At 50.1% G+C, this 70,529-nt stretch overlaps 3 protein-coding genes across 5 annotated transcripts; 2 read left to right on the top strand and 1 right to left on the bottom strand.

Moving 5' to 3' along the window:
- Positions 1-32,754: 32,754 nt before the first annotated feature.
- On the top strand, positions 32,755-35,566 carry LOC103633172 (rop guanine nucleotide exchange factor 3). Its single transcript, XM_008654857.4, has 7 exons — positions 32,755-33,502; positions 33,579-33,695; positions 33,782-33,936; positions 34,030-34,104; positions 34,182-34,457; positions 34,579-34,914; positions 35,172-35,566. Exons 1-7 carry the CDS (start codon positions 33,235-33,237, stop codon positions 35,337-35,339), a joined length of 1,395 nt encoding a protein of 464 aa, XP_008653079.1. The 5' UTR covers positions 32,755-33,234; the 3' UTR covers positions 35,340-35,566.
- A 183-nt stretch (positions 35,567-35,749) lies between these two features.
- LOC100284900 (MYND finger family protein) lies at positions 35,750-68,468 on the bottom strand. Of its 3 annotated transcripts, XM_020540563.2 has the most exons (12): positions 68,152-68,468; positions 66,548-66,658; positions 66,157-66,275; positions 57,137-57,183; positions 56,961-57,061; positions 56,796-56,883; positions 38,616-38,724; positions 37,654-37,810; positions 36,993-37,064; positions 36,313-36,426; positions 36,216-36,221; positions 35,750-36,111 (listed from the first exon to the last, which is right to left on the bottom strand). In XM_020540563.2, exons 1-12 carry the CDS (start codon positions 68,257-68,259, stop codon positions 36,070-36,072), a joined length of 1,074 nt encoding a protein of 357 aa, XP_020396152.1. In that variant the 5' UTR covers positions 68,260-68,468; the 3' UTR covers positions 35,750-36,069. The 3 variants fall into 3 exon arrangements, with proteins under 3 accessions (XP_020396152.1, XP_035816515.1, NP_001151267.2); NM_001157795.2 differs by having other exon boundaries at positions 35,799-36,221; positions 68,152-68,428; XM_035960622.1 differs by lacking the exon at positions 36,993-37,064 and having other exon boundaries at positions 35,750-36,221.
- LOC103633168 (uncharacterized) lies at positions 39,710-41,722 on the top strand. The gene is made up of 2 exons (XM_008654856.4): positions 39,710-41,148; positions 41,313-41,722. Exons 1-2 carry the CDS (start codon positions 40,194-40,196, stop codon positions 41,354-41,356), a joined length of 999 nt encoding a protein of 332 aa, XP_008653078.1. The 5' UTR covers positions 39,710-40,193; the 3' UTR covers positions 41,357-41,722.
- Positions 68,469-70,529: the final 2,061 nt, after the last annotated feature.

Here is a 70,529-nt window from a genome sequence, read left to right as displayed (position 1 = left end):
ACACAAGGCTTTAGTGATTAGCGAGAGAGATTTGTCGTGTTCTTTTGAGCTCTTGCGCTTGGATTGCTTCTTTTCTTTCTCACTTGTTCTTGTGATCAAAACTCCATTGTAATCAAGGCAAGAGGCACCAATTGTGTGGTGGCCCTTGTGGGGAAGTTTTGTTCCCGGCTTTGATTTGAGAAGAGAAGCTCACTCGGTCCGAGGGACCATTTGAGAGAGGGAAGGGTTGAAAGAGACCCGGCCTTTGTGGCCTCCTCAACGGGGAGTAGGTTTGCAAGAACCGAACCTCGGTAAAACAAATCCGCGTGTCACACTCTTCATTTGCTTGCGATTTGTTTTGCTCCCTCTCTCGCGGACTCGTTTATATTTCTAACGCTAACCCGGCTTGTAGTTGTGATTATTTTTGAGAATTTCAGTTTCGCCCTATTCACCCCCCCCTCTAGGCGACTTTCAATTACATCCAATGTCTGGCTCTAATCGGCATAGAATGCCATCGAGCTCATCCAACACATCCATTGCCTTGTCGTACCCTACTTTTGACATACACACCTAGCGAACAACTTTCATTGTTTTCGTTAGCAACATTTTCTGTCTGTATGATTTAGTAACTCTATCCTTTCCCCTGAAGCTCTTATCAATTCTTTCAAACGGTACATCTTGTCTTGATGAGACAGTGTACCTTTGCAATATATACTTTGAAGGTATCTTTTCAACTTGTAGATGCATGAAGGCTCTTAAAAGATGAACACATAATAGACCTGAAATCATGAAGACCAACCGTTATTTTTTTAATGATAAACATTATTTTGTACTACAATCAACAAATTATATAATATGCAATTTTATTCGTATAATCAAGACAATATGTACAAACCTGTATGTTCCTACTGTTTGCACTCGCATGTATACTCTCGAGCTTCTATGTCCGCTGTTATCTTGAATTGATGTTGTCCCCACACAATTTTATTAGATCTTTTTGTATGTTGTACGATCCAATCTTTAGCACAACCGTCTGTGTCCTTCAATATCTTGTATGCAGTGGCGTATTTCATTGATTCCTTAAATCTATTCATAACAGCTCTGGTGTATGCCCTAGAGACTCTCACTTCAAACCTATACAATGTATCTGTTGTCCTTGGTCCCTATAAGACGTTAATATCATAATTAAACAACGTATTTACATAAACATGTATGTCATACATTATTGATAACAAACACGATATACCTTGCTCATCAATGCCTCCTTTGATTCTTTCATTTTCCTGCTATGCAAGATTTTTATCATTTGTCGGCGTTTTGACCCCGGGGGGTCCCTGGACCGATGAGTAAATTGTCGTTGCGTGTCCCAGCCCAGATGGGTCGGCGCGAGACGGAACACAAGGGGGAACAATAAGGGGAACCGCGGCTCGTGTTGTCCTGCGCTCAGGGCAGATGCGCTTGCAGTAGGGGGTTACAAGCGTTCGCGAGGGAGAGAGAGAGAGAGAGGGAGATTGTCCGTCAGCCCGTTCTCCCGCGCGACCACCTTCTCGTACGAGGGCCCTGGACCTTCCTTTTATAGACGTAAGAAGAAGGCCCAGGTGTACAATGGGGGGTGTAGCAATGTGCTAACGTGTCTAGCAGAGAGGAGCCAGAGCCTTATGTACATGCCGACGTGGCTGTTGGAGAGGTGTTGGTGCCCTGTTCATGTGATGTCGTGGCCGTCGGAGGAGCGCTTAAACCCTGTAGAAGTACAGCTGTCGGGGCTGTCGGGTCCTTGCTGACGTCTCCTTGCTTCCGTAAGGGGCTGAGAACCGCCGTCGTCATGGAGAACGCGGGGTGCCATCATTACTTGTTTTACCGGGGCGAGCCAGATGGGACGCCGGTCTTGTTCCCCGTAGCCTGAGCTAGCTAGGGGTAGGGTAATGATGTACCCCCCTGCGGCGTGGTCGGTCCGAGCCCGAGGTCGGGCGAGGCGGTGACTCCTCCGAGGTCTAGGCTGAGTCTGAGCCCTGGGGTCGGGCGAGGCGGAGACCGTCCTCCGAGGTCGAGGCTGAGTCCGAGCCCTGGGGTCGGGCGAGGCGGAGACCGTCTTCCGAGGTCGAGGCTGAGTCCGAGCCCTGGGGTCGGGCGAGGCGGAGACCGTCTTCCGAGGTCAAGGTGGAGTCCGAGCCCTAGGGTCGAGCGAGGCGGAGCTCGTCTTCCGAGGTCGAGGTGGAGTCCGAGCCCTGGGGTCGGGCGAGGCGGAGCTTCCTATGGCGCCTGAGGTTGGACTCGGCGGCTGTCAGCCTCACCCTGGCGGGTGGCACAGCAGTCGGAGCAGTGCAGGCGGCGCTGTTTTCCTATTAGGTCAGTCAGTGGAGGGGCGAAGTGACTGCGGTCACTTCGGCCTTGTCGACTGAGGAGCGTGCGTCAGGATAAGGTGTCACGCGATCCTTACATTGAATGCTCCTGCGATTCGGTCGGTTGGCAAGGCGATCTGGCCAAGGTTGCTTCTCCGCGAAGCCTGCCCGAGCTAGGCCTCGGGCGAGTCGAAGGTGCGCCCGTTGCTTGAGGAGACCCTCGGGCGAGACGTGAATTCACCTGGGTCTGCTGTTCTTGCTCGAGGCTAGGCTCGGGCGAGGCGAGGTCGTGTCCCTTGAGTGGGCGGAGCTTTGACCTGTATTGCGCCCATCAGGCCTTTGCAGCTTTGTGCTGATGGTGGTTACCAGCCGAGTTTAGGAGTCTTGGGGGTACCCCTAATTATGGTCCTCGACAGTAGCCCCCGAGCCTCAAAGGGAGTGTTGGTACTCGCTTGGAGGCTTTGTCGCACTTTTTTGCAAGGGGACCAGCCTTTCTCGGTTGCATTTCGTTCCGGTGGGTGCGCGCGAGCGCACCCGCGGGGTGTCGCCCCCGAGGCCTCGGAGGAGTGGTTTGACTCCTTCGAGGTCTTAATGCCTTTAGTGATGCCTCGGCCGGTCTGATTGTTCCCTCATGCGAACTGGCCGTAGTCCGGGTGCATAGTAGGGTTCCGAGTTCTCAGGCTGGTATGTTGATGCTGTCAACGGTTCGACCGGAGCCGGGTTTGCGAGAGCAGCCCCTGAGCCTCCGCACAGAGCGAGAGGACGGTCAAGGACTGACTCGGCTTTTATCATAAGCCCCTTCGCCGCCTTTCCGCAAAGAGGAGGGGGGAAGGCGCCATGTTGCCCTCGGAGGGCGCCGAACATGGTGTCTCCAATGAGTTGCTAACGGGTGATCCGAGTGGACGCCCGTGCCCCGTTCGATAAGGGTCGGCTAGTGGCCCAGAGGCGCGCTCCAAAAGTACCTGCAGGTGATTTGCCGGACCCGGTCCCGTTTGATAGGGTCCGAGGGCTCGATGCCTCCCTCTGATGGGATTCCGTTACAGAATCGCTTCTGCTGGTCTCGGAAATGTCCTAGGGTACCTCGGGAGCGTAGCCCGAGCCTCGGCCATGTATCGGACGTACCCAGAGTCATCCCTCGCTCTGCGTGTTCTGAGGCGGCTGTCGAACCCTTCGGGGGCCAGCCTTCGAACCCCTGATCAGTAGTGGGCGCGGAGCCCGAGCGGCCTGAGGCGGATGTCAAACCCTTCCGAGGGGCCAGCCTTCGAACCTCTGACCAGTAGTGGGCGCGGAGCCCGAGTGCTCTGAGGCGGCTGTCGAACCCTTCCGAGGGGCCAGCCTTCAAACCTCTGATCAGTAGGAGGGCTCGTGGCCCGCTTCCTTCGCAGAGAAGGATCCCTTTCGGAGTATCCTCCTTTCCCGGTCCCTGTAGCAAGAGAGAGAAAGGGGAAGAGGAAAAGGATACAAAATTGGACGATGGGGCGCACCTTTTTTGACGCGGTCATTATGGCGGAGGTGAAGCGTCGCCCGCTTCGCCTGCCAAAGGTGTCGTCTGCCCTGCCGTGGAGTTAATGTGACGGGACGAGTGGTTCGCGGGGCAGCCCGTTGTGCGAGCCGTTCGAGGAACGGGCGTTTCGCCTTCGAGTTTTGAATTTTGCGGCGGGTTCGGGCGAAGTGTTGAACGGGTGTTGCCCGGGCCTTTATATATTCAGAAGAGGGACCGGTGGTGGTTCTTTACTCTGCTGCTCGCCTCCTGCTTTGGTTTCCGCAACCTGAGGGAATAGCCAGAGAAAGAGAACCGCGCACCTTGTCTGCTCCGCCGCCACCCCCTTCGCTTGGTGATGGCCGACCGGGTAACCATCGTTCCGCCGCGCGACCCGTGGCCTTTCTCCACCGTCACGGCGGACGACCTGGAGGCCCTTGTTGCCGATGGCTTGCTTCGTCCCCTCTCCGGTGACCCGCAGCCGGAGTGGATGGTCCCTCCGAGCGGAGCCGCCCCGTCCCCGCCGTCGGGGTATGTGCTGAGTTTCGTCTCTTTCCATGAGCGGGGGTTCGGAGTGCCGGCAAGCCGTTTCATGCGAGCGATCCTGCATTTCTATGGGTGGAGCTGCACAATCTCAACCCCAACTCTATCGCGCAAGCAACCATCTTCGCGGCAGTTTGCGAAGGGTTTTTGGGGATTGACCCCCACTGGGATCTGTGGACCCATCTCTTCTCCGCGGAGCCTTTTGCCTTGACGACGGGGGAAAAGAGAGTCCACATGGCGGTGCGGGCCGGTGGCTGCATCCTCCAGTTGAGGCAGGCGCGTGCGCAACAGTACATCCCCGCCATCCTTGTGTCTTCGAACAAGGGGTGGCAGCGCCGGTGGTTTTACCTCCGGAACGACGATGGGAGGCTCCCATCGTTTTCTCAACGAGTGGTGACTACCGCCGGCAGCAACTGGCGCTATGGGGCCCCGCGCGAGAGACAGAAGAATCTCCAACCCCTTCTGGAGGCCTTGCAGGAGCTGCGAGATGGAGGGTTCACCACCGCGGGGGTGGTTGCCGCCATCCATCGCCGGAGGGTGCTCCCCTTGACAGAGCGGCGGTTGCTGCTTTCGGAGATGACGCCGGGGGTCGACTTGGAGGGTTCGCAGATGTCCTCGATCCCCCTCCCCGCCGATGACCTCCACAGGCGGGTAGCCGGCACGGTAGGGAGGCTGGATGCCGGTGCCCTTTCCCAGCCCTCTATGCGTCCCGAGCGCGGGTGCATATCCCTGGTGAGTGTCCGCTCCTTCTTCTTTCTTGTGTCAGATTGCCCTTGGTTCTCACTGCCGAGATTTCCGTCCGTCTCCAGGAGTTGGGGTTTCACAAGCCTTCTCTACCACCGGTCCCGAAGGACGCGGTGGACCGAGCCGCGCGGAGGGTCGCTGCAGAGAAGAAGAAGGACGCGCAAAAGGCTCGGGCTCACGGGCGGATGCGGGCTCGGGATGCTTTGGAGAGGCGTCGTCGGAAGCAGGAGAGGGACAGGCTTCCGAGGGAGTCGTCGCCGGAGACGCCTGACGACGACGACGACGATGATGATGACGAAGACGACGACATGGCGGCCCGCCTTGGCCTTAGCCCGGATCTGAGGCTGGGCCAGGGGTCGTCAAGCCAGCCCCCGAGTGGGCTGGCACCGTCGGTATCTGGGGCCGGGGCATCAGGGTCCCGGTCCGAAGAACAGGGACAGGCTGAGGGGGTACTTGACCTCTCGGCCAAGGTAGTTGAGGTGACCCCGGGGAGTCAGGCCGACCCGCCTGTCCCCCAAAAGCAGTCGCCCCATGCCGGCCACACAGGAGGTCGGTCCTCAGGTCGTCGTGATTGCGCCTGGGCAGACCGTCCCTTCGGCGCCCCGGGTGCCCGAGGCGGGGATGGTGTCGAAGCCGACAGCGGGGCAGACCTTGGCAGCGCCTGCGGGGGCCGAGGCCCGAGGGGCCTCCCCGCAGGCACGATTGGCCGTGGTCCGGAGTGGGTAAGTATCTGAGGATACCTCTGTCCTGGCTCCTTCTTCGTGTGTCCTGATCCTGCCTTTCCTTTTCCTCCCAGCAAACGGAGGCACGGCTCGACCGGTCTGGCTCCCCGGAAGGTCCTCAAGATGGCGCCGGCTTTTGCAGCCAGTGCCGCACTGGGCCTCGCCGGCCGGCTGGCCTCCTCACAAGATGCCCCAAAGCGGGGGGCTCAGGCGGCACGGGTTGCCGTGAGGCGAGCTCCCCAGGCTGACCCCTCCGTCGAGGCACCCGTCGTGCCGGGGGAGACTGCTGGCGCGGCCGCGGCCTTCACACCACCTGACGTGTTGCCGACGCCGGCACCAGCCTCTGCCGAGGCTGTTGCCGTTCTGCCCGTGGAGCCATCCGTCGCCGCCGATGCTGAGATGGCTGAGGTGCTGCTACCCGAGGCCGGTGATCGGAAGCCCGCCCCCTTAGTCGAGGAGGTACCCGATGCGCCGACGCCTTGGAGGAGGGGGGCGCAAAACCATGGCCCGTCCTGGGGAGCGACGACCTCATCCTCGCGCGGTGTGGTCCCAATGAGCAGCGTGGGGAGGCGCTCCGGTTCTGGACCCGTGGTGCCTCGAAGCCCCTCTTTGTTCTTGACGATGAGCAGGAGGAGCAGTCTCGGGACGAGCTCCGCGAGTGTGCCGAGGCAGCGATGGGGTCCCTTCGGTCGACCATGGAGGTCCTATCCAGGGACGTTCCCAGGATCCTCCAGGTAAGGATTTCAGGCGTACCTTTCACGTGATAAAGGCATTCTTCGTGACGCCCTGCTTCCCTTCCTCAGGATCTGACGGATCTGAGCACCGCCAAGTCGTCGTTCATCCGCCGCGAGGCCGACGTCTGGGGTTCGCTGTGGTTCCTGAGGACCGCGCTTGTCGAGGCTACCGAGCGCCTCTCCTAACGGAGCGCCGAGGCGGCGGACCTTCGGTTGCTCTGTGACGAGCTGGGGGTAGAGGCAGCGGCGGCACGCGCAGAGGCGCAGCGGCGGCAGTTGGAGCTTGGCCAGGTCATCGGTGAGCGGGACCAATCTTGGAGCCGGGCCGCCGAGGCTGAAAGCCGGGCTGAGGCCCTTGGAGGCCAGCCAGCCGAGGCGTCTGCTCGGGCCGGAGCCCTTGCGGCGGACCTGGCCGTGGCCGTCGGGTCTGCTCAGTCCGCCCAAGCCGCAGCCTCGGAGCAGCGTGCCCGGGCTGAAGGTATGTCTTGGCTGTTTTGAGATTTCGATTCAGCTTCACTATTCAACTCGTGTTTGAAGAATTCTGTTTTGGCTGTTTGCAGAGTTCGAGTCTGCCCTCAACGAGTCCGCCAAGGCACTTGCCCGAGCGGCTGAGTAGAAGGAGGCCGACCGCGTGGCCATGTCCGAGGCTATCTCGGCCTTCTGCCAGGTCTTTGGTCTTGACGACGTCCCCTCGGGAAGCTCCCCCCAGAGTCGCCTGCAGGCCTTGGGTGACCACGCGCGTGGCAGACTCCGCGAGGCGCTGCATCACGGCGTTAGGCGGGCCTTTGCCGTGCTTGCTTCCCACTACGATGTGAATCTGGAGCGGGTCAGCGAGGGGTACTACCTTCCCGACGAAGATGAAGCCGCCCTGGCCGAAGTTTAGAGGCTTGACGTGGCCGCCGCGGGCCCGAGCGTGGTGCTGGCGTCCTCCTTCGAGGTGGAAATCCTTCCGCTTGCGCCGCCGTCCGAGGCCGGGGCGGATCTCGCCGAGGGTGGAAACGAAGCCGAGGGTGGAGACAAAGCCGAGGGTGCCACTCCTCCCCCAGGCGATGCTTGATTCTGCCGGAGCAGTTTGTTTTGAACACGTATGTGTCTTTCGCGGCCGCCGAGGCCAGAACACTTTGTCGTCGTGATATAAAGTTGTGTCTCTTTTCCTCCTGTTTCGCGTATCCGGACTTGTTCGTCAGTAGCAGGGTCGTTTACCCAAGTAAGAGTTATTTTTTGCGGTAGGTGACGAGTGAGGTGTCCGTATCCCGGAGGCGTAGGAGTCCCTCGGCTCGGTCGGCCTTGCCGCTTACATGCACTCTTATTCGCTTCTCGGGTTCTGTTACTGATATAGCCGGGAAACACGAAAGTCGTTTTGGTGGAAGACTTTTTCCGAGGAAAATTTTGACGCAGAGGGGGTTCCCCCCTTCTAGCCCCTGAGGGAGGGTCGGGCTTTGCTGAGGCAAGGCTGACCCTTCCTTGATGGTTAGACTTTATTTGCGTATGAACGAGGCATATGAACGACTTGAAAACATCTTAAGGGTAAAAGCGACGTAGCTGTCGAATGTTCCAAGCGTTGTTGTAGACCTCGCCTTGATTGTTGGCCAGCTTGTATGTTCTGGGCTTCAAAATCTTGGCGATGATGAACGGTCCTTCCAAGGGAGGCGTGAGCTTGTGGCGCCCCCGGGAGTCTTGTCGTAGCCGAAGCACCAAGTCCCCCACCTGGAGGTCTCGGGACCGAACCCCTCGGGCGTGGTAGCGTCGTAGAGACTGCTGATACCTTGCCGAGTGTAGTAAGGCCATGTCCCGAGCCTCTTCCAGCTGGTCTAATGAGTCTTCTCGGCTTGTCCGGTTGCTTCGGTCATTGTACGCCCTCGTCCTCGGGGAACCGTATTCTAAGTCTATGGGCAAGATAGCCTCGGTGCCATAGATTAGAAAAAACGGCGTGAAGCCCGTGGCTCGGCTTGGCGTCGTCCTCAGACTCCAGACCACCGAGGGGAGTTCCTTCATCCATCGCCTATCGAACTTGTTGAGGTCGTTGTAGATCCTCGGCTTGAGTCCCTGTAGAATCATGTCGTTGGCACGCTCTACCTGCCCATTCGTCATGGGGTGAGCTACGGCGGCCCAGTCCACCCAGATGCGGTGTTCCTCGCAGAAGTCCAGGAACTTCCTGCCAGTGAACTGGGTGCCGTTGTCGGTGATGATGGAGTTTGGGACTCCAAAGCGATGGATGATGTTGGTGAAAAATGCCACCGCCTGTTCGGACCTGATGCTGTTTAGGGGTCGGACCTCAATCCACTTGGAGAATTTGTTGATAGCGACCAGCAGGTGCGTGAAGCCCCCGGGTGCCTTCTTCAAGGGACCGACAAGGTCCAGACCCCACACAGCAAACGACCAGGTGATGGGAATTGTTTGCAGAGCCTGAGCGGGCAGGTGCGTCTGCCTTCGTAGAATTGACACCCTTGGCAGGTGCGTACAATCCTAGTGGCGTCGGCCACCGCGGTTGGCCAGTAGAAACCTTGTCGGAAGGCGTTTCCAACGAGGGCTCGAGGTGCTGTGTGGTGACCGCAAGCCCCCGAGTGTATTTCTTGCAATAGCTCCTGACCTTCGGTGATGGATACGCATCGTTGGAGGATGCCTGAGGGGCTGCGGTGGTAGAGCTCCTTTCCGTCACCCAGCAAGACGAACGACTTGGCGCGCCGCGCCAGTCGCCGAGCTTCGGCTCTGTCGAGGGGTAGCTCTCCTCGGTGGAGATATTGCAGGTACGGGTCTGCCAGTTTCGATTAAGCGGGACCCCATTCCGCTCTTCCTTGATGCACAGTGCCTCACCCTCGGTGGCCGAGGGTGCCTCGGGCTGGGCCGAGGCTTCCTCGGGCTTGGGCGTGTCGTCGGTCTTGACGGAGGGTTGATGTAGGTCTCGGGAGAAGACGTCCGGGGGAACCGTTGTCCGCCCCGAGGCTATCTTAGCCAACTCGTCCGCAGTCTCGTTGTATCGTCGGGCGACGTGGTTGAGCTCGAGCCCATAGAACTTGTCTTCCAGGCGCCGAACCTTGTCGCAGTAGGCTTCCATCTTCGGTTCGCGGCAGTGTGAGTTCTTCATGACTTGGTCGATGACAAGCTGCGAGTCGCCACGAGCGTCGAGGCGCCGAACCCCTAGCTCGATGGCGATGCGCAACCCGTTAACCAGGGCCTCATACTCGGCCACGTTGTTGGACGCCGGGAAATGGAGGCGCAGCACGTAGCGGAGGTGCTTCCCGAGGGGTGAGATGAAGAGCAGGCCCGCGCCCGCTCCTGTTTTCATCAGCGACCTGTCGAAAAACATGGTCCAGAGTTCCGGTTGGATCGGAGCTGCTGGAAGCTGGGTGTCGACCCATTCGGCCACAAAGTCCGCCAAGACTTGGGACTTGATGGCCTTCCGAGGAGCGAACGAGATTGTCTCACCCATGATTTCCACCGCCCACTTTGCAATCCTACCCGAGGCCTCTCGGCACTGGATGATCTCCCCCAGGGGGAAGGATGACACCACAGTCACCGGATGAGACTCGAAGTAGTGTCGCAACTTTCGCCACGTCAGAATCACCGCGTACAGTAGCTTCTGAATTTGCGGGTAGCGGATTTTGGTCTCGGACAGTACCTCACTGATGAAGTAGACCGACCTCTGGACGAGCAATGCATGCCCTTCTTCTCGTCTCTCGACTACGATCGCGGCGCTGACCACCTGAGTGGTGGCGGCTACGTAGATCAAGAGGGCTTCTCCGGCAGCGGGTGCACCAAGATGGGTGCACTTGTAAGGAGTGCCTTTAAGGTCACGAGGGCTTCCTCGGCCTCGGAGGTCCAAGTGAAGCGCTCGGTCTTCCTTAAGAGGCGGTACAGAGGCAGGCCTCTTTCGCCGAGGCGCGAGATGAAGTGGCTCAGAGCCGCAAGGCATCCCATGACCCTCTGTACTCCTTTCAAGTCTTTGATGGGCCCTATGCTGGTGATGGCCGCGATTTTCTCCGGGTTGGCCTCGATGCCCCGCTCAGAGACGATGAACCCCAGGAGCTTGCCTCGGGGGACTCCGAAGACACACTTCTCGGGATTGAGTTTTACGCCTTTCGCCTTGAGACACTTGAATGTCGTTTCAAGGTTCGTGAGGAGGTCGGAGGCTTTCCTCGTCTTGACTACGATGTCATCGACGTAAGCCTCGACCGTTCGACCAATATGCTCTCCGAACACGTGGTTCATGCACCTTTGGTATGTTGCGCCTGCATTCCTCAAACCAAATGGCATAGTGATGTAGCAGTACATGCCAAAAGGTGTGATGAAAGAAGTCGCGAGCTGGTCGGACTCTTTCATCCTGATTTGGTGATACCCTGAGTAGGCATCGAGGAACGACAGGGTTTCGCACCCAGCAGTGGAATCCACGATTTGATCGATGCGAGGCAGAGGGTAGGGAACTTTCGGACATGCTTTGTTTAGACCAGTGTATTCTACACACATCTGCCATTTCCCACATTTCTTTTTCACAAGCACAGGGTTAGCTAGCCATTCGGGATGGAATACCTCTTTGATGAACCCAGCAGCCATCAGCTTGTGGATCTCCTCGCCTATGGCTCTGTGCTTTTCTTTGTCGAATCGGCGCAGAGGCTGCTTCACGGGTCGGGCTCCAGCTCGGATATCCAGCGAGTGCTCGGCGACATCCCTCGGTATGCTAGGCATGTCCGAGGGACTCCACGCAAAAACCTCGGCATTCGCGCGGAGAAAGTCGACGAGCACTGCTTCCTATTTGGCGTCGAGCTCGGAGCCGATCCGGACTTGCTTAGAGGCGTCGTTGCTGGGGTCGAGAGGGACGGACTTAACCGCCTCTGCTGGCTCGAAGTTGCCGGTGTGGCGCTTCGCGTCTGGCACTTCCTTGGAGAGGCTCTCCAGGTCGACGATGAGGGCCTCAGATTCGGCGAGGGCCTCAGCGTACTCCACGCACTCCACGTCGCATTCATACGCGTGTTGGTACGTGGATTCGACGGTGATGACCCCATGGGGGCCCGACATCTTGAGCTTGAGGTAGGTGTAGTTGGGGACGACCATGAACTTGGCGTAGCATGGTCTCCCCAGCACTGCGTGGTAGGTTCCTCAGAACCCGACCACCTCGAACGTGAGGGTTTCCTTTCGGAAGTTGGAGGGAGTCCCGAAGCAGACGGGCAGATCGAGTTACCCGAGGGGTTGGACGCGCTTCCCGGTGATGATCCCGTGAAAGGGCGCCGCACTGGCCCGGATCGCAGACAGATCGATCTGCAAGAGCCCGAGGGTCTCGGCGTAGATGATGTTGAGGCTGCTGCCTCCGTCCATGAGGACATTAGTAAGCCTGACGTTGCCGACGACGGGATCGACAACGAGCGGGTACTTCCCCGGGCTCGGCACGTGGTCGGGGTGGTTGCCTTGGTCGAAGGTGATGGGCTTGTCGGACCAGTCTAGGTAGACTGGCACCGCCACCTTCACCGAGCAGACCTCCCGGCGCTCTTGCTTGCGGTGCCGAGCTGAGGCGTTCGCCACTTGCCCATTGTAGATCATGAAGCAGTCATGGACCTCGGGGAACTCTTCTGCCTTGTGGCCCTCCTTCTTGTCGTTGTCGTGGCCTTTGCCACCTTCCGCCGGGGGCCCGACCTTGTGGAAGTAGCGCCGAAGCATGACGCACTCCTCAAGGGTGTGCTTGACGGGACCCTGATGGTAGGGGCACGACTCCTTGAGCATCTTGTCGAACAGGTTGGCGCCTCCGGGAGGCTTCCGAGGGTTCCTGTGCTCGGCGGCGGCGACAAGGTCTGCGTTGGCGGCGTCGCGTTTCGCTTGCGACTTCTTCTTGCCCTTCTTCTTGGTGCCGCGCTGAGCGGACGCCTCGGGGACGTCTTCCGGCTGGTGCCCCTGAGGCTGCTTGTCCTTCCGGAAGATGGCCTCGACCGCCTCCTGACCAGAGGCGAACTTGGTGGCGATGTCCATCAGCTCGCTCGCCCTGGTGGGAGTCTTGCGACCCAGCTTGCTCACCAGGTCGCGGCAAGTGGTGCCGGCGAGGAACGCGCCGATGACATCTGAGTCGGTGATGTTGGGCAGCTCGGTGCGCTGCTTCGAAAACCGTCGGATGTAGTCCCGCAGGGATTCTCCCGGCTGCTGGCGGTAGCTTCGGAGATCCCAGGAGTTCCTAGGGCGCACGTATGTGCCCTGGAAGTTGCCGGCGAAGGCTTTGACCAGGTCGTCCCAGTTGGAGATCTGCGAAGGAGGTAGATGCTCCAGCCAGGCTTGGGCGGCGTTGGAGAGGAACAGGGGGAGGTTGCGGATGATGAGGTTGTCATCGTCCGTTCCACCCAGCTGGCAGGCCAACCGGTAGTCCGTGAGCCATAGTTCCGACCTTGTCTCCCCCCGAGTACTTAGTGATGGTAGTCGAGGTTCAGAACCGGGTCAGGAACGACGCCCGTCGTATGGCTCGGCTGAAAGCCTGCAGACCGGGTGGTTTGGGCAAAGGGCTCCAATCCTCCCCGCTGTCATAGCGTCCCCCACGCCTGGGGTGGTAGCCTCGGCGCACCTTTTCGTCGAGGTGGGCTCGATGATTGCGGTGGTGGTGCTCGTTGCCGAGGCGACCAGGGGCTGCAGGCGCTGTGTCCCATGTGCGCCCGGTGTGGACCGAGGCTTCCCGCATGAATCGGGAAGTCGCGGCGCGATGCTCCGGGGGGTACCCCTGCCTTCGGGATGCAGAGCTTTCGGCCCGTCGGACCGCGGCATCCTCCAGGAGATTCTTGAGTTCTCCCTGGATACGCCGCCCCTCGGTGGTGGATGGTTCCGGCATCGCTCGGAGTAGTATTGCTGCTGCAGCCAGGTTCTGGCCGACCCCACTGGAAGCTGGGGGCAGCCTTGCCCTAGCATCGTCGGCGATGCGGTGCTAGACGTCCTGGGCCAGATGACGCGCTTCTCCGACCGGAGCTCGGCCTGCCCACTCCTGCCCGATGTTCTGCCGGAGCTGCACAAGTTGTCCTGCTTCCTCGTCGAGCCTGGCCTGCATCTCGCAGATTTGCTCGAGCTGTGCGTCCTGACCCCCCACAGGGACTGGGACCACAACTAGCTCCCGAAGGATGTCAACGCGAGGCGCAGGCCTAGGGGGATCGCCGTCCTCCGGCATACCAAGATGGTTGCCTTCATCGAGACACCCTAGATCGACGTGGAAACATTCGCGACTTGGGCCACAGTCCTCGTTGTCAAGGCTGTGGCCATCATCGGAGCAATCAGAGAGGCAGTAGTCACATGCGGCCATGAAGTCTCGCATGGCACTGGGGTTACCGAGCTCGGAGAAATCCCAACCAGAGTCGGGCTCGTCATCTTCCTCGGAACTCGGGGGCCCGTAGGTCGAGACGGCCGTTAGTCGGTCCCAGGTTGACCACATATGGTACCCCGGAAGGTTAGGATATGCCTTTATGAAAGCGTCCACCGAAGCGGGGTCGCTTGGTGGGTCGAAGCTGAATCTAAAAGGCACAGGATGGAAAAATGGACGGTACCTCTTGATCGATGGATGGTGACAAAGTCGCGTCGGGAACGGACTGCACCGTTATCTCAGGTACGAGGCTAACATCCAGCAAGTCCTTCGCGAGTGTGCTGGCGTCGTCTGTCTGCTTGGGGTTGGCGTGTTGCGGGGAAACGACGCTCGTCTTCGTCTCAGACGCGAGGTCAACGCCCGACGTGTCTCCCGCTGGGGCGCCGGCATCGTCGACTCGCTCGACAGCCGGCAAGGTGCCGCCTCCTGCTTGGCCATGGTTGCCCCGCCTCCTCCTCCGTCGGCGGGGAAGGTGACGGGACAGACCCAGATGCTGCTCTTCCGCCACGCGGGGAAGACGTCGTCGATTCCGCCGCTGGCGGGCGGGCTGAAGGCCGCCATTGTCGTTGTCGCGCGGCGGAGGAAGGAGTACCATGTCGTAGCTGCCGTCGAGGGACATGAAACCGAGACTCCCGAAATGGAGCATTGTCCCGGACTGGAGAGGTTGCTGGAGACTACCCATCTAGAACTTGACGGGAAGCTGTTCGTCAACACGCAGCAAGCCCCTACCTGGCGCGCCAACTGTCGGCGTTTCGACCCCGGGGGGTCCCTGGACCGATGAGTAAATTGTCGCTGCGTGTCCCAGCCCAGATGGGTCGGCGCGAGACGGAACACAAGGGGAACAATAAGGGGAACCGCGGCTCGTGTTGTCCTGCGCCCAGGGCGGATGCGCTTGCAGTAGGGGGTTACAAGCGTTCGCGAGGGAGAGAGAGAGAGGGGGACTGTCTGTCAGCCCGTTCTCCCGCGCGGCCACCTTCTCGTACGAGGGCCCTGGACCTTCCTTTTATAGACGTAAGGAGAAGGCCCAGGTGTACAATGGGGAGTGTAGCAATGTGCTAATGTGTTTAGCAGAGAGGAGCCAGAGCCTTATGTACATGCCGACGTGGCTGTTGGAGAGGTGTTGGTGCCCTGTTCATGTGATGTCGTGACCGTCGTAGGAGCGCTTAAACCCTGTAGAAGTACAGTTGTCGGGGCTGTCGGGTCCTTGCTGACGTCTCCTTGCTTCCGTAAGGGGCTGAGAACCGCCGTCGTCATGGAGCACGCGGGGTGCCATCATTACTTGTTTTACCGGGGCGAGCCAGATGGGACGCCGGTCTTGTTCCCCGTAGCCTGAGCTAGCTAGGGGTAGGGTAATGATGTACCCCCCTGTGGCGTGGTTAGTCCGAGCCCGAGGTCGGGCGAGGCGGTGACTCCTCCGAGGTCGAGGCTGAGTCCGAGCCTTGGGCTCGGGCGAGGCGGAGACCGTCCTCCGAGGTCGAGGCTGAGTCCGAGCCCTGGGGTCAGGCGAGGCGGAGACCGTCTTCCGAGGTCGAGGCTGAGTCCGAGCCCTGGGGTCGGGCGAGACGGAGACCGTCTTCCGAGGTCGAGGTTAAGTCCGAGCCCTGGGGTCGGGCGAGGCGGAGCTCGTCTTCCGAGGTCGAGGTGGAGTCGGAGCCCTGGGGTCGAGCGAGGCGGAGCTTCCTATGGCGCCTGAGGTTGGACTCGGCGGCTGTCAGCATCACCCTAGCGGGTGGCACAGCAGTCGGAGCAGTGCAGGCGACACTGTTTTCCTGTCAGGTCAGTCAGTGGAGGGGTGAAGTGACTGCGGTCACTTCGGCCTTGTCGACTGAGGAGCGTGCGTCAGGATAAGGTGTCAAGCGATCCTTGCATTGAATGCTCCTGTGATTCGGTCGGTTGGTGAGGCGATCTGGCCAAGGTTGCTTCTCCGCGAAGCCTGCCCGAGCTGGGCCTCGGGCGAGTCGAAGGCGTGCCCGATGCTTGAGGAGACCCTCGGGCGAGACGTGAATTCACCTGGGTCTGCTGTTCTTGCTCGAGGCTGGGCTCGGGCGAGGCGAGGTCGTGTCCCTTGAGTGGGCGGAGCTTTGACCTGTATTGCGCCCATCAGGCCTTTGCAGCTTTGTGCTGATGGTGGTTACCAGCCGAGTTTAGGAGTCTTGGGGTACCCCCTAATTATGGTCCCCGACATCATTTGTTTAGCGAACTCATGTAGAGGGGTGTTCGCATTTACATGTGATTTCTTCACTAATCTGTTCATGCTCTCACTTCGTTGTGTAGACACCATTACCCCATAGAAGTCATTTTTAAAAAATGCTGGTATCCATTCTTTCCTTATTTCATATAATTTGCATAGAGTCATATCTTCATGCAGATTGAATTCTTCTAGCATCATTTCCCAGGCACATTCAAACTCATGAGGAGTTAATGGATGATGTATAATAGATTGGAATGTTGTTTTAAAATCCTTATCAGCAAACCTTGCATATAATTCATTTAAGAATGGCATAAATCTGTTCTGGACATGCCATAAACACAGTCTGTGAATTGTTTTTGGAAATACAATTCTCAGAGCAATTGGCATTGCAGGATCTTGATCTGCAATTGCTCACAAACTATTATTTTACTATCACAATAAATTATTTGACGTGTTTGCATAACAAATTCACATACCACATACCTGTTAGCATAACTCTCGGACCCTTGCATCCCATACATGTTTTGAATGAATTGAAAGCCCATTCAAAAGTCTGAACTGTTTCATCTCCCAACAACACAAATCTAAACACTGTACACTGCAGATGGCTGTTAGCTCCAATAAACATGCCCAGTGGTTTATCATATATATTCGTCTTGTGTGTTGTATCAAATGTCACAACATCACCATAATCTGCATAATCCCCCCTGCATACTTGCGTGTGACAAAAAAATACTCACTATTTTCCCATCATTGTCTAGCTGAAAATCACAAAAAAATTGTGGATTCTGTTTCTTGCATTCCGTAAAGAAAGACAGAAGTTTAGCTACATCATTTGCGCAGTTTTCTCGTCTCCTTGCTGCCCTCCTACATTTGTATGCACAAAAAATGATTATCCAAACATTTACTATAGTAATATTACTCAATATATACATAGTCAACATAAAAGATTTCTTACATGTTTTTCAGATCTTGAGCAATTACCGGTACGTTCTCTGGCCCATCATGCATGTCTGGTATATATAAAATCAACTACGCAGTGCTGCGGCACTCGGCTATCATGCATTGCATCAACAAAATTAATGAATTCAACATCCCTACTTTTGTTGCAACGTAAATGTTGTTTCTCTGCTTCGTCAGTTATGAACTCATGGTTATGCTCCAAATTCACCAGTTCATTCTTTGCAGCTACCACCCTTTTTTCATCATCATATATATTTTTTAATTTCAATCCAGCCTTACATTGTGTACGACCCGAATTCCTATTCCTCATCCTAGGTGTATCATTTGGTTTTGGTGCACTTTTACCTTCACGTGAACAATTTATCCACTTATTGAATGTCTTCTCTCAGTATTTCTTCAATGGAAATCCAACTTCATATGCATACCTTTTATGAAATTTATATGCATCATCAACATCCTTAAAAGTCATCCCTACTGTTGGCACTATATACTTATCAATGTTTTTTTTCTGCAATTCATTGACAATGTTATTTGTACCACGAAATATGATCATAACAATCTAATCAATTAATAATAAAAAAACAACAATTGGACTTACATGTGAATGCAGTATTTGAGGCGTATCCATTTCCCTGAAGCTAATATTGGACATTGGCGATCGAATCCGTTGTTGTCCTTCATCCCCCATGCTTGAAGCATCGATTACAGGCCCCAGTAGAGCAGGAGGTGGTGTAACCATTAAGTTACCATCAACTACTCCCTCAGTGTTTGGACCAAGATGACCGCCATCTCCTACCATCGCCGACGATTGTCCAGAGCCGGCCATCTCCACCGCCAACTAGTTCCCCAGTAGCGGGATATTTTTTTTGAATGCAAGGAAATCACAGATGATACTCTAAACAAGTAACCGCACCCACGTTTCCAGTGTATTTCCATAATTTCCGTAACCGTACCGGTATTGTAGCAGTGTAAATTTAATACAAAAAAACATTACAAGTTCTTACGCACAATGACTCAACGTTTTACGCCATTCTCTATATACTATATATGCAACATTTATAGCATATCTATTTTATGTCAAACCATTCATCATCTTATTCGATATTACCTTTAACTGCCGCAATTAAACCCCATGCAAGATCCATTAATTCCGCGTCCACGTTTCAAAGTACGCACGTTTGCATGTGGAATCTAATCCCTATAATTCCGCCCACTACCATATGATTCCTGTCTTTCCATTAATCCACCCCGTCATGGCGCCGTCGGTTCTACATGTTCTCTGTCTCCTCTCCATCAGACCCACGCGCCGACGGCTGAGTGGACCAGACCCCCTCCACGACCCGGGCTCTCTTTAATATCCGAAGCCCAGGGCTCCTATTATACCTGCCCTATATATATATGTCTAGTTAAATTTGAAACTAGTTAGTTTCACGAAAATATGGTATGCGCGCAAATATGATATGTGGCGGAGAAGTAAATAACTAAATAAAATTAGGGCTCCTTTGGAGGTTTTTTTTTTCTATTTACTGTGTTTATCTGTGAAAATAAACTGATTCTTATATATGATTTTTTTTAAAATTTCTACGTTCCAAAAGATCCCTAAGAGCTTATTGCAAGTGCACTTATAACAAAGGTATACATGATACTTTTGTGCATAGTTGCTGACAATCTATCCATGATACTCACTAACAAATGAATGACAGTAAATGGAGAAACATCGAGAGAAAGCACAAAATTGTGATTACTAAATGGGCGATATTAGGGATGGCAACGGGGTGGGTCAAGGTCAGGGGAGGGCTCCCTGTCCCCGCTCGATCCCTGAAATATGTTCCTCACCCAGGCCTTGAAACGGTTAGGTCTGATTTGGTGACAAGAGAATTGGAGAGAATTTATGGAGAGAAAAATCACTTGCTATTTAATTAACATATCTTGTGCACATAAGCCTTTGGTGCACGTATGGTGCACATGAACTAACAAAGTTCACAAAAAATCTAAAAAAATCATACATATTTTTTTCCATTCTACTCCAATTATATACAAAATTTCAAGTTCAAATTCGTTATACTTTATCTGTAATAAAAAAGAGAACATTTTAGCCGATTTTCTAATTTAAACTTGTCAGAATTTTTATCTTTTTATTACAGTTAAAGTATAACGAAATTGAATTTGAAAATTTTTATATAACTGGAGTAGGATGGAAAAATATGTATGATTTTTTAGAATTTTTTGCGAACTTTATTAGTTCCAGATATGTCCCCTAATTTTAAATAGAAAGGGATTTCCTCCCTCATGAATCCCCTCCAATTCCCTTATCACCAAATCAGTCCTTAACGAGGAGGATTTCATTTCCGTCCCTGTCCCATCGAGGACCCGATCCTTGCGATGAACCCATGTGGTTCAATTTTTTTGTATAAAATTGTGATATACACACATAAATAAGGATGGTCACATATGTGCACAGCAACCGAGCGAAACAAATGAGGGTTAAGATTGATGAGTGATGTCTTTATATTAGGTCACGATGAGATAATTTATTGGGTTCTGAAAGGGAAATGTGCTCTTAGGCTATTTCTAGTTGTTTTGGTAATTAAGTGCCCAACACATCACTTTGAACTAACCTTCCTTATATGAGCATGAGCATAGGTTTAAATCAAGCAAATTGAAGATGCGAATTCCAAATTAGTTGGATTGGAAGACCAAAAAGTGCAACCTTAGGTAAAACTAAATAACAAAAGGTTTAAGTATTTGAATAAGTTGCACTTACACTATACTATGTTTCTTGCACTTTTATTTAGCTATTAACTTCTTTGTGCAAGTAAAGTGACATTTGGACTTAGCTTGAGCATATTGCAAACCATTTTGAAATGATATGATAAAAGTATGATTCTAGTTCTTAGTCAATTATTTTTGTTACTAACTATGTTTATTCAAGTGCTAGAAATCATCACTAAGAGAGTAAAAAAGTGGAGTTTGGCTCAAAAGAGCCAAACTTGGGCCAGACTAGGCTTCACCGGACATGTCCGGTGATGGCTTTGTCAACTAGCCACAAATGGCCGCTCTCGGGTTTTTGCTTGGGCTCACTGGCTAAAATTCATCGGACAATCTGGTGTGTACCGTACATGTCCGGTGGTCTAGGCGGGCAACGACTCTTAAGTGGCACCAACTGTCGGCAACATGATCGACGCTGGCCACGTCAGCACGCCAACGATCGGGAGGGGTCACCGGATAGTCTGCTGCCCACCCGAAAAGGAAAGTGACCAATCAACCAATCATGTGACTGTTGAAGACCAGAGTGTCTGTTGTGCACCAGACTATCTGGTGCACCCGTGGACAGAAGGCAATCTTTAGTTTCCAAAGGAAGAAGCAACGGCTCCTTGGCCCCTTGGGGCTATAAAAGAGGCCCCTAGGCACATCTACCAGTACACCAAGCATTCAAAGAGCACACTACAACTCCGAGACTCCGTGACCACGCTGTTCTAGTGTTAGAGAGAGATTTGAGCGCCTCTTGAGTTGTCACTCTGTCTTTGTGTTCTTGCGCTCTCTTCTTCGCTTGTGCGTGTTTGGTTGTTGCGATTGTTCTCTTGTGTGCGTACTCTTACTCCCTCCCTAAATCCGGTTTTGATTGTGATCATCTTGTGTAAGGCGTGAGAGACTTCAACTTGTGGAGATCCCTCACAAACGGGATTGATATAAGGAAGAATATTGTGGCACTCAAGTTTGATCTTTGAATCACTTGAGAGGGGTTGAGTGCAACCCTTGACCGAAGGAGGTCACCATAATGTGGAGTAGGCTTTGGCCGAACCACAGGAAAAATCGTCGTGTCTCGTGTTCACTTTACTTTTTAACGATTTTTATTTTCCTTGGTGTCTAAACTTCACTTGCAATATTGCTACTAGTTTAATACACATCTCAAGAGAGCAATAAAGTGAAAAGTCTTTCTTTATCTCCTCTTCTCATCCAATCCGAACTTGGTTTTAGTTTCCACTAACACATTTATTAAACTAAGTTTGTGTTGTTTGGAGCAAGTTTTGCAGGATCACCTATTCACCCCTCCCTCTTGGTGCTCTCAGATTCAACCTTCAAAAAATGCACGAGGGAGGGTCTACTTCCTAATTCAGGTCTCCGTCGGATCCCATGGTGGAATTGCCATCCCTGTCCCCGCCTCGTTAAATTCCAAGGCCTCGCCCCACCATCCTCACGGGGGAAATTTCATCCCCATTCCCACACCCACAGGGAAAATTGACATCTTTAGTTGAGATGAATATGGAGTCACAATAATGGCTGAATGCAGTGAAGGTCTATCAACATTCAACGGGACAACAATAAATGTTGAAGGGGGAAAAGGAGGCAGACTCAGGGTCAAGGATGTAATGGGCCCACTCTTACGCTATGGCCAGAAGATCGTGCATATGACCGTGCAAAACATTGTTTGCACTATAGATTCTAATGTTTATAGAGTGAAGTTTGAAATAGGAGATGTGGATGAGTAAGCTGTTGGAGATAGTCTTGCAGCTCGCTCAGGTCTAATATAAGGGTTTGTTTGATTAAGGTGTGGTTGTGAAAAAAAACTGTTGTGGACTAACGTTGGTCACTTTTTTCAATTGCTACATGGCATCAAAAACAAGACAACACAAGTTAAGAAGTTTGGACCTTCATCCTTAAGTTATGTAACACCCCGTCTACTCTCGGATCAGTGGTACTTAATCCTGTCAGCCCTCTAGGATCATATCATCCCCACAGACCAACACAAATCTTTTGTGCATACTTTGTCCTCACTCATGCACACCAGAGAAGTCTTCCTGGTCGATCACCCATCCCAAGATTTCTCCAGTCCAAGCACGCTTAACCTAGAGATTCTTTCGAGACAGGTTTCCGAAAAAGAAGATGCACCTTGTTGGTACGAGTACTCTATTAATTCTATTAAGCCTTAGGCTAGGATATCACCATCCACTAGGGCCAGGATATCACAATCCATCCTCTTAGAAGACCGACGTCCTCGTCGATCAACCCCAAGCCAGGAACCTCCCCTCTTGGCCACGTTTGTATGTCTAGTGTCGTCATATGCCATGTCATGTGACCACTCTAGGCCCACATGCGTCATGCACCATATACTCGACCCCCTAGTCCACACACGCCCATGAAACCGCAAGGGTCGGCTCTGATACCATTTGTAGCACGTCGTGTACTCTCGGACCGGCGGTACTTACTCTAGCAACCCTCTAGGATCATGTTGGGGCCTTCGTCTTCCGAAGGTCCTCAAAAACATGATTAACAATGTTTCCCAAGTGTAATATATGTACAGGAACCTTCGGACTCGGGATGAAGCTGTCCACAATATGAAAGCATGGTTAGGATGAAGGTCGGACCAGTTCCGAAGCTATGCGCAAGGAAGCTTCAGCTCAGTAGCAGAAAAGGAACCGACTTAAAGAGGAAAAGGCTATTTAGTCCTCGATAGATTGTCCTAATGTCAATAGTAAACATGAAGGGCATGAATGTAATTTTGCATAGGCTGCGCCCTGTGCCTATAAATAGATGAACAATACCCTCGTACTGTTCACGCTGACTTGTACTCGTTCGTGCGTCACGCTTGTATTTTTATCTTCTATCAAGCCGAAGGTACATTTGTAATTCAATATTGTTTCTGTCTTTCCATGATAGTATAATGAGAATGAATTAATAATGTTATATGATCGTTTATGTTGTCTTCTATATTTCGTATGCTTCTTCTTTTATTAACATATATCGTGATGATGAAGGTATGTCCTTCATAACCTTCGTCTGAAGATCATTATATCCTAAGGGAAATAATGCTTCGAAGGACGAAGGGCATTAACATTTAACATTTTGTGTTGCCTTGTTCTTAATTCATAGCATTTGAGAACAAGTCACCAACATTGGCGCCCACCTCTGGTGAACTCATTCGACCACCTTCGGCAAGCACTGACCTTTGTCATGTCGCCGAAGAAGATAACTGCGCCAGGGGCTGCTGCACTACAGCCACTGGACACAAACCAGGAGACTCTCTCTCTCCGAGAGGCTCGAAGCCAGAAAAGAAAGGCCACCAGTCCAACACTCTAGGAGGAGGAGTTGGACCAAGAGATTAGGGACATAGAAATCATCCACCAACAAGTACAAAGGAAGAAGGAGAAGATGGCTCGGCTGGCCGATCTTCAAAGAAAGATCGACGAAGCTATTGAAGAAGTGCGTCATCTTGTTCAAGATGAACAAGACCGAAGGCCCGAGCACAGGGAGCTTCGTCAAGAGGGTCTGTTCAACGAAGATGGATGGTATGATGATTTCAGTCATGATACTTTTACTTTTGATGATGCTTCTCCATTGGCAGCAGAACTGCAGGCTACCCCATGGCCCCCATCATACAAGCCACCCCAGCTTCCCATATATGATGGGCACTCAGATCCAAAGCAGTTTCTGATGAGTTACAAAGCAACTATATCTTCGTACGGGGGCAATACCGCGGTCATGGCGAAGTCCTTCGTCATGGCAGTTCGGAATGTAGCCCAAACATGGTATTCTTCTCTTTGGCCAGGGACTATCATGTCGTGGCAGAAGCTCAAGGACATGCTGGTTACCAGTTTCCAAGGCTTTCATACAAAGCCAGTCACAGCTCAGGCCCTGTTCCAATGCACGCAAGACCACGAAGAATACCTTCAGGCATATATCCGAATGTTCTTGCGACTGAGGGCACAAGCGCCTATAGTGCCCAATGAAATTGTCATTGAGGCCATGATCAAGGGTCTCAGGCCAGGACCTACTGCTCAATATTTTTCCAGAAAGCCCCCACAGACCCTGGAGAAGCTGCTTCAGAAGATGGATGAGTACATTCGGGCTGATAACGACTTCTGCCAAAGAAGGGAGGAAGCGTATAGAATCTCTGAGATGACCAGGGGCTTTGGAGGACGAATCCACCCGAGGCATGTCAGGTCGATTCACAGCTCCAGTCAGAACGACAACAAAGGGAGCCAACCTCAGAGGTCACAATACACCTCACAATCTTCGGGGCAACAACAAAGCTCTTTCAGGCCACCAGCTCCAAGGGGCAAAGGCGCTAGGGGCTTCTGAGGAAAATTTGGGGATCAGCCCAGGAAGATCTACTGCTTATTTTGTGGTGAGGACAAGGGTCATACTACAAGAATGTGTAAAATCACTATTCAGAAGCAAAAGAAGATCGCAGAAGCCGAAGCTCGGCATAATCAGCCGAAGCAGGTCTTGCACACTGCTTCGTGCCACTCTCCCTACATACCAGAGTATGTGGGCAATCATCCTGCAGCTTCTGTTGCTTCGGCTAGCCACTCACAGGCTTCCTGGCCACAACTCCCACCCTCACCACCACTACAACCGACCTATTCACGAAGCCAGCAGCCAGAAGGGCGCCAGCACTCTCAACAGCAACGTGAATTCAGGGAGGAATCCAAAGCTCGCACAGTCATCAGTACTGTGCCAGAATCAAAGCACATTTATTGAGCGATATCCTACCCCCGAAATACTTTTATGTTCTATGTCATTTTGTTTTTAAATAAGGAACAATCAATGTAAATCTAGTTTTAATTTCTTGTAATAGTTTCGCTTCTATCAGAATGAAATATATCTTCTTCACAGACTTACGAAGCTCAAAAACTATCGAAGCTCAAAAGTCGTTCCTAAGGGAATGCAGAGCTAAAAATCGCTGACACTACAAAAAGTCATTCCTAAAGGAGCGCAGCGTAAGTTTTGCCGAAGCTACAAAAAGTCGTTCCTAAGGGAGCGTAGTGTAAGTTTTCTGCTCAAAAGTCATACCAAAGGGAATGCAGAGCCAAATACCGCCGAAATATAAGGCGAAGAAGTTCAAAAGACGTTCCTAAGGGGATGCATGAACTTATACCGCCGAATTAGAAGGCGAATAAGTTCAAAAGACGTTCCTAAGGGGATGCAGAACTTACACAAAAAAATAAGCGGTGAAGCCGAAAACGGCAAAGAGATTCCGATCGTTCCTAAGGGGACGCAGAGATTGTGTGCTTCAGCGTGGGTGTGTGTCTTCGGCATTAGCATTATTCTTTGCATCATATCATCACATCATCCCGCATAGCATCACATCATACATCATATCACACTAATGATACGAATTGAATACGAAGTCGATCTTTGGAGAATGCTTTATAAAAATGAAAATATGCTAAGGCACAAAGTAAGCTGAGAAATATAGCTTCATTAGCTCTGTTGCAAAAGAAGGGATCCCTTGTCTTTACGAAGCTTGGATGTTTTTACGAAGCTTGGATGTTCCTACGAAGCATGGATCTTTTTCTTTACGAAGCATGAAAAGAAGGGAAGGTGTTTTTTCGCCGAAGGCTCAAAAATGGTATGTACATAAAAGTTTCATGCATCGCAAAGAACTGAATTACAAATAATTTACATAATAGATTCAAAGATATATATATCGAATATCACAGTCTTTTTACAACAAAGCTACATTGACCATCTAAAAATGTTTTTACAATAAGTACTAGTCTTCCTTCAGGACCTTCTCCGCAACCTCATTCAACAATTTATTGACGACTTCGTCAATGATAGATTCGGCCATATTGATGATCTCCAGTGCTTCCTTCGTTTCTGGATCAGCCAGGGGGTCGAACGGTTCTGGTGGCGGAGATAATTCAGCTACAGTGGAAAAAGTTAATCAGTCCGAAGCCACAAAAAACAAATATCGAAGCTAGATGCCACAAAACAATACTTATGCGTCTCTCGCGCTCTGCAGCTTCTACAGCCTGTTTTGCTTGTACTCGGGCGTCATGGATGTCTTTCTCACTTTTCTTCATAATTTCGTGAGCCATCTCTCGGCCACCATTTACCCAGATGTCACTATAAAATTTCCCGCCCATCAAACTTGCTTCAACCGAGGGATCCTTTGTATCATCCACGGAGAAGGCAGCTTCGGCCTGGGCCAGGGTCTTAACATGGTCGCATCCCGCCTTCTCCAGGTTGGCTGAAATTCCCCTTGCACCGGAGAACGCGCAGACATCCCCACGATCACTTAAAATTTCTTTGAAAGCTTCGGCTTCTCCACTTATCCATTCGATAACACCTTCAGGGTCGCCTCGTATGAAGTTATCTTCATTAGAATATGCACCCACGTTGGCGAAGCTAGCCTTTATTTTCTCCATGCAGCCCAAGGATTTTTTAAAGCATCTTTCCTTGGATGCGCGAAGTTCTTCAACTGTTTTCTCTAAATGGTTTTCCAATAATCGCTGATCTCTCAGTTAGCTTCTGCTGCCAACTGTTTCCGAAGGTCTTCGATTTCATTCTTTTGGATTTCGGCTTGAGCTTTGAAACCAGCTTCATCTTCTTTAACCTTGTTTACCAATGAAATCAAGATTTTGTCTTTTTCAAGACCTTCATTACTTAACTCAATTACCTCTGAACGAAGATCATTATATCCTAAGGGAAATAATGCTTCGAAGGACGAAGGGCATTAACATTTAACATTTTGTGTTGCCATGTTCTTAATTCATAGCATTTGAGAACAAGTCCCCAACAGATCATATATCATCTCACAAACCAACATAAGTCTTTTGTACGCACTTTGTCCTCACTCATGCGCACCCGAGAAGACTTCCCGGTCGATCACCCATCCCAAGATTTCTCCAAACCAAGCATGCTTAACCTAGAGGTTCTTTCGAGACAGGCTTTCAAAAAAGAAGATACACCTTGTTGGTATGAGTACTCTATTAATTCTATTAAGGCTTGGGCCATGATATCACCATCCACTAGGGCGAGGCTATCACAAGTTACCACTTCTCTGAAGGGATAACTTGAGGACGAAGGTTTAAAGAGGAAATGTAGGTGAAACAATATTGAATGACATGACAATGAACGATGAAGCATGAAACCCATCTTATATGTCTTAGCATTTTTTCTTACTTCTTCCTTCGTATTAAACAAGTTTACAAACATACCTTCGACTTCTTGGCACAAGAAAGCTCAAAGATACTTCGAAAGCTAGGTAGACCGAAGCTTAAGGCCCTCCAAAGGTGAATTCATGCATGACACTATTCACCTATTTATAGGAAAGTTGAACAGTCTCGCATGTATATACATGCCCACAAAGTTTACACACATAATTTACAAATGATACAGGGGCAGCATTATATCTTTTCTCTTTCTATCTTGATGCGCAAGTCTTGGACTTCTTCCCCTTCGTCGCTTTGCGCTCAAAGCTTCCTCCACGCCGAGGCTAGCGACCTTCGGTTTGCACCTTCGCTGCGCGTGTGTATAGACAAAGCTTCTTTACACACTACTTTGGCCAAAAGGTTACCTTCGTCCATCCTTTGTTGTTTGCCTAAAACACATTTGATCATATCGAAGTAAAGACGTTTTGAGGACCTTCAGCAAGGCAGGCCCCCCACAGCTGATAAGTAAAAAAACTAAGAGTCATCTGGTGGAAGGTGCTAAAAGTTCTTATATATATTTGCATAGTTCTAAAAACAGTGCAGAGATGCTATCAGTTTTACACTACGAGAAAACTGGCTTTTGTAAAAAAGCTGCTCGCTAAATTAGCCCCTTTGGTTTAACTTTTAAGGGACAAAAGCCAAAGTCAAAAGTTTCCAAACAAAACTTAAGTCATCTAGCATCGTCCATACAAGAGATTGAATGGGCTGATTCAGATGCATTCCAAACAAGACTAAACAAACATTTTATCTCTCTCTTTTACTTATTGTATATAATATATAAATAAATAGACATAGAGACAGGAGATTCCGCAACAACATACTCCAACAGTATTCCAAAAAATCACTCTAAAAAAGTTGTTTTCGGAGCAGTCAAAAAAAGTATTAGGAGTGCTTTTTCTTCTTTTCTCCGTCAGTTCACATAAATGTTGATGAAAAACCGAAAACTGGACGGGCGGTGGGAGCCTAGCAATTTTGTTGGGCCTGGAAAACTTGGTGTCCTAGCAGGATTTGTCGTCGTCTGATGATATGAAGAAGTGACGATGGGGGTGGCCGGATGCAGTGCAGCGAGCGTTGGGTAGACAGAAAAAAATGGCGCGACGGGTCGGTTGGAGACTAAGATAGGCCGCCGGGGATTTTAGAGGCACCAAATCGCTGTAGCTCCATGTTTGTACCCAAAGACGAGAAAAGTTTTGGGCAATGAAAAAGATGGAAGGGGTTTAGGGTGTGTTTGGTTTGGCTTTTGGCTTTGGCTTTTGCCCCCTAAAAGCCAAACCAAAGGGCTGGATCCAGAAAGCAGCTTTTTCTAAAAGCTGACTTTCTCGCAGTGCAAAACTGAAAGCACCCTTCGACCTGCTTTTAGTGGCTTTTGGATGGAACTGTGAAAACATATATTTAAGAACTTTTAACGGCTTTTAGTGGTTTTCACCAAACGGTTTTTAGCTTTTTAACAGCTCACAGCCCACAACAGCTTTTTCCACAGCTCACAGCCCACAGTAGTTTTTTTCACAGCCACAGCCCAACCAAACAGACCCTTTGGGTATCTCCAACAATGTCTCAAACTGATGTTTTAAACTGAAACTAGTCGATTACCGTGTGTTGCGACGGCTCACAACAATAACCACGTAAATTATCCACAAAAAGATCTCAAGATTTTTTATTAATTATCTCCGCTCTTCGCATAATATTTTTTATGAACGCACGGGTACCATAGACAGCAAATCAGAGACCCACATCCCTCGTCTCTCCCACTTTCAAGGTTTCGTAGAGCAGGAGGGGAAGGGAAGAGGCGAACATACTTGTTCGTTGCTGGAGAAGGACACGACGAAGATCTAGGCATCTGGAGACGACATATGTAGCATACCACTAGATATAGTGAGAGAACACGCAAGCGGAAAAAGAAGTCCAGTTGGAGCAGCTCCAAACCGAGAGGCACCCGCACCAGACGTCAATCCGAGAAGGGCGAGAGAATGCGAGTGTCTTCCCAGCCCTGGACCCACTGAAGCGACACAACACCACCATCAACTCTGTAGCATATGCCGACTGCTGCCACGCTACGGACCTTAGTTTTCTAATATCTCAGACCTGGACTCCTCATCGCCAAGATAACCTAAGCGTGGCAGGCGTCACCATGTCCTCCTCAACAGCACGAGAAAGGCCAGGAGCATGACCGACTCGTCCCGTACCCGCGTTGACGAGCGTCGGCCGGCTCGCGGCTGCGGCCGTGGGCGGGAGGCAGCAGGTTGGAGAGGAAGAATAGGACGATGGGTGGGAAGATGAACGGGACGTCCAACGACGGCGAAAACGATGGTGTGCGCATAATGTGAAACGTCCTCGTGGACGTGAAATAGCCACTGCGCGAGTCAGTGCCGGGGCTGGTGTCGGACGAATACGGGGAGGAGGCACATGCTCCTACGCCCTCTGCCGAGAATGGGGTGGCGCAGAGGTGGAGGCTTGAGGGGAGATAGAAAAGAAGTAGAATGACGAACGAGGTGGTGGCAACTGAGGCGAGGACCATCATTATCGTGCGGAGGTATAGATAGCCAAATGGGTCGTGTCTGGTGAGCCGGCCCGAGGCACAACCCATTTAATAGTGTCTGGGCCAACCCGCCACGAGTGTCGTGCGGTGCTTGGGCCGTAGCCTCGAACCCGTAGTGCTGGCCCGGCTCGACACGATTATTTTTTTGTATTTTACAAAAAATCATATATACATATGTACAATTTATATTCAATACTATAAACACCTGAGCATGGTGTTCAATTGGTTAAACAACTTTGCCTAGTGTCTCTCACCCTTCTTTCATCAGGGTGTGGTTCAAACCCCACCTCACCGCTTTTTAACATTTTACGCTGAGTTGATTTAGAAGAAATGTGAGACTTTTTTTGTAAAAAATGATAGAGGACGACCGTTGAAACTGATGCTTTAAGTATAATAGAGAAATAGAGATAGAGATATAAGGCTTTATACAGCAAAAACTACTCCAACAGTGCCTCATTTTATAAAATTTGGTCAAAAAATTATAGGTCACTCTCTCAAGTGCCTCGAATATACTACACCGTAGTGGACTGCCCTATAATATATATTTGGGGCTTTACCGTTGAAGCATAATATTTTGTTGGTGCCCTAAATTGAATAAAATTTACTTATTTTTAAATTATAGGGCATTTTCTAGGTCACGCTGTTGGAGATGCTCTTAGGGGAGCTATACCTATACATGTAAGCCGGCCTGGTCCGACATGGCACAGACCTATAAAGGCATGGCCCACAAAAGCACATCCCTAATTATGGGTCGTGCCGTGCTAGCACGTAAGGCCAGCCATCGGCCCACGACATGGCCCACAATTAATTATGTGTGTCAGACCGACTCAAATAGCCTAGAATGTCTTAGTGTCTCAGACCGAGCCATATACATACAAGAATAATATATAAACAGAAAGTACAAAATATATATGACCAAAATAAAACTAACTTGTTTTGTGATACCACATTAAAAATCTTTGGTCAGAAAGAAAAAAGAGTACAACTAGCTTAGAAATAAGATTCAGTTCTCTATTCAGTGTTTAGTTGATACATATACAATGATCATCATCACTATTCACTATCTCCATTTAGATATTGGTTCTCGAAAGCCTATTGAAGCTCTGGATTTTCCAAGTTGTGCTGGTTATGTGGGTTTTGACGGATCTTAGTTAAATACTGAGTCGATATTTAGTGGACTTCGATGGACCTTAATTAAATGAGACATACTAGGCCAGCCCATGGGCTTGACTTGAGACCCAGCCACGACCCACATATTAGGTCATGCCGACCTAGACCCACAATTAGGTTGGACCGTGTCAGGCCTCAGCCGTGCCTGAAATTATGTGCTTTGAACCGGTCTATTAGATACAACACAAATATACACCTGTAAGGGGAGCCGTTGGAGGCTTAATTTTTTAGATTTTTTCCAAAAAAATAGTTTAAAGAAGATTTTAAGGGAGCTTTTGGAGATGCTCTAATGCGCGCTGGCAATCATTATGTACAAGCGTGCAAATGAGCTCCCTAGTCCGTTAGATCATAATCCAATTTTATGTTATATTTAACACTTAAACATTTTCACCATCAGTATAAGTAGATTTATAGAGCATCCCCTAATAAACCACAATTATATTTATGATTGAATCATGATTTAACGGATCAAGATAGTTGTTTGCACTCTTACACATAAGATCTAGTCGAGCCCATCGATAAGGGTGTGCGAGGTGAGCATCTGAACATGGCCCTCAAATTAATGGGCCTCCGGTTTCTCCATCAGTGAAGAGTCTAAAATAGCCTATTTTTCTGCCTGTTAGCATGTTTGGGCAGTTTGTCTGTCTATTAGCCTGTTCGAAGAGTCACGCATCGTCCATCTCTCTATGTTGTTGTTTGTTGAGGCTAATTGTGTTTTTTTTAATTTTCAAGAATCAGAATGTAATCAATTAGTTATCCAAACATTCTGAGTAGTCAATTATGAGTAGTCAATTAGTCATATGAATGTTTAAGATCTTATAAAGCTATCTCTAAGAGCATCTCCAACAATACCTCAAACTAGTGCCTCAAATTGAAATATGGGGCTCTACACAGGAAAAATCACTCCAACAGTGCCTCATTTCATAAAATTTTGTCAAAAAACTATAGAGCACCCTCTCAAGTGCCTCAAATATACTACACCGTAGTGGACTGCCCTATAATCTAGATTTGGGGCTTTACTGTTGGAGCGAGGTGTTTTGTTGGTGCCCTAAATTCTATAAAATATACTTATTTTTAAATTATAGGGCATTTTTATAGGTCACGTTGTTAGAGATGCTCTAACAGCTTATCCATCAATATCCTCGTATTTAAACTCACTCTACGAACATCTACAATGTAAAACAATGTTTTATACGGTAACATAAGTAAGCTGCTCGGCATATAATTAAGTAAACTGCTGGAGCCTGGAGAGTCTGAGCATTTCGCTCCTGAGCCCTAGATTTCTAGAGACGGGCCTGACTGTAGTCGTCGCCTGTTTTCTTGGTTGACGTGGATAAATGGGGTGTCCCGATAGGGAGTGATACAATCCCAATAGAGTGCTACAAGTTCTACAGCTAGTCGCCTCGTACTTGCCAGCCACTCCCAATCCCCCATATTCTCCAAAGTTTATCCGTGGCCTAATTTTGTAAAGGGAGTTCTACGATCATGGTAGGCACGACACGAAGCTATATAATAATGTACATTGCTTTGCGTAGAAGCCTGAACAAATGAACCTGGACTGCATCACCTTTCCCATCCTAAGCATGTTTAACAGGACCGTTCGCCCGGCCCACAAGCTAATATTCATTCAGCTGGCCTAGTATATATATAGTCTAAGCATTAGTTAGATAAATGATAGATACAACAGGTTACAAAAAAGACGTACTACTAATATAGAATAGAAGATGGAAGGATGATATGCTACCTTTTGATTGCATGATTACTAGCTAGTGAATCCAGAGAAGGAAAAGCATCGAACGAACGCTAGGCATGCAGATGAGCCGCTGAGACAGTGTCACGGCCTTCATGAGCTGGAAACGAGGAAATTAAGAGGAGTGTCATTTATGTAGAGGGGAGACTAATGATCACCCTCCAACCAGTTAGGTACCCCAAGCAGGAGCGAATGAATGCATGCATCTCCCTCCAACCAGGCAACCACCATGGGATTAAATTCCATGCAATTTTAACTATAGCTGACATTTCGAAAGGGAAAAATGAAAGAAAGAAAGAAACTGTATCTAGCTGGATTTTATTTTTATTTTGCGAACTGTATTTTATTTTACCTGAGAGTGAGACGGAGATAGAAATGTGTGCATATCCTTGTGTCGACCAACAGCCAGAGGACATATCATATCAGCGAGTCATGTAAAGTTGCAACTGAAATTTCGGTAGGGATGCAACAAAGCCAGTGGTAATTTTACCACCAAGCCTTACCATTTTCGTGTACCTCCCTGACTGTTGACGCCATCAGCCATGATCGTGCACGACCACACTCCAACCACCAAGGCAATCAAAATGTCCTTAATGTGGGGGCAAACGGCTCACATGCCATATACTAAACATCCTTGAGACGCCCTATGTCAGCCGCCGGGCTATGCATTGTTGTTGTTCCGTGGAGTTCACCCACCCAAATCACCAAGGGGGACAACATACAAGCCCTTCTGTTCTTGGCCCTTCTCATCACCATTCTCGCCCAGTTCATCGCTCCTCCAGGTCGTCTGAACCAGGCTTGGACGAGCAGCAACATCAAGAACAGCAATGAGCGATGGTTCAGGGTTCCCGGGCTTCCACAGCCACAGCTATGACCGAAGCTATTCGCGCCCGTTGTTCCAGGTTGCCTCCTTCTCCGACAGTGGAGACGAGCAGGAGAATCATGTGTCGTCACCACAGATGTGCAGCCATAGCACGAGCCGCACAATGCCGGCAAAACCAGTAGCGCCGTCATGCCTCTCACCGTCGGTGAGCAGGCTGAGCATGAAGAAAACACAGCAAGTTATTATTGTTGAGAAGTCAATGGAGGAGGAAGGTAACGGATGTCAACCTGTTTAGTTCATGTTCCTTGTGGCGTTTTCTGGTTCTTGATGGCTTCTCTTCTCTTTCAGAGATGGAGCTGATGAAGGAGAAGTACACGAAGTTGCTGCTTGGGGAGGACATGTCGGGGAGCGGCAAAGGTGTCTGCACTGCTGTGGCCATATCCAATTCCATCACCAACCTATATGGTATCTACCCGTGGAAATTCATCATGTGTTCATCCTTTAAACTCACTTTGATATAATGCAGGATTCTCTTCTTTTGTTAACTGCAGCAACAGTGTTTGGGACCTGCCACAGGTTGGAGCCACTGTCCCCTGAGAAGAGATCAATGTGGAACAGGGAGATGGATTGCCTCCTCTCCATTTGTGAATACATTGTTGAATTCTCACCTACTGTCCAGGCCATGCCTGATGGAAGCACACATGATGTAAATGTCATAATACCATCACTCGATCTCAAAGTTTGATGTGCTTCATCCTCATGGCATCCTGATTGAGACTCGATTTTCTGATTTCAACAGGTGATGGCAACCTCACCAAGATCAGATATCCTGATGAACCTTCCTGCACTCGAAAAACTAGAAACAATGCTCCTCGTGAGTCTTGATTCACATAATCCTCTCAAAACAATTCATTCTGGTACCTAAATGTATGGCTGAATTTCATTCTGTAGGGTATATTGGATAGCTTTCACAAGCCAGAGTTCTGGTATGCAGACCAGAGGAACCAATCCTTCAAAGAAAGCAAGAAATCATTCCAGCGAAGTGAGGATAAATGGTGGTTACCTGAGCCATGTGTCCCAGACTCTGGGCTGTCTGATTGCATGCACCGTGAACTGCAGCAGAAAAGAGACCAGGCAAGCCAGATCCACAAGATGGCCATGGAAATCAACAGCAGTATTCTCTCTGAAATGCAAGTTCCATTATCATACTTGGAGACACTTCCAAAGGTATGTCAGTCACGTAATCTGATCCTCCCATGCAAAGTCTGTCTCTCTGAACAGTTTTATTCTGTCAAGAGTCAAGATCCTCCATTTGCTCGCTTCTGATAGATGTTATGTTACCCCACAGAGTGGGAGGGTGGGTGTAGGAGACACCATCTACCGGTATATGTCTTCAGGCGATCAGTTCTCTCCAGAGCACCTCCTCAACTTCCTCAGTTTGAGCTCAGAACATGATGCACTTGAGATTGCAGACCGTGTTGAAGCTGCTATGTACGTGTGGCGAAGAAAAGCAAGTGCAACACATGTGGTGTCCAAATGGGAGAATGTTACCGAGCTGAATGCTGATGGAGACAAGAATCTGGTCCTTGCCAGTAGGGCCAGAAGCTTACTCCTGTGCTTGAAGCAGAGGTTCCCAGGCCTGTCACAGACTACCCTGGACACAAGCAAGATTCAGTACAACAAGGTAATGGCTAACATAAAACAAGAAAGGAAAAATTCAGATTATTCCATGTTTATCTGCATTTTCCTTGTTACCAGAAAACGTTCGTGATGAAATATATATATACACACACACACACACTGGTTGATGCTTATGCAAAAAGAACTAAATGTACTAACTGTTTTGATAATCACATCAGATCAGAACGAAAATATACAGGTTCTGCGTTCAAGAACTATAATGCAATATAAGTAACATTCTTGCATCTTACCTGCTTACAGGACATTGGACATGCAATACTGGAGAGCTACTCGAGGGTGCTGGAAAGTTTGGCTCATAATATAGTCTCATGGATAGATGATATTCTCATTGCCGATGAAAATGTGAAAAAAGGACACAAAATCAGGATGCAGAAGCAGGTGTTCAGCCAGATTTCTCCACAACGCTGAACACAGAAAACTAACATACAAATACATATATATTATGTTGCATAGAATTTCTGTGGTTTGCCTCATTAACTTTTTCTGGAGTGGTGTATGCTTGCTCATTTGTTTGAGATAGGGCTGTGTGTTAGATATAATGATGTATGTTACATATGTAAATCATAATGGAAATGGATGAGAGAAAGGGTTGCAACCAGAAACTTACAGTTTGATTCTGTTGCTGTTTCATGGAACATATTCTCCATAATCTATACAATAAGCATTTTACTTTAACTTTGGAATGGCATACCCTGGGAGAGTTATAATATCAAGAAATGATTCTGTTCTGGTATAGACATGGAACACTGGTCTATGTTTTTATGAATCAAAATCAGTTCTTACAATCTCGGTCCTCCAGATTGCTGTGAACAACAAAATTAGATAATATGTAGCTCCACCATAAGAAAACATATACATCTCCCAATTATGAAAAAGTGTATTTCAAGAATCGGTTGATGCGAAAATCTTACAATTGCAGTATCTAAATATTTTCAGAGGTTCAAATAAAATACATTTTCTCCTAGTCGGCTTGTACACATGCTATTCCTAGCCCTTCCAGTGTTCCTCTTGATTTGTGCAACTTGTCTTCTCAAATTCTAAGTGTACCAACATTAAATCCTAATTCCATCATCTCTCAGAAATAAAAACCTCCCATCTCAGATGTTCTAGGAATGGCACCCTTGTCTTCTTTGAAAATTCACATTCCATTTCTTGACAAATCAATCTCTAAATATACTTCCTGGTGACAGGGCAATTTTACATCCCAAAAACAAAGCAATTTGAATAACATGGTACGTATAATGCATTGTTTTCCGCTGCAACTGGCTGCCTGAAAGGATTTACCTGGATCTGGAAAAGGCATGATAGATCATGACGATTCATTTGTTTGCTCAATAGCTACAATTGAAAAGAAACAACAATGACAAAGTCTAACACATACTGGAATTTTAAGGGGTTGACCAGTTATGGAGCTTATGCAGCAGGATGCTAGATGTGCAGCTTCTTCACAGAAGTCCGTAAAGATTGCAGGAATCCCAGTCTGCCTTATCATTTCCTTTAGTGAAATGAAATATGAATGATGATGAGGACCAACAAGTAAAGCTAATTGCAGGCTAAGGCAAAACACTAGTTGATATTATCTGGTCCGATGCAGCAGCATAATGAATTCTCAAATAATGTATTGACATCTCGTGCTTCAATAAAATATGAGTAATATGGTTGGTGAAAATTGTTGGGATTACAAATGAAAAAGATTACAATCCATTGTGAAGTTTATGTTCTGCATGCGCCTCGGAATCAAATTGACTAGTTAAAAATACTCTCTCCGTTCTAAAATAGTATTCATTTTAGCTCTTGGTTTTTATGTCTATATTTAAATGGATGATGATGAACCTAGCCACATATATAAAACACATACATCAAGTGATGTATGAATCTATTAATTTACTAAAAACGAATTTTAATTTGGGACAGAAGGAGTATTGGTAAAGTAGGAACAAACAGTGCCGTATGGCATCTCACAGCCAATAACATGAGGCTGCTGTAAGGAAACATGAGGTTCTTAATGTAAACGAGTATATACATACATGTCTAACAGACAATTAAAAACAAGATACTCACAATAGTTGGCATCCAACTAGGATATGCAGCCACACCCGCATTTGGGGCAAAAATAAGTTGTGGAACGGAATCCTACCAAGAGGACAAGTATTAGCAGGTAGTGTTTCCGCATTAAGGGAAAAAATATTTCAAGAGTACCTGCCAACTGAATTATCTGGTGAGTAAATCATTTTTATCAGTTTCAAACAAGACATGTCATCATCTCTCAAATGGTAGAACACGCTCTAGATCTGTTGGAAAAATAGCATTAGGTCTATGGTTCAGTGCTAAAGCTAGCTGTAGCTCTGGTAGGGGCCACCAGCAAGCAGCAGCGGCATGGTGCTCTTTTCTTTTCATACTTTTGTTTGTAAATTAACAGAAAATCAGAAATCGACCTGCTAGGAAATGAGTTATGAGTTCTACACATTCCAGTGATTATTGGAGAGCTGAGCTTACAAGATACAACGTAAGCAGAAGACTGTAAATAACTTAGCACTTCTAGAATTAACTGGACCTACAACTATGTATAGCACCAGACAATACAGAACTGTGTGTGATGCATGTGAAAGCTTGTCCAGTATTAACATTCTTTCTAAACTTTACAATAAGGACATGCTTGGCTCTATAATATGGTGGGTAACTTCACATCTTTTTAGAAAATAGGAGTAATTGTAGAGAGAACCTTCAATATATCACTGCATCTCTCATGATAGAAACCTTTCCACAGTTTGAGTGTCACTGCAGTGCAACTCAAGTCTTTGGAACCAATAGAAGATTTACAACAGCAACTCTTATCAGAACAACATGCATATCTGGAAATGTTCACAACCTCTCCATCCCTGTCAACAGGTACCATATCAGTTACCAGAACCAGGGAAAAGAACATGAACACAAAACCAATATATCATTGAGCATATAGTAGCTAATTTAAAATGTAGATCTTGTTGAATAAGGCACACAACAGATAAATAAGATGGTAAAAAGAATATTTTGTGAGGATGTGTGTGTGGTTTGTAAGAATCGTTCTCCTTTTTCTTCTTAATATAGTCAGTTGTCTGTGCTTTGCTCCGGTTGTATATATCATATAAATAGGTATTAAGATATTTATTCAAATATAATTATTGTTTATTTGTAAACACTAAGGTACGTGTGGTCTGATGGTTAACCCTAAATTTCAAGAGTAGGGGGCGTGGGTTCGAGCACTCGCTCTGCACTATTTTTTGTGCGGGCGGGTTTGGGTGCTGGACAGGCGCAGTAGCTAGCTGCGTGGGCGCTAGGGTCCACAGGACAGTAGCTGAGAGAGCGTTGTGTGGGCGCTGAGCGTAGAGCCCACAGGGCACGGCGTCGAGTCGTGGTAGCACCAAGTGCCCACATTAGGTTTTTAATAGATTAGTATAGATAACGATGCACAACCCTCCTTAGTGTTCGATAAAAAAATAAACACTGCTCTACTGCATTATCAACAAACAAACTACTTTTTTTAAAAAAATAACCCAAAGATATAAAACATTATAGAAGTTGATAAAAATGTAAAAGGTATTGTCGTCAAATTGTAAAGCAGACAAACACAAGGAAATACCAAATTGCATGCTAAGTTTCTCCTATACCATAATACCAAAATGAAAACCAGATTGTGTTGCTTGCCTGGACTTTGGAACTTCTGGTCCGACAAGCTCAATGTGAATCTGGACACTTGGAAACAATGCACGTAGTTCCCCAAACGCTGCAAGCTGAAGTAGCTCCTTCTCAGGCCCTTTAGTCATTTAAGTTGCAAGTGGACGTGGAGATAACAAAAATCAGCAGATGCTATCATGTGAATTAGCTTCAAATTAAATTAACCAGAAAAAGATATTTCACTCGATAGATTTGACCATCTCCTGTGATGGTTTACGGTAAAACTGGTCAACAATGGCATGACCAACCATTGTTTTCAAGTCGGACGACTTGCTAGTCGTTCTGGCTGACCGACTTGGGCGGATTAATCGTGATTGGTCCAAATCAACTTGGACGACTAATCGTGATTAGTCGGACGACTTGAAAACAGTGTGATTAACGCATGATGTGTTTATTGGAATATAATATAAGTGAATTGTCCACCTATTTCTATCAGTTTAACATTTTGTGTTGAATTGGTTGATGCATGCAACTTAACATGGTATCAGAGCCAGAGGTTATCAGTTCGAATCCTAGTTAGCGTAAAGGGCGTACCCAGTGTCGTAGGCTTCCCGCACTGTGCGGGGTCTAGGGAAGGGTTGTTAAGGCCCATAAGGCCCATATATGATTGTCTGCCTATATATATGCTACAGTACCCGAGGGGGCCATCATCTCGCCTAATCCAGGTTAGTCACATGGTAACAGAGCAGGTTAGGGTTAGGGTTTACGTCTAAACCTGACCCTGATCCAAATTTTTGGCACCGTCGCTGTGCTGCCATCGCGGCCAGCTCTCCGACCTGCCGTCGCGGCCACCTCCTTCTCTCTTCTGCTGTCGTTGCGGCCTCTGCTTCATCCGTCCATCGCGGCCAGCGTCGCGGTTTTGCGCTCTGCGCCGCACCGTCCGCCGCCAGGGGCCGTCCGCCGCGCCTCTTCTCTGCACCACCGTCCGCCGCCAGGGGCCGTCCGCCGCGCCTGGGCTGTCCGCCGCCAGGGGATCTCGCCCAGCGCCGTCCGCCGCCCTTTTCCTGTGTCCGCCAGGAGCGGATCTCGGTTGGTCCTCGCCCTGCGCCGTCCGCCAGGAGCAGATCCGCCGCGTCTGCGCGCCCAGCGTCGTCCGCCACCCTTCTCCTGTGTCCGCCAGGAGCGGATCTCGGTTGGTACTCGCCCTGCGCCGTCCGCCAGGAGCGGATCTCGCCACATCTGCGCTGTCCGCCTGCGCCCTGCATCGTCACCGTCGTCTGGGACAAGATCGGATCTCGGTGATCTGCGCCCTCGCCACATCTGCGTTGTCCGCCTGCGCCCTGCATCGTCACCGCCGTTTGGGACAAGGGCCGTGGATCCTTGAGGGCAGGGCTGCAGATCTGCGTCGTCGCTGTCGTCGCTGCTTCTGCGCAGGTGGCTGCCATTGCGGGCAGAGTCGCTGTGGTCTTGATTATCTGCATCACGGCGACATCCGCTGTCCATCTCGGCTTCCGCGCCCAGGAACTTCGTCAACTCGTCCAAGTCGGGCTGTTGTCGGCTGCGGCTCCTCTGGTTTGTTTGGTTTCACTGATTTCCATTGAATTCAATATGGCGACAAATGCTATTGTGGTCAATATCACTCTCGATGGTCAAAATTATCCGGAGTGGGCTTTCTGTGTTGAGACTGCACTCCGGGGACATGGATTACTCTTCCATTTGACTGATGCGGCACCTGTTCTTGCTGATGATCGTCACAATGCTGCTGATATCAAAACATGGCAACTTAATGATGGTAAAGTGATGGCTGCTATGGTGAACAGCGTCAAACCGTCTATGATTATGAGTTTGTCTAAATTTAAAACTGCTAAAGCCATCTGGTCTCATTTGAAGGAGCGTTTTTTTCAGGACAGTGGTGCTCTATTACACACCCTCATGCAGCAGACACATGTTATTGAGCAAAATGATATGAGTATTGATGAGTACTACTCAGCCTTTGATCGCCTGATGAGTGCTTTGACATCCATGGTGCCTGCTTGTACTGTTGATCCATGTCCAGCTCATAAGTTTATTGAGAAGTTCTTCACTTACAGATTTGTTATGGGTGTTCGGACCGAGTTTGATTCTCTTCGTGCTCGTTTACTTCAGGGTTCTGACACTCTCACAATGGCTAAGGCGTTGTCTGATTTACTCGCTGAAGAGACTCGTCTTAATTCTCTTTCCTCTACTGGTGGTAATCCTCACAGTGTGTTGGCTGCTGCCCAGAAACCTAAGAATATTTTTAAGCCTTGTGATCATTGTGGCAAGACCAATCATCGATCTGAGCTTTGCTTTGTCAAGTTTCCTGAGAAGTTGACTGATTTCCGTGCACGACGTGCTGCTCGTGGTCGTGGTCCAGGACCATCTACTAGAGGCTCAGTTGTTGTTGCTGCCACTTCGTCCGCTTGTACTTCAGAGTCGGCCTGGGTACTTGATTCAGGAGCCTCCTTTCATGTCACATCTGATCAGTCAAAGTTGGCTTCTACTACACCTGTCATAGATGGTGCTTCAGTGCAGACAGCTGATGGTATTGTTTGCCACATTACTCATAAGGGTTCTCTTTCTGATCCTCACTTTACAGTCCATAATATTTTCTTTGTCCCTGAGCTATCTATGGATCTTCTTTCAGTAGGTCAAATTACGGATCATAATTGCTTTGTCGGATTTGATGACTCATCTTGTTTTGTACAGGACCTTCGCACAGGGGAAGTGATTGGGACTGGCCGTCGCCGTAGAGCTGCTCCTCGCCTCTACATCTTGGACTCTTTGCGGCTTCCTTCCTTGGCTACATCTCTAGCGCATGTGCTTTCAGCTACCCTTGCTTCTGTTGCGTCTTTTGCCCAGTGGCATCATCGTCTAGGTCATTTGTGTGGCTCTAGATTGTCTACTCTAATAAAGTCAGGTTGCTTAGGTCATACTTCGGTTGAGTCTGATTTTCATTGTAAGGGTTGTCATCTTGGAAAACAAATACAACTTCCATATTTTACTAGTGACTCTCATTTTGTTGAACCCTTTGATTTGGTTCACTCTGATATTTGGGGTCCTGCACCTTTTGTGTCAAAAGGTGGATATAAATACTATGTCATTTTTATTGATGATCATTCTTGCTACACTTGGATTTATTTCATGAAACGCCGCTCTGAGCTGATTTCTATTTATAAATCCTTTGCTCGCATGATTCACACTCAATTTTCCACTCATATTAAAACCTTTCGTTCTGATTCTGGTGGTGAATATTTATCTGATAATTTTCGCCAATTTTTGACTTCAGAGGGTACTCTTGCTCAACTTTCTTGCTCTGGTGCTCATGCACAGGTGCCCTGGTGCTCATGCACAGAATGGTGTGGCTGAACGCAAACACCGTCACATTATAGAAACTGCTCGCACTTTGTTGATATCTTCTTTTGTCCCTTCACATTTTTGGGGTGAAGCAGTTTCTACTGTGGTTTACCTCATCAATAGACAACAGTCATCCAAACTCTGGCAAAACACCTGGTGAAGTTCTTTTCGGAACTCCTCCACGATATGACCACCTTCGAGTTTTTGGATGTATGTGTTATGTACTATTATCACCTCGTGAACGTACTAAATTGATTGCTCAATCTGTTGAGTGTGTTTTTCTTGGATACAGCCCTGAACATAAAGGCTATCGGTGTTATGATTCATCTTCTCGTCGCATGCATATTTCTCGAGATGTGAGCTTTAATGAAAACCGACCCTTCTTTTACAACTCTTCCACTCATTCTTCTTTTAATTCCACAGAGTCTACCTCATTCATGAGCCTTCCTCCCATTTCTGAAACTTCATCAGTATCACCACCTACTGTTTCTACTCCAGATGTTCTTATTCCCATCACACCACCTTCCGCTTCCACACCATCTCCTTCTTACTCTTCCAAACCACCTGTTACTCAGACTTACATTCGTCGTCCTCGCTCTACTCCCACGGCCAGTCCTGATGATGATCCTGTTGCTGATACTTGTACTAACAATGATGACTCTCATGTTGTTTTTAATCAGGGGTATCATCTTCGTGATCGTGGCACTATTGCAGCTCCAGAACGTTATGGGTTTTCCCGTGCCAGTGTTGTCATTGCTGAACCATCATCTTATAAAGAGGCTTCTGGTATACCTGAGTGGCAGCTTGCTATGACTGATGAATTAAAAGCCCTTCATCGCACAAGTACATGGGATGTTGTTCTGTTACCTGCTGGTGCTGTACCTATCACGTGCAAATGGGTCTTCAAAGTTAACCAAATCTGATGGGTCTATTGAGCGATATAAAGCTCGTCTTGTGGCCAGAGGTTTTCAACAGACTCAGGGTATTGACTATGATGAGACTTTTGCTCCTGTGGCCCATCTGACTACTGTCCGAGCTTTATTTGCAGTTGTAGCCTCATCTTCTTGGACTATCTCTCAGATGTATGTCAAAAGTGCTTTTCTTCATGGTGATCTACATGAGGAAGTCTATATGCATCCACCTCCTGGGATAGAGGTTCCCTCATGGCATGTATGTCGTCTCCGTCGAGCCTTGTATGGTCTCAAACAAGCTCCTCGTGCTTGGTTTGAGAGATTTGTTTCTGTCATCAATGCTTGTGGTTTCTATTCTAGTGATCATGATCCTGCATTGTTCATTCATGTTTCTTCACGAGGACGCACGTTGCTATTACTATATGTTGATGACATGTTGATTACAGGCGATGATCCAGACCATATTACTCATGTGAAGGCGTATCTGAGTAAGGAATTTCAAATGTCTGACTTGGGGACACTCTGATGGAATAAGTCTTGAGCATCTAGAGGACAGCCTGCTTTTGACTGTCCTCTGTAGTCCTTTAGCATCTAGAGGACAGCTTGACTGTCCTCTGTAGTCTCTTTAGCATCTAGAGGACAGCAGTCACTTTTGACTGTCCTCTGTAGTCGCTTTAGCATCTAGAGGACAACAGTCGCTTTTGACTGTCCTCTGTAGTCTCTTTAGCATCTAGAGGACAATCCTGTTGTGTAGTGTGTGTGAGAAGGTGTGGTAGTGCAGCCTCTAGGGCTATAAATATGTGTCCCCAACCCCTCTAAGGGTATGGCATTGTGTAGTGTTTGAGGAAATAAACAGAAAAATTGCCCCAACTCATAGTGTCATCCTCTTGATGAGAGTTAGAGTCCCTCTACTTACAATTGGTATCAAAGCCAAACTATCCTGCAGCCTAAACATCTCGTGCTCATCACCTTCCCGCGCCTCTCCCCACACTCAGTCGGCAGCAAGAGCTCCAACTGTTCCTTCCTCCCCTGCTCAGACGAGCAGCCTTTCGTCTGAGACAGCCTCTTCCACACGCAGCGACCCTTCACTAGCCCACCATGTCCCTACGCTCGGCCACTTCGAGTGCGCGGCGCCAGCAGGAGGCCGAGGTCGCCGCGGCACAAGAACGCGAGCGAGCAGCAGCAGCGGCTGCAGCGACAACGGCGAGGGCAGCACGGTTGGCAGCGGCGGAACTGGCAGCGGCGAGAGCGGAAGTAGAAGCAGCGGAGGCGGCGGATGCTGCACGTGCGGCGGCAACAGAGCTCGAGGTTCTGCGCGGCAGTAGAGCTGGCAGCTCTGCTTCTGTCGACGACAACACCGACGAAGAGCTCAGGCTGGCGAGGGAAGCAGCGCGAGAGCAGGCGGCACAGTGGGCAGCCGCGCATCCCCATGGGGGCGCGCGTGGCGGCAGCCCGGATAGGCGTCGACACGCTGACGGCGCTCCAGGCGGGGGCGCACGCGGCGGCAGCCCAGACGGGCGTAGACGCGCCGGCGGTGCTCCCGGCGGCGGTGACCGAGTTGACGGAGATCGCGGCCTCTACAGGCGGCGCGGTTCTCCCTCCCCGGATCGGTACCATGGTCGCCGCATGGCCCAAGCCATTGTCAGGGACATCGGTCCCGGCGGTGGGTGGCCTACCCTCACCAAGACCAACTACGTCGAGTGGGCCGCGGTGATGAGGGTACGGCTTCAGGTTCGCCACATGTGGGAAGCAGTTCGTTACGACGACGTCGACTACCACGAGGATCGGCGGGCGCTGGATGCCCTCATTGCTGCAGTCCCGCCCGAGATGCAGTTTTCGCTTTCCCAGAAGCGGACTGCCAAGGAGGCCTGGGACGCCATCGCTGCGACCCGCATCGGCAGCGATCGGGCCCGCAAGACCACACTGCAGGCACTTCGCAAGGAGTGGGAGAACCTGGCCTTCAAGCCAGGTGAGGATGTTGATGACTTTGCTCTCCGCCTCAACACTCTGTTACAGAAGATGGTGCAGTTCGGCGACGACACCTACGATGAGGAGAGAGCTGTTGAGAAGCTCTTCCGTTGCATCCCCGAGAAGTACAGGCAGATTGCTCGCTCGATCGAGTCTCTGCTAGACCTCTCCACGATGACGATCGAAGAGGCGATTGGTCGCCTCAAGGTGGTCGACGGCGACGAACCACAGGCTCTCTCTGGGCCTATCACTATCGGCGGGAAGCTACATCTCACTCGGGAGCAGTGGGAGGCCTGCCAGGGTGACAAGAAGAAGGGGGAGTCCTCCTCGACACGAGGCCGCAAACGCGGCAAGCCGCGCAAGGCGCGTGGAGGCGCCCAGGCCGGGGCGCGAGGACATGCTGAGGGTGGTGCACGTGGAGGTGCCCAAGGCGGCGCTGTCGGCAACAAGAAGCCGACACGAGACGACGGCTGCCACAACTGCGGCAAGCTTGGCCACTGGGCCAGGGATTGTCGACAGCCACGACGTGGCCAGGCCAACGTCGCACAGGCGGAGGCAGAGGAGGAGGCCCTGCTCCTGGCACATGCAAGCATCGAGCCATCTCCAGCGGCACCGGCCGCAGCGGCACTCCTCCACCTTGATGAGTCGAAAGCACGTGCTTTCCTCGGCGACGGCTCCAACAAGGACATGATCGAAGGATGGTGCCTCGACACCGGCGCTACTCATCACATGACCGGCCGACGGGAGTTCTTCACCGAGCTTGACTCTAGCGTCCGAGGCTCCGTCAAGTTTGGGGACGCCTCCGGCGTAGAGATCAAGGGCATCGGCTCAGTCGTCTTCACCGCCGCGTCCGGTGAGCACAGGCTGCTCACCGGAGTCTACTACATCCCCGCGTTGAGGAACTCTATCATCAGCTTGGGACAACTGTGTTGAATGGGAAAAACCCCTAACCCTAGAATAGGGTTGGGCAGTGTATTAATAGACCAAATAACTGGGCCAGGCCCATTACAAGAGACGGGTATCTAACACCCCCCGCAGTCACAACTCTATCCTGTACAGATGTTGAGACTGGATCGAAAGTCCAAAAATACACTCGACTTTTACCCCTTGGTGAAGATGTCGGCGAACTGCAGCGTGGTGGGGATGCTGAGAACCCGAACGTCACCGGCAGCGACACGCTCGCGGACGAAGTGCAGGTCGATCTCCACATGCTTCGTGCGCTGATGCTGTACGGGGTTGGTGGAGAGGTAGACCGCGCTGACGTTGTCGCAGTAGACGAGAGTGGCGCGCTGGAGGGGACTGTGGAGCTCGTGGAGGAGCTGGCGCAGCCAGGAGGCCTCGGCCACGCCGTTGGCCATAGCACGGTACTCGGCCTCAGCGCTGGAGCGAGAGACGACGGGCTGACGCTTGGCGGCCCAAGAGACGAGGTTGGCGCCCAGGAACACGGCGTAACCGGAGGTGGACCGGCGCGTGTCGGGACAACCAGCCCAGTCAGCATCGGTGTAGACCACGAGCTCCGACGTCGGGGATGGTCGGAGAAGGAGGCTGTAGTCTAGGGAGCCGCGGAGGTAGCGCAGAATCCGCTTGAGCGCGGTGAGATGGGGCTCCCGCGGAGTGTGCATATGCAGGCACACCTGCTGGACGGCGTAGGCGATGTCGGGCCTGGAGAAGGTGAGGTACTGGAGCGCGCCGGTGAGGCTCCGGTAGGACGTCGTGTCGGCGACCGGAGGCCCGTCGTCCTCAGAGAGCTTTGCCTGAGTGTCGACAGGCGTGGAGCAGGGCTTGCAGTTAGACATGCCAGCCCGCTCCAGGATGTCGATGGCGTACTGGCGCTGGTGGAGGAAGAGACCCTGAGGCCGGCGCTCGGCGGTGATGCCGAGGAAGTGGTGTAGGGGCCCCAGGTCCTTCATCGCGAACTCCCGCTGAAGGGCGACGATCGTGCGGTGTAGAAGGTCGGCGGTGGATGCCGTGAGCACAATGTCGTCGACGTAGAGCAGGAGGTAGACGGTGTCGTCGCCGCGCCGGTAGATGAACAGGGACGTGTCCGACTTGGCCTCAACAAAGCCGATGGAGGCCAGGTAGGAGGCGAAGCGACTGTACCAAGCCCGTGGCGCCTGCTTGAGGCCGTACAGGGACCGATTCAGCCGGCAGACCAGATCCGGACGGTCAGCGTCGACGAAGCCGGTGGGCTGGCTGCAGTAGACAGTCTCCGTCAGAGTGCCATGGAGGAAGGCATTCTTGACATCGAGCTGATGGATCGCCCAGTCGCGGGAGAGGGCGAGGGAGAGGACGGCGCGAACAGTGGCGAACTTGACGACGGGGCTGAATGTCTCGTCGTAGTCCACTCCGGAGCGCTGTGTGAAGCCCCGAAGGACCCAACGGGCCTTGTAGCGGTCGAGGGAGCCATCCGAGGTCAGCTTGTGGCGAAATAGCCACTTGCCGGTGACCACATTGGTGCCTGGTGAACACGGCACCAGGTCCCAGGTGTGGTTGGCCAAGAGGGCCGCGTACTCCTCCTCCATAGCACGACGCCAATGTGGGTCGGCGAGGGCAGTGCGAACGGAGGAGGGCACCGGGGAAGCATCGGGTGGAGTGCTGGACGTGTCAGCTGCCAGGATCAGCCGGTCGACGGGGCGAAGAACGCCAGCGGCGCGCCGAGTCACCATCAGGTGGACGTGTCCGGGGTCGCGGTGGATGGCGACCGGGTGGTATACGGACGGCTCGGAGCGGACCGCCGGAACGTCGAGAGCGGCGGGTGTGGCCGGCTCGCGGCGGTGATAGACGACGGCGGGGTCGGCGAAGCGGGTCGCGCTCGTCGACGGGCCCGAGTCGGGGGACGCCGAGGTAGTGGCGTGGCCGCGGCGGTGGTAGACGAGCGTGGGGTTGGCGAAGCGAGCCGGGTTCGACGGGGCCGCGCGTGGCGCAGGCGGGGTCGACGGGGCCGCGCGTGGCGCAGGCGGGGTCGACGGGGCCGCGCGTGGCGCAGGCAGGATCGACGGGGCCGCGCGTGGCGCAGGCGTGGTCGACGGGGTCGCGCGTGGTGCAGGCGGCGTCGACAGAGCCGTGCGTGGCGCAGGCAGGATCGATGGGGCCGCGCATGGCGCAGGCATGATCGACGTGGCCGCGCGTGGCGCGGAAATGGGCGCGTGCTGTGGCGTCGTGGCTGCACGAGGAGCAGGTAACGGCGCAAGACGAGGCGCCAGGGGTAGGGGGGAAACCGAGTCGGACTCGAGGAGGGAGTAAAGATCGGTGGGTGGGGTGGAGCCTGCAAGGGGAAACACATCTTCATCGAAGACGACGTGACGAGAGATGATGATGCGGTGGGAGGTGAGGTCCAGGCACTGATACCCCTTGTGGTCAGGGGAGTAGCCGAGGAAGAGGCAGCGAGTAGAGCGAGGAGAAAGCTTGTTAGGGGCGGTAGCGGAAATGTTAGGGTAGCAGGCACAACCGAACACACGCAGGTGGTCGTAGGAAGGGGCTGTGCCGTACAGGGCAAAGTGAGGTGTAGGGTGGCTCACCGCCTTCGAGGGAAGACGGTTGAGGAGATGTGTGGTGGTATGAAGGGCCTCTGCCCAGTAGGTGGCAGGGAGAGACGCCTGAAAGAGAAGGCAGCGGATCATGTTGGTGGTGGTGCGAATCATGCGCTCGGCCCGGCCGTTCTGAGCAGAGGTGTAGGGACACGAGAGACGCAACTGGACGCCGTGAGTGAGGAAGAAAGAGCGGAATGCGTTGTTGTCGAACTCGCGACCATTGTCGCACTGCAGGGCACGGACCGGGCGCCGGAACTGGGTGGATACCCAGGCGAAGAAGTGAGTGAGGGTGGTAAACGTGTCGGACTTCAGCCGAAGGGGGAAAGTCCAAAGAAAATGGGAGTAGTCATCCAGAATGACCAGGTAGTATTTGTAGCCGGAGAGGCTAAGGACAGGAGATGTCCAGAGATCACAGTGGACAAGATCAAAGGCTTGAACAGCCCTGGACGTGGAAGTGGAAAAGGGAAGACGGGAGTGACGGCCGAGCTGACAAGCATGACAGAGGCGCTCAGAAGAGCCCCGAGTGTATGATATGTCGGAGTGGCCGGAAAGCTGGGACATGACGTCAGGTCCAGGGTGCCCGAGGCGACGGTGCCAAATGGCGGAGGAGGTGGTGGTAGTAGTAAGTACAGGAGATGAGGCTACTCTGGTGTGGGGAGTGGAGGGCAAGTGAAGAGAATAGAGGGGGCCGGAGCTGTCACGGCGACCGAGCACAGCATGTGTGGGAAGGTTGACGTATGGTGAGGCCCCAGGGGTCGAACTCCATAGAGCACTGGTTGTCACTAGTGAAGCGACGCACCGAAAGGAGGGGATGAGTCAGTCCGGGAGCAACAAGGACGTCGTTAAGGCAGAATGGTCCTGGAAGAATCGATGTACCTACTGAGGTGACCGGGAGGGTGGAACCGTTGCCGACGACGATGGAGGTAGGATGTGAGGGGTGGGGTGGATGGGAATGGAGTAACGAATTAGTGGTGGGGGTAGTGTGGAAGGAGGCCCCGGAGTCAACCACCCAATCGGTGGTGGTTCGGGAAGGTGGAAGTGGCGAAGGAAAGGTGTGAGCGGAGAGGGCCAAAGAAGGTGCCCCGAAAGAGGCACTAGAAAGGGAGGGAGATGACACGGGCTCAACCGCTAGGGAGGCGATCGCAGCACGTGGGAAGACAAGCGGGCCAGGCACGTGACGACCCGCCTGAGGGTGGACCTCGACGCAGTCCCGAAGAATAGGGTTCCAGACTGGATCGAAGGACACGAACATGCCCCGAATGAGCTGGCCGTCGTGGAGGAGAACACGCACAGTCACGAGAGCGGCGGGCGAGGTAAAGCTCATGGCAACCGGTGCAGGAGGGTCGAGGCACTGCTGGAGCCGGGGCGTGGTCAGCCGGTGCAGGGAGGCGTGGACTGGACAGCCGGGCGCGGAACAGCAGGGGCGCGGGTCCTCCGGGCGAGGGCTCCCGGACGGCGCGGGGTCGACGGGCGCGAGCAGAAAGGGCGCGGTTGCCGGTGGGGGCAGCAGCGCCTGAGCTGGTCGGGGGAGCTGGCGGCGGCTGGGGCGCGGCCTGCAGGGGGCGGCGGCTGGGGCGCGACCTGAGCAGCGGGCCGCCGACGCGGTGGAGAAGCGGGGTGTCGGTCGGCCACCGCGGGGGAGCGGCAGCGGGTCGCGCAGGGGCAGGGGCGGAGGTAGGCTGCCGCAGCTGCTGCTCCCGCAGCCCCCGACGCAGCCGGCCTCGACGGCCTGGGCGCGCGCAACGGCGAGTGCGAGGAGGTGGTCCGGAGGCCCGAGATGGCGACGGCGCGAGCAGAAACGCCGGGCGGCGCCGACCAGCAGAGGAGGGCAGAGAAGACCGGCGCAGGGGGCAGACCGGCGGCTGAGGGCGCGACAGGACCTGTGGGTGGGGGCGGCGCGTGGGGAGAAGGAGCGCGCGGCTGGATGCGCGCAGGTCGGGGCCTGGGGTCGCGGTAGCAGGGCCGGTCGGGCGCTCGGCCGCGGCGGTTGGCTCCCTGGCGCGCGGCGGGCAGCAGGGCTGCTGGGCAGCGGCGGCGGCTGGAGAGCAGCAGGGCTGCTGGGCAGGGCGCTCGGCCGCGGCGGTTGGCTCCCTGGCGCGCGGCGGGCAGCAGGGCTACTGGGCAGCGGCGGCGGCTGGAGAGCAGCAGGGCTGCTGGGCGGCGGCGGCGGCTGGAGAGGAGAAAAAAAACTACAGTGGCTCTGATACCATGTTGAATGGGAAAAACCCCTAACCCTAGAATAGGGTTGGGCAGTGTATTAATAGACCAAATAACTGGGCCAGGCCCATTACAAGAGACGGGTATCTAACAAACTGGATGAGAACGGTTCACGCGTGGAGGTCGAGCACGGAGTCATGAGGATCTGGGATCCCTCTCGTCGCCTTCTTGCCAAGGTACGCAGGAGTCCAAATCGGCTATACATCCTCAATGTGAAGGTGGCACAACCTTGCTGCCTTGCTGCTCGTCGAGACGACGGGGCATGGCAGTGGCACGAGCGCTTCGGGCACCTTAACTTCGAGGCCCTGAAGCGGCTCAGTGCCAAGGAGATGGTACGAGGCCTGCCGTGCCTTGACCATGTGGAGCAATTCTGCGATGTCTGCGTGTTGACAAAGCAGAGACGGCTCCCCTTTCCCCAGCAGCAGGGGCCTCCATGGGCCTGTGCAGGCTGGGCGACCGCACAGGGCCCCCAAAGTTGAAGGGTCCCCAAGTTAATCTAAAACGCCAAGGTAGACATTCAGCAGCTTCTAATTTTCTAGGTCATCAGTTTATCACCTCCCACCACGGCGTCATTCTAACTTCCAGTTCCACAATAGCCGGCGGGACTGCAAGAGCCGAGAGCGCGCGGCCAACGCCGGAGGCCAGAGAGACTGCGGGAGCGGGAGCGCGCCATCGACCCGTCGTGCCCAGTGCGTCAGTGCCCACCGGCCACCGCCAAGGCGACGTCGGCCAGCCGCCAGCCGTAGAGCAGAGTACGTAACGTACGCATTGATAATTCTATTTTTCAGCAATTCTATTGTCTGCTCGTCTACTTGTCTAGTTGTCTTATCCTATTTTTTAATAATTAATGATGTTTTTCAAGTAAAAATTATGTAGCAGGTACAATACTTAGACTACTACTATAATTTATAATATAGTTTATTGATATATATTACTATTTTGTTATTTTGCTAAGTTAAACTAGGCCTTATCTATTATTTAGCACGGGGCCTCTAATTCCTTCGGGACGCGCCTGCCCAGCAGTCGAGCTTCCGAGCCAAGGAGAGGCTCGAGCTCGTGCATGGGGACTTGTGTGGCCCGGTGACACCAGCCACACCGGGAGGACGACGCTACTTCTTGCTGCTCGTCGACGATCTCTCCCGCTACATGTGGGTGATGATCCTTGGCAGCAAGGGAGAGGCTGCGAACGCCATCAGGCGTGTGCAGGTCGCTGCGGAGGTGGAGTGCGGCCGCAAGCTGCGCGTGCTGCGCACCGACAACGGCGGCGAATTCACGGCGGCTGAGTTCGCGTCGTACTGCGCGGATGAGGGCGTTCAGCGCCACTACTCCGCGCCGTACAGCCCGCAGCAGAACGGCGTCATCGAGCGGCGCAACCAGACGGTTGTGGGGATGGCTCGGGCTCTCCACAAGCAGAGAGGAATGCCAGCTGTCTTCTGGGGAGAGGCGGTGGTGACAGCGGTTTACATCCTCAACCGCTCGCCCACCAAGGCTCTCAACGGGATGACACCGTACGAGGCTTGGCATGGGCGCAAGCCGGCGGTCTCTCACCTACGGGTCTTCGGCTGCCTCGCGTTCACCAAGGAGCTTGGCCACATCAGCAAGCTCGACGATAGGAGCACCCCGTGGGTGTTCATTGGCTACGCGGAGGGCTCAAAGGCCTAACGCATCCTTGACCCAAGAACACAGCGTGTGCGCACGGCGCGCGACGTAGTGTTCGACGAAGGGCGAGGATGGGCGTGGGACAAGGCGGTGGACGACGGCACGACTCCGACGTACGACTTCACCATCGAGTACGTCCACTTTGAGGGAGCTGGGGGGAGTAGGCAACCCTTCTCCGAGCAGGTCTACCCCAGCCCCCAAGTCTCCACCGACTCCAGCGCCAAACTCTCCAGCTCCTGCTACAACGAGCTCTTCACCACCACGCACTCCAGCCACGACTCCGGCTACAACGAGCTCTTCGCCACCACGTACTCCAGCACCGACGGTACCCTCTCCAGGAACGTCCTCTCCGACACCAGCTCGTGTCGAGCACGACCCAGTGGAGCTCGTGACCCCTCTGTCCCGCGACGAGGAGCGCGTCGACGCGTGCTACGACGGCGAGCCGTTGCGGTATCGAAGGGTGGAGGGCCTTCTCATCGACCCGTCGGTGCCAGGCCCTGCATCTCGCATTCTGGCAGGAGAGTTGCATCTTACATGCGACGATGGTGAGCCTCGGTCTTTCGCGGAGGCCGAGAAACATGCGGCTTGGCGTGCCGCGATGCAGTCGGAGATGGACGCGGTTGAGACGAACCGCACCTGGGAGCTCGCTGATCTCCCTCATGGTCATCGCGCGATCACCCTTAAATGGGTGTTCAAACTGAAGAGGGATGAAGCCGGCGCCATCGTCAAGCACAAGGCTCGCTTGGTGGCACGCGGTTTCCTACAGCAGGAGGGGATCGACTTCGACGATGCTTTCGCCCCCGTGGCACGGATGGAATCCGTGCGACTCCTCCTTGCGCTGTCAGCCCAGCAAGGCTGGCACGTTCATCACATGGACGTCAAGTCGGCGTTTCTTAACGGCGACTTGAAGGAGGAGGTCTACGTACACCAGCCGCCAGGTTTTGCGATCCCTGGCAAGGAGGGCAAGGTGTTGCGCCTGCGCAAGGCTCTCTATGGCCTGCGACAGGCACCGAGGGCGTGGAATGCCAAGCTGGATTCCACGCTCAAAGGAATGGGTTTCACGCCAAGCCCGCACGAGGCGGCCATCTATCGGCGGGGCAATGGAGGAAGTGCCCTGCTGGTGGGTGTCTACGTCGACGACTTGGTGATCACCGGCGCCAAGGGTGCAGAGGTGGCAGCGTTCAAGGAAGAGATGAAGGCCAGCTTCCAAATGAGTGACCTGGGGCATATCTCCTTCTACCTGGGGATTGAGGTGCACCAGGGAGACTCCGGGATCACACTTCGCCAGACCGCCTACGCCAAGCGCATTGTTGAGCTGGCTGGGCTCACCGACTGCAACCCAGCTCTCACTCCGATGGAGGAGAGGCTGAAGCTGAGTCGCGACAGCACGACGGAGGAGGTGGATGCTACACAGTACCGGCGTCTTGTGGGGAGCCTTCGCTACCTCGTCCACACACGGCCTGACTTGGCATACTCCGTCGGCTACGTTAGTCGGTTCTTGCAGCGACCGACGACGGAGCATGAGCAGGCTGTGAAGAGGATCATCCGCTATGTTGCGGGGACTCTCGACCACGGTCTCTACTACCCGAGGTGCCCTGGGGAGGCACACCTTGTCGGGTACAGCGACAGCGACCACGCCGGTGACATCGACACTAGCAAGAGCACAAGCGGGATCCTCTTCTTCCTCGGCAAGTGCCTCATTAGCTGGCAGTCGGTCAAGCAGCAGGTGGTGGCCATGTCCAGCTGCGAGGCCGAGTACATAGCGGCGTCCACTGCTTCGACTCAGGCGCTCTGGCTGGCTCGACTGCTCGGTGATCTCCTCGGGAGAGACACTGGAGCGGTGGAACTCAGGGTGGACAGCCAGTCCGCTCTGGCATTGGCCAAGAACCCCGTGTTCCATGAACGGAGCAAGCACATCCGGCTGAGGTACCACTTCATCCGAGACTGCTTGGCAGAAGGGAGCATCAAGGCGCGTTACATCAACACCAAGGATCAGCTTGCAGACCTGCTCACCAAGCCCCTTGGGAAGATCAAGTTTGTTGAGCTTTGCTCCAGGTCCGGGATGGCCCAACTTTCTCACAAGACGACGCCCAAGACTTAGGGGGAGAATGATGGAATAAGTCTTGAGCATCTAGAGGACAGCCTGCTTTTGACTGTCCTCTGTAGTCCTTTAGCATCTAGAGGACAGCAGTCACTTTTGACTGTCCTCTGTAGTCGCTTTAGCATCTAGAGGACAACAGTCGCTTTTGACTGTCCTCTGTAGTCTCTTTAGCATCTAGAGGACAATCCTGTTGTGTAGTGTGTGTGAGAAGGTGTGGTAGTGCAGCCTCTAGGGCTATAAATATGTGTCCCCAACCCCTCTAAGGGTATGGCATTGTGTAGTGTTTGAGGAAATAAACAGAAAAATTGCCCCAACTCATAGTGTCATCCTCTTGATGAGAGTTAGAGTCCCTCTACTTACACACTCAGTTATTTTTTGGGCATTGAGGTTTTGCAGACTCAAAATGGTATTTATCTTTCTCAGGCCAAGTACATACAAGACCTTCTTGATCGTTCTGGTCTTAGTGATACTCGCACCGTTGCCACGCCTATGGATCTTCACTTATCTCTTCGTCCGACTTATGGGACACCTTTGGAGGATCCATCTCGATATAGACATCTTGTTGGCAGCTTAGTTTACCTTACTGTCACCAGGCCAGATATTGCTCATGCGGTTCAGATCTTGAGTCAGTTTGTCTCTGCTCCTACATCAGTTCATTATGGGCACTTACTTCGTGTGCTTAGATATTTACGGGGAACAAAAACACAATGTTTATTTTATGACTCAAATTCCCCACTTCAGCTTCATGCTTACTCTGATGCTACCTGGGCCAGTGATCCTACAGATCGTCGCTCCATTACTGGTTATTGTATTCTTCTTGAATCATCCCCTGTTGCTTGGAAATCCAAGAAGCAAGCTGCTATATCCAGATCTAGTACTGAAGCAGAACTTCAAGCCCTGGCTACTACTACTGTTGAGATTATCTGGATTCGTTGGCTCTTGGCTGATCTAGGCGTTTCTTGTGACTCGCCTACACTTCTTCGTTGTGACAACACTGGAGCTATACAAATTTGTCATGATCCAGTGAAGCGTGAACTCACAAAACACATTGGTGTTGATGTCTCATTCACTAGATCTCATTGTCATCACAAGACCATTGCTCTTCAATATGTGCCCTCAGAATTACAGCTTGCGGATTTCTTCACAAAAGCACAAACTAGGGCACAACATCAGTTTCATCTAATCAAACTCAATGCTTCAAATCCTCCACTTCCGCCTTGAGTTTGACAAGGGGTGTTAAGGCCCATAAGGCTCATATATTATTGTCTGCCTATATATATGCTACAGTACCTGAGGGGGCCATCATCTCGCCTAATCCAGGTTAGTCACAAGGGTATCTTTAAGCGTCAAGCCTTACCCGCATAATATGCAGAGGCTGGGGCTCGAACCCAGGACCTTCCGGTTACAGACGGTAGGCTGTACCGCTGCACAAGGCTCGCCCTTCCTAGTTAGCGTGATTAAAATAAAATAATTGTTGACCGCTCTTATTTCACGTATGAGACTCAAGATAGGCTCGTCGTGAGGGGGAGTGTTGGAATATAATATAAGTTAATTGCTTACCTCTTCTTATCAACTTAAGATTTTTCATTGAATTGGTTGGTACATACAACTTAATAGTGTTTTTAAGTGTATATAGGTCATCCTTGTTCTTGATAAGCAATAAAAATACAAGCTTCACCACTTGCTAGTCAATGGCCAGTAGTGTGGCCACAACAGAGGCTTGTTTCTACAGTGGAATTCAGTAGGGACAAAGAAGTTTGACTTTTCAAATGATTATCTAAACAAATGCAGAAAAATGGTGTGTACAACTGTAATTGCATTTCGAAACTGTGGAAGAACAATATGTAACCATCCATAACCAGTCCTACCATAGAGTAAAAATCCTATAAGTTTCCCAACAAATAGGCTACATCTGGATTTACATTTTCCTTTTTGGTTAGATATCACTGTTAGTTATTAACGCTTCTATCTATCATCCTTCAGGTCAGTTTGGGAGTTTTTTTTAGCGAAAGGACCTCTAGCCGAATTGGTTAGGTGGTCTGAGTAGCACTCCTTAGGTCCTGAGTTCGAATCCTAGTGGGAGCGAATTTCAGGTTGAGGTTAAAAAAGGTCACTCGTTGGTTCTTCTAGTTGTGTGCACACGAGATGGACTGGCCTATGGGGGGCGGATCGTCATGTAGGGGCTGGGAAAGCTCAAAGCACGAGTAAAGTTTCGGCCTATAGAGGGCGGACCCTCATGTTGCGCGGAGGACCAGCTTTCGTGACCTTTCTCGGTCGGGACTCCGATTGAGCTTCTTCTTAATATAATACCGTGGGGCGGTCTTTCCCCTACCGGCCGAGTTTTTTAGTTTGAGAGTTTTTCCCTAAAATTAATTGCATTCCACAAGAAAAGGGAGAAGAGTTAGGATGTCAAACATGAGTGCCAACATAGAAGATGAAATGGTGTTACCTAAATAGTGAATGCATAGGGTGTCCTGACCATCATATCTTGGAGTTTGGGTCCGAGAGAGTTGAACACAATGATATAGAGTAAGTGGCTGCAAAATTAAACCTCAGGCAATTATAGAGTTCAAAGTTATGTCCATAACATGTTGGCATGTTGCAATGTACATACCCAATGAAGTAAAACAGCAACAGGTGAATGCAGGGGAAGGGATCTCCACTGATAATATGCTTCCCAGCTTGCCAGGGCCGAAGACACAGGATTTTTAGGCTCTGGTATTTACAAAAATGGGATAATGCAATGAGATAAACATACTGCAAATCACTGCAGTAAAGCTAGAGATGTACCTGCACAAGGGCAGAGGGAGCTTTGCAAGTTCCATTCAGCTTCTACGCTGTATAATTGCAGAAAGAGAAAAAATAATTACAAGATTTGATGAGACTAAAATAAGAAGTAAACTCAAACCATGCCATAATTTGTTTCATGAACAATCAGATAGTGAGATCTTAACATAAAGAAGACATTGAGATCTTAACATAAAGAAGATAAAATTTCTATGCAAGCCCTACAGAGTGAAGAAGAGAGAACCACTTGTGAAATGGCTTAAAGAAAGGGGAGCCACTTGATTAGAGCCGGGATAGTCCTCTCGGCTCCCCCGCCCACCCCATCGTCTCTCCCGCCCACCCCATCATCTCGTCTCTCCTGCCCGCCACCTTGCTCTCCGCTCGAGTGCCTCCCTCGCCGGTGATCCTCACGATCCCGGCGTCCTCCTCCTCTGCCGCTGTGAAGGAGCAGTTCCTCTGCTCCATTGCCTCTACGGAGCCTGGCTTTCTTCCTGAGGCACCTCATCCCTCCCCCTCCTTGGCTGCTCTTGGCAATCTTCACCGTTCGGTGGGTCGTTCCAAGGTTGAACGGTGGCAGGAGACCAGTCCGTGTTCGACCGGTGATTGCAGCATCGATAGTTGTCAAGCTAGCCGCCCTGCCAGTTTTAAATCCTTCCGAGATATAGTGGTTTCGTCCCTTCCCGCTCCATGTGTTCAGGCTGGGGGTCGGAACGTGATTGCTGCAGCTCCTCGTATTCGCCTACATCAGAGGGAACACTTTAGGAGCAAAGCTCCTGACGCGGAAGGCTGGCAGGTTGTTCAATCCAGAGCAACGCGTCGGCATGTTCAGTCTGTGCACACCAGGCTAAGGTTTCCTGTAGACCTCCGAGGGTTGTGTTTCAACTGTCTCTCACCCTCCCATCGTGTGGCGCAGTGTCATTCAAGAACATGCTGTTTTCGCTGCCCGGAAGGTCGGGCACAGGTCATATCACTGCTCCCTTAGGCAAGAGCGGCTTCTGGCGGACCGTGTGTCAGTTTGGAAGCGGCTTCAGCATCCAGGCACTGATCAACTCAAGAATCCAATGAGGCCTCCGGCTCAGATGAAGGGATCTGCTGGGTCTAAGGCACCTGTCTGGCGGAGGATCTCGCCGCAGCCGGCAGGCTCTCAATCCCATGCAGTGCAGACAGCAGCTGTTGCGCAATCCAGTCAGGAACGAAAAAGAAGAAGGCCTCGCAATAGAAAGAGAGGAAGGAATAATGATGATAAGCCTGATAAGGACAGTCAGGGCACCGTGGAGTGACCTCTCCGGCGATTTTTCTGGATGATGGTCCCCCCCCCACCCACCGGGGCCTTGCCACCTCCCTGTGTCATGGACTGGTCTGATCGTCTTGGACGTGCAGAGTTTGGGTTGCGGTGTGCTGTTCTTGCTACGACAGTCTGCAACCATCCAGTGGTTCCTGTGGAAGCTGTTCGTGATGTGATTTCAGCAAGCTTAGATGTGGTAGTGGAGCAGGGCAATTTATGCAGAATTGGTTCAAAGGTGTTCCTTGTTATTTTGGAAGATGCTGATACAGCAGCTAGGCTGCTCAACAGCTCTGAGCATCCTCCTGAGAACGAATCCTTCAAACTTCATTTCCGTCGCTGGAGTAGGTTTTGGGAAGCTGATGCTGCATCTCTCTCTGAGCTTGTTGAGGTGGAGCTTAGTGGATTACCAGTGCATGCTTGGGAGGCAACAATTGTGGAAGGGCTTCTCAGTCCTTATGGTTGGGTGAGGCAGGTTCAGGAGGACACACGTAACAGAGTAGATTTCTCTTCGTTTAAGTTGTCACTGTGGTGCTTCAATGCGATGGAAATTCCAGCTTTCAGGGACTTGGTGATTGTGGAGCCAGTGGTTCAAGGTGGGGAGGCCACCTCCAAACATGCTCTTAGATACAGAATCAAGATCAAGGTTATTAGGCCAAATGGCCAGGAGAATTCCATGCCCAACAGTCTACGTCAAGGGATATTGAAGCAGAGAACCCAAGTTCCTTCTCTCATGATGGTGGTGCTATGGATGCAACGGCGCCAGTGGTGACTGATGGTGATGACAATCAGAAGGATGGATCCGTGAAGGTCTCTGTATGGGATCGATTGGGTCGATCAGCCTCCGATGTTAGCTGCAATGGCTACGTCGTTGAGAATGAGAGATCCTCTCCTGTGCTCAGATCCCGGATGCCTATATTGGAGAACTCTTCTCCTCCGGTGATGGCGGCGCAGGGGGAAGGTACCCTAGTGGCGTCGGCACCAATGGTGACTGGTGGTGATGACAATCAGAAGGATGGATCCGTGTGGGTCTCTGCATGGGATCGATTGGGTCGATCAGCCTCCGACGTTAGCTGCAATGGCTACGTCATTGAGAATGAGAGATCCTCTCCGGTGCTCAGATCCCGGATGCCTATATTGGAGAACTCTTCTCCGGTGATGGAGACGCAGGGGGAAGGTACCCCAGTGGCGATGGTTCCTCTCTTGACGAGTTCCAAGATTGGGGACTGTGTTGGTCGAAATCCATGTGGAAGAATTGAAGATGTGTTGGCTTCTTTGATCCCCTGCACAGTGCCCAATGCGACGTCTCTGTGTCCAGAATTTAATATGGAGAGTGAAGTGATTGTTGGGCCTGAGGTATGCTCCTTTGGACCTCCCCCACTCTCTGTAGCAGAGGAAGGAGGGTTACCTGCCCTATGTTCCCGGTCAGTCATGTCCCCTCTCCCTCTTGTTACTGCTTCAACCCCGCTGAAAGTGTATAAAAGACGAAATCTCAAGATTGATATTGCTAAGAGAGCAGATGAAGGAGAGTTGAGCGCTGGAGATGATCCCCAGTTAGATTCTGGTCCCCCTCAGGCAGCACAGGTAAACTCCTACACTGAAGATGTTGGACAGGTCATGCTGCTTTCATCAGTAGACAAGACTGCTCCTTCCACTATGTTAGATTGTGATCCAGTTGCTGCAAGAAGAGAGAATTTCATTGCTAGGGTCTCTATTTGCAACCGTAGTCTGCTACCAGCCTCGGCCATCCAAAAATGGCGACCCCCTAAGCCGGTGGTGGAATCTGCTCCTAGGCGCAGTAGGGGTGTGGCTGGTGCTGAGGTGGAATTCGGGCTTACTGACCTTCCCAAACACACAAAGAAGAAGGCACTATTGCATTAAAAACCCTGATGGCTGATTTGGTGACCGGGGATCCCAAAGGGAAGAAATCCTCTTGCTATTCAAAATTAAATTGCAAGAGGATTCCTCCCCCATGGATCCCATAGGGATCCCTAATCACCAAATCAGCCCTGAGGATTATCGTTGATGATGAAGGTATTAGTTCACATGCTCTAGAGGAGTATGCTAAACTTTTCCACCAACCATTATCTGATGAACATGTGGCTGCCTTAGCTGCCCTGTTTGGGTGGTCTGTTCCAGCCGATCTGAGTGATCCAGCACTTTCTTGTCAGTAATGTGTTGTTTGGTCCTTAAGGTTGTTTGTTCTACTTTGTTTCTATGGATCCAAAAAAGATCTTGTTCTGGAATGTGAGGGGGTTGAATTCTAAAGCTCGTCAAGATTCTGTTCGTACCTTGCTGGACTCCGAGCAGATAGATATTATTTGTCTTCAAGAGATCAAAATGCAGGTGGTTGATAGGGGAATTATTCTGTCCATTCAGGGGGGGGTGGGCAGTTTCTCTGATTATGTGGTGCTTCCTTCTATAGGAGCTAGTGGAGGTATTCTGATTGCCTGGAAACAGCAGGTTCGGGCTACTGGAAATCGCAGGTTGGGCAATCACATTGTTTCAGTTCAGCTATGCACTGGTGTGGGAACTCCCTGGTGGTTAACAGTGGTCTATGGACCTCTTCTTAATGAAGACAGAATTTTATTCCTGCAGGAACTAAGAGATTTTAGGACTGCTTGCTCTGGTCCTTGGGCTATTGGCGGGGATTTTAATCTTATTTATAAGGATGAAGACAATAATAATGGAAATCTGAATCGGACCTTGATGCGATGTTTTAAAAGGTTAATTGATGATTTGGCTCTTAAGGATATACCTCTGGTCGGTTGTAAGTACACCTGGTCCAATATGCAGATTTCCCCCACTTTGGTGAAGCTTGATAGAGTGCTTTGTTCAGCAGACTGGGAGGATCTCTACCCTAATGTAATGCTGCAGAGTTCGGCCTCTAATGATTCAGATCACTGCCCCCTGCTCCTAGGTTTAAATGACAATAAAATGGGAAAGAGGAGGTTTCACTTTGAGCCTTTTTGGCCTAAGCTTAGTGGTTCTCAGGAAGCTGTGCAAGAAGCGTGGAATTCTATCCCAGCAAATAATTGTTCCTTCTCTACTCTTGACTTAAAATTAAAGGCTGCAGCAAGGAAGCTTCAAGGTTGGAGTCAAAAGAAGGTTGGTCATGTTGTTTCTCAGCTAGCCCTGGCCAGAGAAATGCTGCACCAGTTAGAAATTGCCCAAGATTTGAGACAGCTACAACCAAATGAGCAATGGTTGAAGAACTGTCTTACCAAGCACTCTTTGGCCCTAGCTTCTCTCAAACGAACCATTGCTAGATCAAGGCCTAGACTGAATTGGTTGAAGGAGGGAGATGCCAACACTAAACTCTTTCATGCTCACGCCCGTCATAGAAAAAGAAAAAAATTCATTGCCAGGTTAGTGGACGATAATCGAGTTCTAACCAAGCATGAGGACAAGGCTGCTTTGGTGGATGGTTTCTTCTCAGATTTGCTGGGTTGCAGTTTGGATAGAGATCGTTCTATCAACCTGCAGGAGTTGAGTATTTCTAGGCATGACCTCTCGGGCTTGGATACCCCTATCTCTGAAAAGGAAATGTGGGAAACCATCAAGCAAATCCCCTCAGACAAGGTCCCAGGACCAGATGGTTTTACTGGTGGCTGTTAGACTGTGTGTGTGAGTGTGTGTGGGCCGGCACCACTGTTGGGCTGCCGGCCCATTAGGGTTAGGGTTGAGTCTATATATTGTAACCCCTTCTCTATGCAATAGAACAACCACTTTCATCATTCTACAGTGGCTTTTGTAAAGCTTGTTGGGACATCATTAAAACAGATTTTATGATGGCAGTCTCTGCAGTCTGGTGTAGAAAGTTATGTAACTTCAATAAGCTCAACTCAGCCTTTATCACTCTTGTGCCTAAAAAGGAAGGAGCTCATCTTGTAAAAGATTTCAGACCTATCAGTTTGGTGCATAGTTTTGCTAAAAATTTTACTAAGCTGTTGGCAAATCGTCTTGCTGGTCGTTTACATGATTTGGTCTCCCTCTACCAGAGTGCCTTTATTAAGGGGCGTTTTATCCAGGATAACTTCATGTTAGTGCAACAAACTGCTCGCTTTCTGCATAAGCGAAAGGATGCTAGTCTATTGTTCAAGCTAGACATTTCTAAAGCTTTTGATTCGGACTCTTGGCCATTTCTATTGGAAGTTCTGAGGCACCTTGATTTTGGACAGATTTGGAGGGATAATCATCAGTGGTCTCCTCTCTTCATCATCTGTGCGGATTGTGTTCAATGGGTCACCAGGAGACACTATCTTCTACAGGAGAGACCTTAGGCAAGGAGACCTGTTATCTCCTATGTTTTTTATTCTTGTAATGGATGTTCTAGGCCACTTGGTGATGGCAGCAGAAGTTGAAGGGCTGCTTCAATCCCTAACATCTATATCTCTTAACCATCGAATCTCTATCTATGTCGATGATGTTGTCCTGTTTCTTCGCCCTTTATCCCAGGACATCCGTATGGTCTTGGATATTTTGCAGCTGTTTGGAGATGCTTCTGGACTTCGAAATAATGTTCAAAAAAGTAGTGGCTTTCCTATTCAGTGTGGTCAATCTGAGGTTGAGACCTTTGTTGGAACTTGCTCTCTGCTGCAAGGGGATCCAACGGTGGGAGTAGTGATGTAAGCAGGGTTCTCGCGCAAGATGGCAATAGCTATGTTAATCTAGCCTCTCACGGGCACTGTGCGGGGGTATTTATAGGTGTCTGAGTGCCCAGCGTCCTGGGCTAAGGACACATGTGCCTTCAGACACCTAGATTATCCCCAGAATATTCCCATAAAGCGGGGTTACAGACTGTAATTACAGGGATGCCTTTACAAATTAGGCATGTAACGCGCAGCGGCCACGCAGGGCCTGTTACAATGGGCCGGATCACACGTGGGCCTCCATGTTGGACGAGGCCGCACGGTAGCGTGACCTCGTCACAGGTCTTCGTCCGATGTCGTATCTGGCGAAGGGTGTCCCTGCCCGTTGTCTTGTCTCCGTTGGACCAACAACCACGGCGAAGGCTTCGAGCGAAGGGTGGCGTCTTCGGGGAGGCTGCGATTGTCCTTCAAGGCCGCAGGTGCGGAGAGTGTCGTCTTCGCGGGCGCGGAGAACGTCGCCTTCGCGGGCGCGGAGAACGTCGTCTTCAGTGGCCTCTTGGTGGGTGGATTGGGTGAGGGCGAGGGCCTTGCCCTTTCTCGCGGCAAGTAGTGCTGCCTTCGCAGCCTCGTCAGCCTTCGAGCTAGCTTTCTTGGGTGCCATCGCGGGTGGTTTTTTCGTAGCACGAACGGTGGGCGCCAAATGTTGGAACTTGCTCTCTGCTGCAAGGGGATCCAACGGTGTGAGTAGTGACGTAAGCAGGGTTCTCGCGCAAGATGGCAATAGCTATGTTAATCTAGCCTCTCACGGGCACTGTGCGGGGGTATTTATAGGTGTCTGAGTGCCCAGCGTCCTGGGCTAAGGACGCATGTGCCCTCAGACACCTAGATTATCCCCAGAATATTCCCATAAAGCGGGGTTACAGACTGTAATTACAGGGATGCCTTTACAAATTAGGCCTGTAACGCGCAGCGGCCACGCAGGGCCTGTTACAATGGGCCGGATCACACGTGGGCCTCCATGTTGGACGAGGCCGCACGGTAGGGTGACCTCGTCACAGGTCTTCGTCCGATGTCGTATCTGGCGAAGGGTGTCCCTGCCCGTTGTCTTGTCTCCGTTGGACCAACAACCACGGCGAAGGCTTCGAGCGAAGGGTGGCGTCTTCGCCTTCGCCCCAACAACCTTACAGGAGATGTTGCCTTGTGAGATATCGAGCTTCCCTTGTAAATATCTCGGAGTGCCTCTCTCCTTGAAGAAGCTTCCGAGATCGGCCATCCAATATATCATTGATAGGATAGCAGCTCAGCTTCCGGGGTGGAAGGCAGATTTAATGAACAAGGCTGGCAGAAGAGTTATGGTGTAGTATGTTTTTACAGGAATGATTGTTTATTTGGCCATGGCCATTGACCTTCCTCATTGGGCTTTGAAAGCTATTGACAAGATTCGAAAGGGTTCTTGTGGAGAGGTCATAAGGAGGCTAGGGGAGATCACTGCGCTGTTGCCTGGGGAAGGATGTGTCGGCCCATAGAACTTGGAGGCCTAGGTATTTTTAGTCTTAGGCCTTGTTCGTTTCTATCGGATTGCACCCGGAATCGTTCCAGCTAATCAAAGTTTATATAAATTAGAGAAGCAATCCGGTTAGGAATCGTTCCGACCCACCAATCCGGCACAAACGAACAAGGCCTTAAGGAGATGAGCTGGGCTTTGAGAATGAGATGGCTCTGAATGGAAAGAACTAACCCAAACTGTCCTTGGTCAATGCTTCATGTTAAGGTTCCTGAAAAAATCAGATTATTCTTCTCCACTTTCTTTTATAGAGAGATTGGAAATGGGGCTACAACTCTGTTTTGGAAAGATAACTGGCTCCAAGGGAAAAACATTGGACAACTAGCCCCAAGGCTCATAGCAGCGGTGCCTAAGCGGAGTATTAATCAAAGAACAGTTCAAGAAGCAATTATAGAGGGCGGTTGGATTCGTGATATCAAAGGGGCCCTTTCAGTGGGTGTAATAGTGGACTACCTATCACTTTGGGATCTCCTGCGAGATGTTGAGCTGCAAATGGGAATGGTGGATAAACATGTGTTCAGGCTAGCTGCAAATGGGAAATACTCGGCAAAAGCAGTGTATGAATGTTTATTTCTTGGGTCTGTCTAGTTTGAGCCTGCGGAGAGGATATGGAAGGCTTGGGCTCCAGCTAAATGCAATTTTTTCTTGTGGCTAGCTGCTCTTTGGAAGTGCTGGACTGCTGATCGGTTGAGGAAGAGAGGCATGGACCATCCAGATCGTTGCCCCCTTTGGCAGCAAGAAACAATCGATCACCTGTTGGCCTATTGTGTCTTTGCCAGGGATTTTTGGTTTCAGCTGCTATTACAAATAAATCTCCAACAACATGCACCACAAAATCAGGATGGCAGCTTCATGGATTGGTGGGTATGGGCCAGCAGCCATGTTAGTGGTGTAGCTAAGCAGGGGCTGAATTCCCTAATTATTCTTGGTGCCTAGACTCTTTGGAAGCACAGAAATAGTTGTGTTTTTTATGGGCAGAATCCGGACCTGAATGTGGCTCTCAGGAAAGCTAATCAAGAGAAGGATGTTTGGGGTCTGGCAGGGGAGCTCTCCCTTCTTACTGCCCCTATCCTAGGTCTTTAGTTGAGTCTGGTTGAGCTGTTTTTCTCTATTTTCATTGATTTTTTTATGTATTGGTGTATGGGGCCGCCTTAGGTGGCTATGTCAGTTTGTATTGTTCATTTTGATCCAGCTTGGACTCTTTTTTCCTCTTAATATAGTGATGCGCGGTTCTCCTGCGTGTTCGAGAAAAAAGAGTGAAGAAGAGAGCAAGAATGCAACTACGAACCATGATTATTCAGATCAATCTATATAGAACCAAAACTGTGATTAAATAAATGAGGTAGAAAACAAGAATGTGCCCAGTGTTTCTGGTGCCAAATCAAAATGGCCAATCCACCATGTTTCTGGTTCAAATTTGATGACATAAAAGAAAACAAGCTGTGGGTGTAAAATTGAAATTAAGATATCTAGAAAGAACTGTCAATCAGATAAGGATTAAAATCTCATAACAGCATTGCAAATTGTTGCTTTTAAAAACTCAAAACAAAAAACGAGGGAGTGATAGAATTTCAGCAAAAAAAACCTTAAGCCCTTCAAAGGAGCAACATCTCGGCCACATATACATTCAGATTTCCAGAGTCCTTTTTGGTGAAGTTTGATTGATTGCAAAAATAAGCACCTTGCACTTGGGAATTCATGGTTCTAAAAAAGGAACAACTTGTGAGAGAACTAGATAATAATTAAGCATAAATGCATGAATCCTTTATCTGTATCAAATAATTGATGCATAATGTATATAATTAGCTTGTACAATAAAAAAGTAGAGAAAAAATAGACAGTCCATGTGGGCAAAGTGCAGTTTAGGAAGCAAGGCACTGAAATTTATAGTACCTTCCACCATGTCATTTCGAGGGAGGTAATAGCAACCCAGAAGATCTTAGCTATGAAAAAAAACAATGGGTACAGAAAAGTACCAGAGCAGGAGGTTCCAAGAATGTGAATGGAAACTGGCTCAGCGCATTGATGTGCCTCATTTGTTCTGCAAACCTTTCACATTCTTCTTTGTGAACCCTCCAATGTATAATCTGAAAGGTTTTGAATAGTATATACCAGTAAGAAAAGGCAATGTAAAAAAAAATAATAACAACATAGCATGAGTGCTTGGCAGATAAACACAGTTCAATTTTCTCCCTTAAGCACCGAACTTTTCTGGACCCAGTCAGTGGAGATCTCATCACAGGGACTTTCATTTGGGGTTGTAAAAGAGAATTAGAACTTCATTAGCAAGTTAGTATTTACCTTGTTTAATAATTAATTTATGTGATGTTGACAGTTGCAGTGTCATTTTTATGAAGCCAAAAAAAAAAGAAGATGAATGAATTCATGGACAATATTTCTTATACAATTTGTCAGACTATTGACAATTGCAGTGTCATTAGAACTTCATGAATGAATTTCTTATACAATTTGTCAGACTATCTTGAAGAAATGGTGTATTTCAAGATATGTTGTAACTTGTAAGTATCTAGAGTTACTATACGCCATATGGATTGCCGCCAGGATGAGCGAGCAGGGCATCTAAACAGGTTCCCTGGGGTTGTCCAGTTCTAGTGTTTGTGTGGCGCGGCTGTAATTAGGAGTGTTGGGTTCTGGCCCTTGCCCCCCCCCCACCCCCACCCCCCATGTAATGTTTCTTTCTCCTTCCTTAATGAAATGACACGGCTCTCCTAGATAGTTGTAAAAAAATAAAAAAATGCAAAGTGACCAAAACCCCACTTTCAGAAACTTCATTGACTAAGAAAAATAATCACTGCAAAAATGCAAAGTGAACTCAAAACTTCACCTATCTATCCTTGTTTGAATTCTAAATGAAGGAGTGAACTCAAAACTTCACCTATCTATCCTTGTTTGAATTCTAAATGAAGGCCATCACAATGGTGGCTGTGAGAAGCCAAGAACCAGGGATGCTCGTCAAGTATTATCTCTTCTTGTGGGCTGAAACATTACATGACGCATAGTTACACTGAACAGAATCCATTAGGCCAACAATTTTCTGCAGAATTTCACGTCCCAACTGCAAGAGCCACTACTATCTGTTACTACTATCTGTTGAGTTTGTGATTCAAATTCTGGAGAAGACGGCCAAGTTGGCGAGCGAAGCGGAGACCCGTCGCCGGGAGGCTTGGGACGGAGGGGTGCAGGGGGCTCCGCCCCCCGCGGTACGTATCGTTCCCTACTCACATTAGAGTTTCGCATCTATAAATTCACTTGTAATCCGCAGGAGATGTCACCTTATTGTAAATTTTCAGCGATCTGTAACCATCCGAAAAATAGTGATATTGCTGCTGTCCGGCACCCGTGATTTTTTCCCCTTCGCTTGGAGGGGTTTTTCCACGTTAAATCTGTGTCTTATCTTTGTTTGATCTACTTTGTGTCGTATTGATTCATAACACTATCCCCTCCGAATTTCAAGAATCCAAGAACAACTCCAGTTCCACAGATCGTCGGTGCCAACTTCCTCTCCTCCAAAACCCTCTTGAATGTCAAACGCAAGAGTAGTGTAAATGGTATGACCTACCTGGTGGACGCGGGAGCAGTAGGCGACGGCTCCGCAGCCGCCGCACCGCCGATCGGCGACGCCGCCGGCGCACGGCTCCGCGGCCAGTCCCTTCGCCGCGCACTCCATCGCCGAAACCGGAAGCCAACCCAGTCAGCCTGTTTGTTTCGGCTTGCCAGATTCCGACCGTGGGAATCGGCTTCTGCCACTCAAACACTTCGGTTGGAGTCCGATTCCGTGAAAATAGCTTCTACCAAAATCGTCCAAAATCAGAATGTAAAATCTGCGAATCGTCGGGACGGAAGAAATCGATCCTATCCTCTTTTATCTTTCACTACACCAAATTTTATAACGAGAAGGTATCTAATGCACATGAAATTTTAGTGCAAATGATGCACATATTAAATCATTATCACTTATTTTAAATCTAACGTTTATAATTGTTTGGTATATTTGCTAATGGCACTCTGCGATGTGATAGGTTGTAGTGGTGTAAAGTGTTATTTATAAATTATAATGATCAACCAGAGACGTTAAATCTGAAATGGATATTAATGATTTAATATGTGCACCATGTGCACAAAACTTCCATGTGCACTGGATATGTCCTCTTTTATAATAACTATATTATTTAGGAGTCCAAATTTCTAGAGAAAGTTATTCCAGACAAATCCATAAACTTTATAATTATTTATAGACAATATTTTTATAACTAGAAGGGAGATCCCAAATTTCTATATATTAAAGCAAGACGCAAACATGCGTCATCGTTCGTCCACGTCACTGCAAGGGAAGCACGAACACATCACGAAAGGGAGTCAAAGCGCTGCAGCTAGAATTCCTCGCTCGTCACCAGATGCACCTAGAGACTTCTAGGTCGTCTCCACGTATTGGTACAGCAGTGGATTTTGCAATATTAAAAAGTACTCTTCTTTGTCATGTTTTTCCATAACAACAATCTAAGTTTTATGCCTTTTCATTTGCTAACCAAACAAAATATAATTTGTCGCTTGTGTTTCACTAGATAACAATATCCATATACAGCGTATGCTACTATGCACAGCCTTATATATGTATGCATGTTGATTCCTTCAGGGATAGTTTGTGCGTATATAACAATCCAACTTCAAATGTTGAAACAGGTATAACTAGCAGTCGTATTTCACCAAACTCTATTTTAGATGAATTTTTTGTTTCGCAAACGAAGTTATGAATCTATTCAGTTGTTATATCTTTGATACATATATAGTCTACAGTATATACAAATATCTATGTTTTACATGCGCGCGGAGGTTACTAGTCATTACGAAATAGGAAAACATAGCGGAGTTTTGGTAAGAACCAACTAGGGGACAAACTACCCTTAGCCTCAGACTAAGTACCCAGGAACTTTAGCCTTATTTACAACGACTGAGCATAACACCCAGACCGCTATAACCGGACAAAGATGTATAAACGTTCAAAATAGAGAGCCACCAAACCGCTACAGACATTACATAACCCATCATACTAGACTTCTTCATAATCAAGGAACGACACCATCTTGCTTCCATTGATCATCCCAAAAAACTTCTGGTCACCGGAGCCCAGCCCCACATCCAATTGAAGACTTCATTTGTTGTCCTTCGAATTAGCACGCTTCATTCCAACAGCATATTTCTTGCTTTCTCTGCCTGCAACGTAGCCTAGTAATCCAAACAAAAGCAACACAGGTAAGTCATATCGGAGGGGTCTAAACACATTTTATTATCAAAACAAGCTTTATTTCTTGTTTTCCATATCGCCCATATGACAACACCATACCCTACTAAAACCAAGTTCCCGATATCTTTCTTAAACGAAAAAAATTCAGTCGTCAAACGACTGGCTGATGTAATCTGGAGTGTTAGGTAAATTAAAGGCAATATGAACAATTCTCTAAATATACTTCGCCACCGAGCAGCGAGCACTCAAGAAAGAGATGATTTGAAGATTCATCCATCCCACAAAAGCTGCAATCCGCAGGCCCAATCCATCCTCTTTTTTCAAATTTCTTTTAGTTAAAATTTTGTTTTTCAACAAAAACCAGAGAAAGACTTTAATCTTGTTAGGGAGTTTGGCTTTTCACATGAACCTAAAGGGTACTTTTATGGAAACCCTTCTCATCATTTGATACACCGACTTGACTAAAAACATGTTGTCCCTAGAGACTAGCTAACACTATCTCTAGTATTTGACAAAATAATAGCATCACAAGACTATTTTAGGTCCTCAAACATACTAGATGTGTCCCCTATAATTCTCCTTCTAAATTTAAAGTATAAATCTTTGACCTCCATCAACCCTTTCCAGAATTGAGAGTCATTGGGTTTTTTCTTTGTCTAGACTAAAAGGGAATCTTTAAGGTATGTTTCCTTAAT

The sequence above is a fragment of the Zea mays genome, chromosome 7 (genome assembly GCF_902167145.1).
Source record: "Zea mays cultivar B73 chromosome 7, Zm-B73-REFERENCE-NAM-5.0, whole genome shotgun sequence".
NCBI lineage: Eukaryota > Viridiplantae > Streptophyta > Magnoliopsida > Poales > Poaceae > Zea > Zea mays.
The sequence above is the reverse complement of the archived record's forward strand: the minus strand, read 5'-3'. Positions and strand labels throughout refer to the sequence as shown.

Coding starts and splice junctions, on each gene's coding strand:
- LOC100284900 (NM_001157795.2), bottom strand. CDS start 68,259: ATGGAGTGCGCGGCGAAGGGACTGGCCGCGGAGCCGTGCGCCGGCGGC. Junction 66,276..66,547: donor TCTTGGAACCTCCTGCTCTG/GTACTTTTCTGT, acceptor TTCCTTTTTTAG/AACCATGAATTCCCAAGTGC. Junction 36,222..36,312: donor GTCAACCCCTTAAAATTCCA/GTATGTGTTAGA, acceptor TGCCTTTTCCAG/ATCCAGGTAAATCCTTTCAG.
- LOC103633168 (XM_008654856.4), top strand. CDS start 40,194: ATGGCGACAAATGCTATTGTGGTCAATATCACTCTCGATGGTCAAAAT. Junction 41,149..41,312: donor TTCAGTGCAGACAGCTGATG/GTATTGTTTGCC, acceptor TGTTTTGTACAG/GACCTTCGCACAGGGGAAGT.
- LOC103633172 (XM_008654857.4), top strand. CDS start 33,235: ATGAGCGATGGTTCAGGGTTCCCGGGCTTCCACAGCCACAGCTATGAC. Junction 33,937..34,029: donor CTGATGGAAGCACACATGAT/GTAAATGTCATA, acceptor TGATTTCAACAG/GTGATGGCAACCTCACCAAG. Junction 34,458..34,578: donor ACTTGGAGACACTTCCAAAG/GTATGTCAGTCA, acceptor GTTACCCCACAG/AGTGGGAGGGTGGGTGTAGG.